The sequence below is a fragment of the Telopea speciosissima genome, chromosome 4 (assembly GCF_018873765.1).
Source record: "Telopea speciosissima isolate NSW1024214 ecotype Mountain lineage chromosome 4, Tspe_v1, whole genome shotgun sequence".
NCBI lineage: Eukaryota > Viridiplantae > Streptophyta > Magnoliopsida > Proteales > Proteaceae > Telopea > Telopea speciosissima.
In genome coordinates, this window is record NC_057919.1 from 49507712 (window position 1) to 49579800 (window position 72089).

The window sequence follows — 72089 nt, forward strand, 5'->3', positions numbered from 1 at the left end:
ACCTATTATTTTCCAAAAAGTAGACTTTCCAATTTAATTCATGTGCTTCCTTTTCTTTGCAGCAGTCTTTTCCAAGTAAGGTGATCAAGGTATCTCTAATCTTTGACTTTTTAACCTTCCAAGGATGAGAGAATATTCTCCACAAGATATCCATCCATAGTCAAATTCCTATAATACCCTTGGAGATTTGGAGGAGAGAGAGAGATGGGAGAGGGATTTTAAGGAGAGATGTGAAAGTCGTGGAGAGATGGGATATGGATGTGGGCAGCATGTGTGAGAGGAGAGATTTTAGGAGAGAGAGGAGGGGTTTTAAGAAATATGGGAGAGAGAAAATATGGTGGGGAGTTAGAGGAGAGATGGGAACCGTGGAATGAGATGGAAGGGTGAGAGAGAGAGAGAGAGAGAGAGAGTCTGTGATTTCTTTCCTTCTTCTATTTCTTCTTTTTCCATTCACGATGGTAAGTCCTCCTTAGTCTCAACTTGGCTACTCCATCCTTGATAGTTGAATCACTTGTGAGAACCAAATCTTGGTTTGGTTCACTTGAACCCACTCAGATAAATTGAACCAATTCAATAATTTAACCATTAATTGAGCCATTGCACTAATTAATTGAACCGGAGGAGAGAGAAAGTGTAGGAGTGAAATTCATGTATCACATGTCGTCACTAGGTCTATAGCATGTCAAACACTGGGCTAGAATGGGCTGGATATGGCATGGAGAAATCTCAACCCTTGATCATAATTATCTTTCTTGATGCCAAATATAACTCTCCAAAAATTCAAACTGGCCTGGGCTTGCATTTCAGCTTGTCACGTCCATCTAGCATAAATTTTAGCTCTGAACACAGTCATGCAAAAACATTGGGTAGCTTTACGTGTAAATTTTGAGATTTAACTCCCGATAGCATAAAATGACCAAAAAGACCTAAAACCTGAAAAATACAAAAAAATACCCAAGTAACTCTGTTCAATGTGGTAAAATGCATGTTTTATGCCCTAAGATTTCACACATAATTGTGCTCATCAGTTGAATCAATGAATGGAGAATTTTTAAGAAGATAAATCCTTAATTTGAAGCAAACTACCTCGTCCTTGAGCTACCAGGGTCCCACGATTTCTCCTTGTTGGAACTATCAACAATTGGCTGGACTTCTTTTTAGATGGCATTCTCCTCCTTAATAATAGCTAATCAATTGGAAAGAGGGTGAGATAATGTCACTATTTTATAGTTAGTTGTCTTTCCCTCGATTCCAAACTCCTCTTTACTTGAAAGTGCATCGGCCACTAGGTTCTCTCTCCCTTTTTTGTACTCCACAACAAAATTGTAGTGCATAAATTTATATAACCACCTTTGTTGAGTCAGCGTGGTTATCTTCTGGTCCTACATGTACTTTAAACTGCGCTGGTCAGAGCGAACCACGAACTGTTGTCCGATCAGGTAAGGCTACCACTTCTTGATCGCTAAGATAAGGGCCAATATCTCCTTCTCATATGTAGACATTAAAAGATTCTTTCCTTGAACGGTTTGACTAACAAATGTGATCGGTCGATCCTGCTGCAATACCGCTCTTGCCTTCGACCCGCTGGCATCACACTCTACAACAAAAGGTTTAGAGAAATCGTGCATGGCGAGCATGGGAGCTTGAGTCATGGCTTCTTGTTAGAAATCTGAACAAAAAGGAGAGGACAGAAAGAAGGCCTGAGTCGAACGAAATCGTTCTGTCCTTAAGACAGTATTTGCACCCTCCTAATCTTGCAAAGGGTTGCAGCAAACCTGCCTCCCAAGATAAATCAAGCGGACTGTTACTGGTTGCAGGGACAGTAACACTGTGAAGCTATCAGAGATTTTTTGATCCTCTGGACTGAGAGAATTCGTGGCCCATTTATAGGCCCACAAGGCCTGTTCGGATGGGTCACACCCATTGGCTCATATGGCTTGACCTGACAAGTCATGACTATTGGGCTGGGCTCCCTTGGCTATTCGTGTGGGCTGCAACTCTTGGGGTCAATGTTAAACCAAGGGTTGCACTCCCTCTTTGATCAGCCACCGATCCAACGATCGGATCGATCCTAAGCACCCTTTGATCAGACACCGTCGATCCTGAAAAGATTAAGGCAACATACTGCGACGATGCGCACGTGCGAAGTGCAAAGTGCGCCATCAAAGCGCCACATTGCGCCTCACGCACGCGCACGTGCATGCGTACGTGCTCGGACGGGTACCGTCCTCGCTCGCAAGTGCACCGCACAATCTCTTCTAGCATTACATGTGATAATAATAACTACTTACTACTAACACATATAAACCCAATGAGCTTTCCTTTCATAGCCGATGTGGGACTAAAAGTCCACATCAATATTTTGAAAAATTCCAACAATTTCTCCTAATTTTTAAAATAATTGAGCCTCAGTCAATAAACTCTCTGTACTTCTAAATCATACTTACATAAAGGTGTCTTTCGACTTGAACCTTTATGTTGTCAAAATACATTAGTACTTGTCAAAAACGAAGTAGCCGTAGCCTTGAACTTAGAATTTTATAGCGACAAATCTAATATACTAGACATATGACTTACTTGAACATAGTTTCAATAACATCCGCACATTTATGGCCTTGTGCTTTCATCTTAGGTTTTCATAAGTGCCTTAGAGACAAGCTTTGAATCTCATGAGCGGCCCCACTTCCTGCACTTATATAGGTGAATCTAATAAAATGCAATTGTATGACTTGCATTTCCTATAAGGCATAGACTCATTGAAGGACTAATCCTACCCTCTGTCAGTTTCTCCATACAAACATGCACTACCTTGAGATGTCAAGAGATCTTATCTCTACTAGTTGAGTGCATAACCGGTTATTACTACAAGTGTTTTTCCATTGAACTAGTTGACTAGATGTTGGTCTAGTGTCTAGTTGGTTTCCACTTGCAGGTTACCTCTCATTTAAAAGCTTTAAACCCATCTCCCTGGAAGTCTTCCATACCACATCCCTACCCAGGCCTTTTGTAAAGGGATCAGCCAAATTTTCCTTTGACTTTACTTAACTAATAGTCACAACTCCTTTGTTGAGTTGTTCTCTTACATAGCTATGTCTTAAACTGATATGCCTTGACTTTCCATTGTAGACTTTATTATAAGCCCTTGATAATGTTGCTTCATTATCACAAGATATTGATATAGCAGGTATTGGCTTAGGCCACAGAGGAATCTCTGTTAAGAGGTCCCTAAGCCATTCTGCTTCCTTTACTGCCATTGCTAAAGCGATAAATTCAAACTCCATAGTGGAGTGTGAAACTATAGTCTGTTTCTTGGATCCCCAAGAAATTGATCCTCCACCTAAGGTAAATATCCAACCACTTGTGGACTTTGATTCATCGGATCCTGTGATCCAATTAGCATCTGTGTATCCTTCTAGTACTGCGGGAAAATCCTTATAACTTAATGCATAATTCATTGTGCCCTTTAAGTACTTAAGTACTCTAGAAACTGCATTCCAATGAATTTGTCTAGGGTTATGAGTAAACCTACTCAAAACACCAACTGCAAAAGCTATATCAGGACGAGTGCACTGCATGGCATACATTAAGCTGCCAATGATACTAGCGTATTCCAATTGAGATATATAATTTCCTTCATTAGAAATTAATCTAATAGAATGATCATATGGGGTAGCAACTGGTTTACAGTCCTCATGATTGAATTTCTTTAATATTTTTTTTATGTAATGAGACTGTGTTAAAGAAATACAATCAGAGGATCTAACAATTTTGATTCCCAAAATTATATTTGCTTCTCCCATATCTTTCATATCAAAACACGAAGATAGGAAAGCCTTTGTCTCCAAAACAGTGCTTGTATTAGTACCAAAGATTAACATATCATCAACATATAAACATATTATAACACCATGTCCATTCTTGAATTTAGAATAAACACATTTATCAGATTCATTTATTCTAAATCCATTTGCTACAACCTTTTGGTCAAATTTATCATGCCATTGCTTAGGAGCTTGTTTTAGACCATATAAAGATTTGACTAGTTTACAAACCTTACTTTCCTGGCCTTTCAAAATAAACCCTTCAGGTTGTTCCATGTAAACTTCTTCTTCTAAATCTCCATTTAGAAAAGCAGTTTTAACATCCATTTGGTGTATAACAAGTTTATTAATCGATGCTAAAGCAATTAACAATCTAACTGTACTAATTCTAGCAACAGGAGCATATGTATCAAAATAATCAATGCCTTCTTTTTGCTTAAAGCCCTTTGCTACAAGCCTAGCTTTAAACTTATCAACGGTTCCATCAACTATAAGCTTTCGCTTAAAAATCCACTTACAACCAATAGATTTAAATTCAGGAGGTAAATCTGTTAAAACCCATGTTTTATTACCCATGAGAGAATCCATTTCATCATTTATAGCTTCTTGCCAAAAAGCAGAATCTTGAGAATTCATGGCTTCTCGAAAAGTCAATGGATCATGTTCAACATTATACACACAAGAATATGTAACTTCATTTCTGTTTCCTTCTACCAAGAATTGATAGAAATCTGGACCAAAGGATTTTTCCACTCTAACTCTTTTACTTCTTCTAAGTTCAACACTCTCATTATTCTCAGAATTTGATTGAACAATAACTTGATCCTCCTTGTTTGTATTTTCATTCTTCCGTTTCCTAGAGAATGAATCCTCAAAGAATTCAGCATCTCTAGATTCCAAAATTGTATTTTGGCTAACGGTCTCTGTAGATTCCATCGTTAGAAATCTATAGGCCTTGCTATGTTGGGCATAGCCAATGAAAATACATTCAATTGCCTTTTCACCTAATTTAGGTCTTTTAGGATCAGTTAATCTTACCAATGCTCTACATCCCCATATTTTGAAGTATCCAAAAGAAGGTTTTCTCTTCATCCAATATTCATAGGGAGTGATATTAGTCTTTTTATGAGGTATACGGTTAAGTATATGACAAGCAATCATTAATGCTTCCCCCCATAAATTCTTTGGTAAGTCAGAAGTAAGTAAAAGTGTATTCACCATTTCTGTTAGAGTCCTATTTTTCCTTTCTGCTACTCCATTCTGTTGAGGACTATAGGGTGCCGTTGTTTGATGGATAATTCCATAAACTTCACAAAAATCATCAGTGGAGAAGTATTCTCTTCCCCTATCAGTTCGTAAGATTTTAATCTTACGATCCAATTGGTTTTCCACTTCGGCTTTGTAGATTTTGAATTTCTCCAAAGCCTCATCTTTAGTCCTTAACAGATATACATATGTGTATTTCGAACAGTCATCTATAAATGTGATGAAATATCTTTTATCACCTCTAGTTAGAATACCTTCTAACTCACACAAATCAAAATGTACTAATTCTAAGAGTTGTGTATTCCTTTTTACTTTCTTAAAAGATTTCCTAGCAATTTTAGACTTGATGCATACAGAACATTTGTCATGACTAGAAGATGTGCATTCTGGTAATAAACCTAATTTAACCATATTTCTCATGCACTTATAATTAACATGCCCAAGTCTAGAATGCCATGTATCAAAAGTAGAAACAATGTAAGCAGAAGATGAGTTTTCATTAATCATATTAAATTTATACATCCCGTTCGATGTATATCCTTTCCCAACATAAACTCCCCCTTTGGACACTATGATGTTCCCTGACTCAAACAGGATTTTAAATCCATGTTTGTCAAGCAAGCTTACAGACATTAAGTTCTTCCTAATATCAGGAACATGAAGTACATCATTCAAAGTAAGCTTTTTCCCGGATGTGAGTTTCAGAACCACTGTGCCTTTACCTATGACCTTAGCAGTTGAAGAATTTCCCATAAAGAGATCTTGTCCATCTGCTATAGGTTCATAAACTTTGAACAAATTTTTGTTCTTGGCAACATGTTTGGTTGCACCGGAATCGATCCACCATTCCTCGTCATCACCCACTGCATATACCTCAGATATCATAGCAGCCCAGTCATCATTGTCAACCATGTTGGCTTGGTCCTTTTGTTGCTTCTCCTTGATATAAACTCTGCACTGTTTCTTGAAATGACCGGCTTTTCCGCATTTCCAGCAAGCCGCTTTGGGGTTAATAAATGTACCCTTTTTCTTCTCAGAAACAGTGCCTTTCCCATCATACTTTCTCTTCTTGCCCTTAGAAGATGCATTTTCTATGACATGAGCCTTTGGAGATTTTTCCTTCAATTCAAGTTTATCCAGTTTGCGAGAATTCTCTTCAACTTGGATATACTGAATCAACTCTTGCATAGTCATTGCATCCTTCTTCTGTTTCAACTCTTTCCGACAATCTTTCCAAGCAAAAGGTAACTTTGAAATAATAGATGACACTTGGAAAGATTCGTCAAGAGAATGGCCCTCAGAGATGATTTGATTCATGAGACCTTGCAACTCATAGGTTTGTGAAATAATAGACTTATCTCCTACCATCCTGTAATCAAACAACTTACTTATAAGAAACTTCTTGTTGCCAGCATCCTCAATTTTGTACTTTTTGTCGAGATCCTCCCATAGTTCTCTCGACGTGCTGTCTGCAAATTTGGGCTCATACACATCATAAAGTGTGTTTGATAACCCATTGAGGATGTAGCCCTTGCACATGAAGTCGTCTTGCTCCCACCTCTGGCCGCTGTTTCGCACTGTGTCTCTCCACTTGAAGCTTCTGCAGTGGTGTCTGTCGGTGTCGGTGCTATCTGGCTGCTCTTCGTTCAGGACATGAGCAAGTTTCAAAGCAATGAGGAAGAAATACATCTTCCCTTTCCAACGTTTGAAAAATGACCCATCAAACTTCTCAAGTTTGCTTATCTCGTTCCCAGGTATCTTCATGATTGCAATCTCCTCCATTGAACAAATACTGTCTTAAGATTGTTAGAAATCGAACAAAAAGGAGAGGACAGAAAGAAGGCCTCGAGTCGAACGAAATCGCTCGCCCTTAAGACAGATTTGCACCCTCCTAATCCTACAAAGGGTTGCAAGCAAACCCGCCTCCCAAGATAAATCAGCGGATCTATCGGTTGCAGGGACAGTAACACTGTGAAGCTATCAGAGATTTTTTGATCCTCTGGACTGAGAGAATTCGTGGCCCATTTATAGGCCCACAAGGCCTGTTCGGATGGGTCACACCCATTGGCTCATATGGCTTGACCTGACAGGTCATGACTATTGGGCTAGGCTCCCTTGGCTGTTCGTGTGGGCTGCAACTCTTGGGGTCAATGTTAAACCAAGGGTTGTACTCCCTCTTTGATCAGCCACCGAACCAACGGTCGGATCGATCCTAAGCACCCTTTGATCAGACACCGTCGATCCCGAAAAGATTAAGGCGACATACTGCAACGATGCGCACGTGCGAAGTGCAAAGTGCGCCATCAAAGCGCCACATTGCGCCTCACGCACGCGCACGTGCATGCGTACGTGCTCGGACGGGTACCATCCTCGCTCGCAAGTGCACCGTACAATCTCTTCTAGCATTACATGTGATAATAATAACTACTTACTACTAACACATATAAACCCAATGAGCTTTCCTTTCATAGCCGATGTGGGACTAAAAGTCCACATCAATATTTTGAAAAATTCCAACACTTCTTTTAATCTTTGAAAGGCCACCTCCGCCAAGGATGTCCATTCAAACTGATTCTTTTTTAGCATTCGAGTGTGTAGAGCTACAATCTTATCGTAGTTTTGAATAAACTTATGGTAATACCCAGTCAACCCTAAGAACTCTCATCGTTTTCACCAACTTGGGTTTGGGCCAGTTTGTCATGGCTTTGATTTTTTCAGGGTCAATAGGTACCCTCCTTCGCAAATGACGTGGCCCAAATAATGAATCCTCCGTTGCTCGAACTGGCATTTTGCCCTTTTTACATACATTGGTGAGCTTGTATGATTTTCAAAGTAGCTTCCAAATATAGTAAATGTTCATCTCATGTGGTATTGTAAACCAAAATATCGTCAAAGAAAACCAATATTAATTTTTTGAGATGGTCCTTAAATTCTTGGTTCTTCAAAGATTGGAAATTTTTTTTACTCCGGATATTAACTAGGACTCGGGCTGGCCCCTGTGATTTTATTAAAAACAAGCACAAAAATCCAAATACAAGGGGAAGGACATAACCCATCTTACCCCAACTCGAAGGAGCTGCACAGTCTCACACACCAAATAAGAAAAAATAAACCCAACCATAAAAGACATTACATTCTAAAAACTGGTAAACCAACTTTATCTTCCCTAACAATTCGGCGAAGACCCTGCAAAAGCATATGATCATCTTTGAAAGAAAAATTGACCAAAGAATCACAAGAAAGATTAGCCCAAAAACCCGCTGCTCGATTGCTTTCTCTAAATGAGAACTAAACAAAAGCTCCTAGTTAGTCAACCAGGGAAAGCATTTCATGAAATCAAAACCAACAACTCAGCTCCAAAGATGACAAGATCTTTGGGAAACAAAGCGCACAATAGAAGAAGAGTTTGAGTTGATAAAACAACCGTATATCCCAAACTAGCACACAACCAAAGGCCATCAAGAAGGGCTCGCATTTCAACAACCAAATTGGTGCACACACCATAAAAATTAGAGAAGGCTACAACCAGGGTTCCATTATGATCACAGATGATTCCTCCGCCTCTACTGACACCAGGGTTACCTCTTCTAGCCCCATCAACATTTAATTTGACCATAGAAAATGGAGGGCACCAATAGATAAGTCTAGGGCAATTATGTTTTAAAATTGGAGGCCTTAAATGAAAAACTTTCAAAATAAGTTCATCTTTCAAGGACAAATCTTTTTTTGAAAAATTTATTGGATAGGTAATCTCCTTGATCCAAGATTTGATTTTAGTAATAATTGTAAAAGCTGTCCCGACTCTCACGCCATGTCTATGATTGTTTCTCTCCTTCCAAAGCTCTCATCTAAATTCAGAAATACCTTTGGCAGCCGCTTGAGAATGCCCAAAAAGATTACGACTCTTAATCTCTTGAGTGGGAATCAAAACAATATCCATTATGCCACCAAAAAAAATCTCAAACTCTGGTAGCAGTGTCTCCTACAACAAAGACATGGTTAGTAGACTCCCGCCAAGGCTCCCTGCAACAAGAACACTTAGAGGCCGAAGGAGTGCCAATATTCATCAACACATCATCAGTTGGAACATTCCTATTAATAATTTGTCAAGTGAAAAGGCCTATATTGGTTGGAACCAAGGCATTCCAAATCCACTTAGAGAAAGGAGCAACAGAGTAGTGAGTCCGTACTACTTGCCAAGTTGACTTGACAGAGAATTTCCCATTAGGAGCAGGAGTCTAAACAAGCTTATCAATCTTCCTAGAGCATTAGATGTTACTCGTAATGATCATGTCACGAATAGCCTGATTGTCAATTAGATTAAGCGTCGACAAATCCCAGGATCTATCTAAAGAAAGCACATTTTTAACGTGGGTACCCAAATGAACGTTGAGAGCACCATCCGCATCAAAGATTGGAAAGTAAATGGCGCATTGGTTAGCTCAAACGGCATCACCAAGAACTAAAAGTAGCCATGATGAGTTCGGAATGCCTTCTTTTCTATGTCTTCAGGTACCACTCGCATCTGGTGATAACAAGATCGTAAATCTAGTTTGGAGAAATATCGTGTGCCATTGAGTTCGTCCAAGAGCTCATCAATCAACGGTATGGAGAATCTGTCTTTGATGGTGAGTCGGTTTAGAGCGCAATAGTCTACACACATTTGCCATGAGACATCGTGCTTCTTCACCAAAATCACTAATGATGAGTAGGGGCTATTATTGGGGCGTATGATGCCATTTGAGAGCATCTCGACCACCAGCCTTTCGATCTCCTTCTTTTGGAAATGGGGGTACAGATAAGATTAGACATGAGTGAAAAAAAAAAAGTTCAGATATGAGTGACTGGTTGTCCGACTTGAGAAGGATTCGATGATCATGGGACCAAATCGGTGAGAGACCCTTAGGCTCGACAAACATCTTCCCTTAGGTGTCTAGTAGTTGGAGTAGCCGATTAGGTATGGGCCCCATTCCTTTGTGCGACACAAACTCCCCTTCTTTAGCAGACATGGAAGTTGAGATGGAATATAACTGCAATAAGTAACCTGGCTCCCCTTCGTGGTTTCTTGGTTAGGATTCCCCATGAACTTATTAGGTTTCGTGGTTATCCTCTTGAAAATAATCTCCTTATCTTTATCCTTATAGCTTATAACAACATTGGAAAAATCCCACGTGATAGGTCCCAACATTCTCATCCAATGAGCGCCTAACACCACCTCGTCACCCACAAGTCTAGGAGAAAATAATTGGCTATGATAGGCACCCCTTGAATGATGACTTTCAATCCTGCACACACACCTGGGCTAGCAATTTTTTCTTAGGATGCGACAATCACTTCGAACGGTTATTGCTAGTCGGTTGCAACCCCACCTTCTGAGATAATTTCGTGCTCATAAAATTATGAGTACTTCCTAAGTCAATAAGGACTGTAGCCGCAACGTGTCTGATGTTCCCTACAACCCTCACCGTTTCTGGAGCCTAAACCCCAGAGATAGCACGCAACGAGATCTCAAGGACTTCCACCGTTCCTTCTTTCTTGTCGTCTCCCTACTCATCAACGTCCTCGTTCTCCTCTTCCTCCTCCTCCTTGTAACAACCTTCAATGAGGAAGAGCTTCTTGCAGCGGTGATCCGGTACAAATCTCTCATTACAGTTGTAGAAGAGCCCTTTGCTTCTCTGCTTTTGAATCTCCGCAGCAGTCAATCATTTAATGGGAAGCGTCGAGATTCCACTCAGCAGATCCTTATGTTTGGAGACGATTTTTCACAAATCGAACGGAGGGGTGCTACACCTTTGTGCTACATTTTGCACCTCAAACAACCGTGCCAAGCCTATTACGGCTGACAGTGTCACAGGATGTCCCGCTAACACGTCGGCCTTGATGTTCTCCTCAAGCCGTTGATAAAGAAGCTCACATAATGATTAGGAGACAGGTGCCCCACCTTAGAAAGGATCTGCTCGAACTTTGACTGGTATTCTCGAATAGGTCTAGTCTGTTGCAATTTAGCCAATTCACCAAAAAAATTCCTGAAAGTTGTTGGACCAAACCTAGTATGAAGTCCTTCACAAAATCCACCAAGATACATCTCCTTCATCTTGTTGAGACAATCGATACCATAACTGAGCTTCTCCTTCCAAATGGAAGGATGCCAATGCCACCCACTCCTCCTAGGGCGTTTGGTGGGAATTGATAAACTTCTCAACTCCACAAGTCACATCTAGTTGTGTCCTCTCCATTGTAAAGCAAAAAGTCTAATTTGACTAACTTTGGGATGTAGGACTGTTGTGAAGTAGCGGCACGCATCAGCGGAGTTGGAAAGAAAATCTGAGTTCCTTTCAATTTTGGTGTTCGTACACATGATGTCTCTTCTACCTGCAATTCCGCCTGGGGAGTTGGCAGTGGAATTAGTCTTTCAAACACCTCGCTGAGCTTGGCGAGTATCTGTTGTTTTCCTTCAAATTTGGACAAGATTTGTTGTTGCCCATCATTGAATGTACTTACTTCTCTTTGAGCCTCTCCACTTGGTGCTCCATTTCCAAACTCTGATACCAAGCTGGTATGTACGACAATATTCCCATTTTATGACAACCCATGACTACACATAACACCCATGACTCAAAGGACTAACTTCCCAAGTAAACATGACACATTAACAGCTACATAAGCCACTAACTTAGCATATTCCTAATTACCTTCCACATGTGATAATACCCAACATTCTAGCAATATACACGTCACCCGTTACATGAAATAACAAACTGCCTACTACATAAAATAACGACTCCAACATAGACCCATGCACCTCTTCCTACTGTAATCACATGCACGTATCAGGTATCTTTGAAGAGCTGACCGGATATACATTGCCACAAGATAGCGATTATGTATATCCGACCAATAGAGAGAAAGGAGGGAACAACATTTATCTGGTTTGACAGGTAAGAGTGTAACATAGCATTAGTGGACTGTGTGCCAGTAGGAACTTCTTCCAATTGTCTCTGCGTCGGAGTAAAGCCTCTCAGTGAGCTATCAAAATGACATGATGGACCTGATGTGCAACTATCATCTCATGGCATTCATGGATACCACGGTGGGAAGTCATAGCATGAAAGAACTTAATGCATTGGTTGCAATCGTGTCCAATAAATACCCCACAAAAAAAAAGCAGAAGACGAGCAATCTTTTATAAGAGACCAAAAACAGATTGGCGCCTTTCCACCATGTCATTTAATATCAATGGTTGATCATAGAGGGCATCGAATGTCAATAGTAATATGACACCACATATAGAAAGCCTGTAACCTCTATGATTTGAAGTGAGAAACAATCTTGTATACAAGCCCAAATAGAATAGTACTAGTCCTTTAACTCCATAGGAACATCACGTAAGTGACACCACATATCAACATGAGAGAAGGAATCAAGATCTGCTCCAACCCATTTCTCCAAAACAATTAAATTCCCATTCATAGACTAGAGTCCACCGAGAAGAGCATTTTGTAAATCCATGGCATGTGAAAAGGAGAACGGGAAAGTGTATTGTTGTAAATGAGTAACATTTACTGGGTGTAGAGGATGCCAAGCCTTCAACAATCCCTCTGTAACAAATTGTTTATGATAGGATTTGCTAGCTAGCAAAAATCCTTCCAACAATTGTGTTTGCGTTATTTGCAACAATCTCTGCTTGAGTGGCTTCTGCACCCTCATAAGAATCATCATCTGAATACTCACCAGGGAGACGTGGGCATTGAATGCTGAGGACCAGAGGGTGGTGGAAGGGGTGTAGAATCTGAAGGTTCAAGACTCAATAGAGGATTAGTGCATCCAATAGCGTGGAGGATCTTATGTCGAAGCCATCACGAAGACGGATAAATGGTGATGGTGAAGGTGGTAGGGAGATAAATGAGAAAAGAAGATAAAATGGAATGATCACGAAATTATTGAAAATAGGCATCAAGAATGGAAGTAAAGATGTAAACCGATATTCAAAAATTGACTTCGATTTGCATCTGTATTCGTTTAGGGGTATGAATCATTAGCCCACGACAGCTGAGAGACATGAATTGAGAGTGAAATCATATTTGTCGAGGGAGGAAAATTTGGATTACGCAAGTCTAGGATGTAAACAGATACTCAAAAATCTGAATTCAATTTGCATTCGTAACGATTAAGGATATTCATATTCAATTATGAAATATCCGGATCCGATCATATTCAATTCATATCCAATCCGTATTCAATCCGTTTACATCTCTTAAAGGAAGGATAGTAAACAAGTGATTAAAATGAAAGGCTACAGATGGAAGAAATAGAAAGGACGTTGTGAAAAGAAGGTTGAAATGTTTAAAGGAATAATAGGTTAATAGTAAAGAGGAAGATGGGACGTTGTGAGAGATGGATTTAAGTTAGGGAAAGAACATTATTGAGAAAATTGCAGAAGACAAGGAAGTGATTTGAAACCAATGAGTAGAATAATATCAGAAAACCATAAACACGCACAAAGTCAGACTTTTTCTTCTACCTCTGCCAACCCATTTGTGTAATCATATCTATCATTTATGTGCCAATAGAACGGTTAAATTACCTACCTACGTAACAACTGAACATGGAAACATGGACTAAATTTTTTTTTGAGTAAACAAAGTCTTTATTAATAGAAGACATGCAAACTCATGGTAATGAGGAGAGGCACATCTCACGCAACCATGGAGTGGAAATGGGTCAGTCAGTTGTGCATGTTAACGACAAAGCTTTCCTAGTCAAGGAGTCAGCGACGTTGTTAATCTCCCGTGGAACATAAGTGAACGTACAAGTTACAAAGAAAAAAGATAATTGAATGATATCTTCAATAATCACTCGAATCAGTAAAGGAGAAGTCCCTCCACCATCCCTGATGTACGTAACTAGATTTATATTGTCAGACTCAACCATGACTCGCGCATAACCAATTGAAATCATCTCCAACAATGCCAATCGAATTGCAGTAGCCTCACCAACCAAAACATCAGAAAAAGAAACTGGATCTGATATTGCAACCATTGGCGCTCCACTGTGATCTCTACAAATGAATCCAATTCCCAATTTGCAAGAATCCATAGACAAACTGGCGTCACAGTTGCATTTTACATAACCTGCAGGTGGCACTATCCATTGTTGAGGTAAAGATACATTTGATGAAGGAGTAGTATCAACAGTAGTTTGAATATCAACGAATTCCTAGAATGCTTTAACCGCTACAGAAATTACTTCATTTGGTTGCCATATTTTATGCCCAAACACCAGATCATTACGTGATAACCATAAAAACCAACAAATAAAGCAATCCGACAGTAATAAAATTTCTAAAATATATCTTTGTGTCCGTCTATCCGATTAAGTTACCTTATTAGATTTTGTGTTAAGATAATGTGATTCTTTTTCTAAATTTTTTATTGGTTTATATATATTGTTTTATACACTATGAATCTGTGATACATGGAATCACATATCTATTAAAATAAATACAGGATAAAATCAAACGTAAAAAACGTAAGAAAATAAAAAACTAAGAAGAGTAGAAGAAAGGATAGTTGTTAAACTCTCATGTCTCAATCTTAACCGTCATCAACAAAACGGTAAAGATGTCAATGGATAATTGAAAATTCGTATTCGATCCGCATTCATATGCATTTAAGAGAATCCATATTCAAAAAATCATGATCTGAAAATTATCTGAATCCGTCCAAAAACCGATAGGATATTATATGAATCCGTCCGAATATAATTGGATACAAATATGATAATGTCACTATCCGACCGAATTCGATCCGTTTACATCCTTGCTTGGTGGAAACAGCACTTGATGGTGTTTGGTTGATCTACATTACAAGGTTCTATTCTCTTGCAACTAAAAACAATAACATCTTAAAATAACTTATACTCATCATCCATAGAGATTGAAACTAATCTATAGGGAGGGATCTTCCAACTGTTTCTTCAAACATAAAATTGCTTCAAAGAGAATTATTTTTTTCCCCAATGATTTTCAAAGTATCATCAAGGCATATGACAATGACAAATTAAATGATTTGAACTGTGAAAAAATCAGACCAACAAACTCTGCCTTCTGGCAAATAATAAGCAAACAATATCAAAATGAAATTCAGGACTATCAGTTTCAGTTTCCCCAATTAGCCTAAATATTCTTTTTATTTCATTCTCTAGGTGACCAAATACTGCTCCTGCTTTTTTCATTTTTTGATGAAAGACCGAAAACTGCGTTAGTATATATAATACAGGAGCCATTATTTTATGCCCAAAGACTAAATAGATCACAGAAAGTATTTCCCTTCATTTTGTTTTTGGGCAATTTCATCCAGACATACAGAGCATAAATATAACAGAACATATAATACAGAGTAAAGAATGTTATAGAGGGCTAAAGATATACTTATAAATATATAGCACTGAGAGTAAAATTATTTCTACTAAAAAAAACAAAAAAGAGTAATTAGAAAGCAAATGATGGATCAGCTCATAAAAGTGGAGACCAACTCCTTTATACCGGCACCCAACACAACTCCTTCTATACAAGCAGTAGAGATATCTTCAACGCAACAAATATAACAGCAAGTACTGATTCACCTGCATATACACCACATAGATGTGGTGAAGTGTATAAAACAGAAACCAACATTTGATTTTCTGCAATAAATAGGATAAAATAGAATACCTCAAGGAATTCCAACTAGTATCACCTTTGATGAAAGATGAACAAAGCACTAGTCTGTTCACAAGAGGGAAAGCTGTAGAGATAAACTCTACAAATAATGTAATGCCTATCTAGGATTTTTACGCCCTTTCAGATTCAACCTCCTTTACAGCATCAACAACATACTGGATCTTCTTTGACAGGCTCTCTGTGTGCTCGTCAATGTGTTTGAAGAGCAGCTCAAGATACTTTTTGAACGCTGCAGATCTTCGTTTCTCAAGAAGTAGCTGTTGGGAAAGTTCCCGGATCTTCTCATTGTCACTCTATAAATGCATAAAAAAAGGAAGTAAAAATATATAAAAAAAAAGAAAAAGAATGATAGCACATTACAACAATGTATGCCAAGGCATAATAGTTATGACCAGACTAGGAAAAAAAACACCCACATACACAGATCATGAAGCTTGAGCACCAGAAAAGCATGTCTTACAGAACAACAAATGAATTTGAACGGATATCATATAAAACTCATAATAGAATCTAAAGTATTGAATATGGTATTTAGTTTTAGAGGAGACCAACAAATGAATGGCATAAAAAGCATGTCAACACTCAACACTTACAAACCACATGAATTTGAGCCTCAGAAAATTTCTTTTGTTAGACATCAGTGGGGTTGGGGTTTGAAGGTGGAGATGCACTTAACATTCAAATTTATTGGAAGACAATTGCTTGCTCAGGTGGTTGGTGCCTTGCTGGTAGAGTGCAGGCTCCCAAGAGGTCACGGGTTTGATTCTCCTGTCTTCACCTTGTGCCATAAGCCACCTCTCATAGCTGTAAATCCCATTCATCAATTATATAGGTAGACCCCCCAAAAAAAAAACAAAAAAAACCAAAAATAAAATCTGTCTCCCAGTCTTTAAATCCTTTTGACTTCTATTTGTGACCTTGATTTCTTGTCTTTCGAGCTGCTGATTGAGATTGTGGCTTTTGGGGTACAAGTGAGCAAGGCTTTAACTATCCTTCCGTATCCGCCAATACTAACTGATACATATCATATCTTTATGGTACCGATATGATGTCTAAAAAAATTTGGTATGAGTACATGTAAGAAATCCCATCTTGAATATATAATCAATTGAATGCACTTGCCTCGTACTTTATTCTCCTTTTTACTTTTTTTTTTTGATAATCATTATTCTCCTTTTTACACATGATATATTTTACATATGACTTATTTATAGTGTTTTATGCTTCAAAACTGTATTTTGCATATATCCTAAGCATTTCCATATTTTTTTTAACCATTTTGATATATATTTATCATATCTTGCATCTTGCGTCTCTCCAATACGATCAGGCAATTCGTGTTCCATACTTGCCCCCCCCCTTACAACCTTATATAAAAGACTCAAAAATAGACTCCTAGACTAAAAAGGAAAAGCCTAACTCAATCCTTAACTTATTAGGTAACCTAAACTGACTAGGAAACTGAAATAATGAAGGAAATATACTCAAAACATGGCTGGAATTATAGAGTCCTAATCCAGCCCAACTTACATGACAATTAAATAGTCACATGACTACTTAACCAAGTCACATGATCACTTAAGTGATCACATGACCACTAATTACATAAAAATAAAACTATGGAATTAAAATAACTAATCCCGTATGCAACCCTATTACCCATACTTTAGGTCCATAAAAGAGACCTATTACATTGGAAACCCATGGGATCAAAGGCCCAACATGTATATAACCCAACCCTAGACTTATTCCTAAGCAAACAAACCCTACAAACCCTATTTGGTGATTAATCCGCATCACTTGGAGGCCTCAATCTGAAAGGTAGTAGTGGATTTGGGTAGTCGACACAGTTACATGCACCATCATTTCCCAAAGACATCTAGTCTCGAGTATGGTGGGTATGGTGGGCATGGCTCTTCATTGTCTCTGTTCCGCACTACTCGTGATGATGAATGAGTCACAGGGTGTGGCATCTGATAGCATCTTCTCCTTCCTAGGCCCCAACAGCAGCCATATCAGTCTGGTACACCGAGCAATGTTTATGATGGAGGCACATTGCATCTTCCCGACTCGATGATCTATATTCGGAGTTGGGGTACCTAGAGTAAGAGGATGATGAGACATATCATGTTGCTATGATGGACTTTTAGCGTTTCTTCTGACATACCACATGGCCATCTTTTATGATCAAGTCGTAGGAACAGTTTCGTCGGCAACAACAATCTTCCTCATCTTTCGAGTCCACACAGAACTCTATGTGTTATTCACATAGAATAGGAGACTAGGACGGAGGGTAGGGGACTTTTGCCCATTTGCATCTTTGAGCCAAATCTGTTGAGGAATAAAGCAAAGATGAGAGTTAGATGAAAGCTATGAATGAAGAGCTTGAACAAATTGAGAGAAAACATACATGGGATTTAGTTCCTAGGCCAGTTGACAAAAATGTAATTGACACAAAATGGGTTTTCAGATACAAACTCAATGAAGATGGTCAAGTGGTGAGAAACAAGGCAAGGTTTGTGTGCAAGGTATATGCTCAAGTAAAGGGTATTGATTTTGAGGAGACTTTTGCCCCAGTAGCAAGACTTAAGGTAATCAGCATGTTCCTAGCACTGGCAGTTCATAGGGACTTCAAGGTCTACCAGATGATGTGAGGTCTGCATTCCTAAATGGCACCTTAGAAGATAAAGTATACACAGAAACGCCTGATGGATTCCAGCTGAGAGAAGACCCCACACTTGTTTGCAAGTTGAACAAGGCTTTATATGATTTGAAACAACCTCCCAAAGCATGCTATGCCAGGTTGGATACCTACTTGTATCAATTGGGCTTCAGAAAGGGTATAGTGGACAGTAATTTGTATGTGAAGTCAGCAGTTGACAATCAGATTGTGATAGTTGTATATGTAGATGACATTATTTTTGGTTGCCATGAGGATGATAATGTAGATGGGGTTCAACTAAGAACCAGTCTACAGGAGGATCATTATATAACCATATCAATTGGCTACAGCAAAGATAACAGCAATAGAAGCGGACAAAATAAGACTGAAATTAACCAAAAAATAACCAGCAGTAGATTTAGTAACTCAGAAACTCAGATGGAGCTGGGGAACCAATCGAAGGTGGTAGGTCCTATTGGGTTGAATGAACCTTCAAAATCTCAGCCACAAGTGATGGCTAGATGCTGAGATATCAACATATCTCAGAATTAGAAGGTTAAGTTCAGATTTAGAAACTCACAGATATAATCAAACCTGGCCATTGGATTGGACTCAATTTACCATCGAAGGAAAGGTTCATTGAGGGTACTTCAGGCTCCAAATATCATCAACAATTGATGGAGGGATCTGGTGATCAGAGAGCTTGAAGTTACAGCAATAAAACTCAGATCTACAGGTGTTCTAGAGCCTTCTCAAGTTGTATAACAGCAGCAACTAATAAGAACTTGACAGAGGCTTGATTTGGGTCTTCAAAGTATACTCTCACAGTGATTAGTTGCAGTCACAGAAAATGGCACAGCAGTGTCGATCAAGTAGGGAAGGAAGGAGAAAGGGGGTAGGGGAATGGCTTTCTCAGCCTGGGTCTCTCACCCACAGCTATCCCAGCTGTTGAAACAAAGATTTACTCCCATAATCGGTGGCAACATTGCCTGAAAATTCTATTCTCCAAAATCTGCTCCTTCCTTACAATAGGGGGCCTATTGATAGCTTAGGCAAGCTTACAATACAAATAGAAACTAACTGAAAATAGAAAGCAGAGATATAGAAACTACTATAACCTAACTAAAATAGAAGGTAACTAAAATTAGAAACTACTAGAAGTGAGTGAAAAGAGAAAAGCTTCGAAGGCAAATTTGACTATAGATAACCAAGCTGAAGCTAATAAAAAACAGAAGACAAAAGCCAACAAAAGTAATGTAATCCTAGATGGGGAAAAAGCCAACTAGAACCAGAACCAGGATTTACTAGGGTTTAATGGATTGGCTAGGGTGGAATTAGATAAATAGTGAAGTTAGGGTTAGGGTTTGAGAAGGAGATTAATGTAGGGATCTAGGGTTTATAATGAATATTATGGCTAGAGGCTTGGATCGAGTTTCCCAAACAGTGAGGGGTAGATTCGGTCCAAGTTTGGGCTGCTTCTAATGGTGGAATCAGGCTGGGCAGGTTTTAGGTTATGGAAGTGATGTTTGGAGATGGAGGGATATTAGGGTTTGGCTTAGAGGGTTAGGAACAGAAGGGTTTGGGGATGGAGATTTACTTACTGGTTATTGGATGGATCCTCCTTGAACTGGTAGCAGATTTGGATAATTGAGCCATGAACCTTCAAACAATCAGCAGTAGCAAACTTGAACAAATCTGAATGCACACGAATGAGAGAGACAGTGAAGGCTATCTCAGTCTCACCTTCACAGCCTATCTCAGGACAGTGGAATGCAACAAAGCAAATTTCTTATTCATTAAATCATGGGGGGCTCAATGGAGCTCTTACATTATATAGCCTTCAAGGCTGGACATGAAATATAAATCCTAACTAGGACTAGGACTCAAAATAGGAATAGGAATGCCAACTAGGATTAGGACTCAAAACTAGGACTTCTAATTAGGATTCAGATTTGAACTTGGAATCCTAATTAGAATTACAACTCAATAAAGAATAAAACATAATAAAAACAAATAAAGCAAATACTAATCTAAATCCCCACGACTGCTGTTGGTGTAGGGATCTACCCGATGGCTAATTATGCTTCCTTACACCTGCAGCTGGTTTTAGATAGCCAGTTTACATCAAAAAGGAATTTCAAGAGAAACAATTTTAGATAAAGTCAGCAGAACAAAGGGCACTCATGCGCTCCAACAAAGCCAGAACAAGCAGAACCACCAAAACTACCAGAATAACCAAAGACAGAACAACAGAAATTTGAGGTTCAACAGAAACCAAAATTTCAACCAGAATCAGAACCAGTCACCAGGACAGAAAAGAGACGAATCAAAGGTGATCTATTACTATTGCAAAACTCCTGGACACTATGTCAAGGATTGTAGGGAACTTGCAAATCAAGAGAACACTAATAATGGACATGGTCAACCCTCCTCTAACCTAGGTAATAACCTTAGCCACAGTCTGTTCGTTTTAAATACTTTTTTTGCTTAGTGATGATAGGTGGTGGGCTGACTCGAGTGCCACTGTTCATGTCTCTAATTGCTTACAGGGGTTCGAGGAAATTGATGACACCGCAGATGCAAGGAGCTACATCCTCATGGGGAACCAGGATAAAGCAGAGATCAAAGGGATTGGATCTTTTACCTTGCTTTTAGATTATGGAGATACTTTTGTTTTAAGGGATGTCTTTTATGCTCCTACTATTAGGAGGAACCTTCTTTCAGTTTCTAAGCTTGAGAAGCTAGGTTATGACTTTGATTTTGGAAACAGTAGCTCCATTATGTTTTTGAATGGAGTGGTAGTCTTAACTGGGTGTAGGAACCATGATGCATATGAATTGAATTGTTGTGGTAAATGTTTATTTCATATAGATGCTGTACATACAAATCCTACTCATTTATGGCATCTCAGACTAGGTCATATAAATAGAAATTGCATTAGCAGACAACTCAAAGATGGTTTGTTAAAAGATGTAGAATTGGAAAGTTATCTTGATTGCAAAGCATGCACATCTGGTAAGATGACAAAGCAAAGTTTTGGAAAGAAGCCGTCAGAAGAATAGGACAAATATACACCAAACCTTTGAAGGATGAGGTTCTAGTGCCATTCCTATTATTTATTTATAGGCTTCCAGTCTCCTCAGACTGCTCTTCTATCTTCGCAGAATTCACTTGGGTCTCTTACTCACCTTCGCGTACTAGGCTTTAGTTCAGCCACATGCAAGAATAACTAAAATAGAAACTAATAGATTTAGTAACTAAGTACTACTAAGAGAATAATAACAAAATAAAATCCGATCTTCAAGTCTTATAGCAGCCGATCCTCTTTCTTGTCAAAGCTTGGATTCTCAAGTGGTCCCCACCAATGATCTTCTAATAATATTCTCACCAAGACAAAATTAGGGGCTGTGACACTATTCACGTGAACAGTAACGTGAATGGTGTTTTGGCCACTTTTTCTTCATGTTTATCCTACATCAGATGAGCTATGCAAGGACTTTGCAGAGAGGATGAAGATGAATCTGAAATTTCAATGTTGGGTGAACTTTCTTATTTTTTGGGTCTACAGATCAGTCAGATGAAAGAAGGTATTTTATATCACAAACCAAGTATTTGAAAGAAATGTTGAATTAAGTTCACTATGGAGGACTGCAAGCTTGTCAGTACACCCATGATGACTGGATGCAAGTTGACCAAAAATGATGCATCACCATCAGTTGACCACACCACTTATATGTTAATGATTGGAAGCCTTTTGTACTTGGAAGCTAGTAGACCAGATATCTTGCAAGTTGTGTGTATGGTAGCAAGATTTCAGGCAGGGCCCAAGGAGACACATGTGGCAGCTGTGAAGAGAATTTTTAGGTACTTGAAAGGGTACCAATGAGTATGGCTTATGGAATCCCAAGACCAAAGACTTCACATTGTCAGCATTCTTAAATGCAAATTAGGCTAGAGATGTGGATGACAGGAAAAGCACTTGTGGAGGTGCATTTTATTTGGGGAGTAGCTTGGTGGCTTGGCATAGTAAGAAGCAGGACTCAGTGTCCCTCTCTACATCAGAAGCTGAGTACATTGCAGCCACATCTTGTCGTACACAAGTACGCTGGATGAAGCAAATGTTAAAGGATTTGAGAATTGAAGTTAATAAGCCTGTAGTGATCTATTGTGACAATCATAGTTGTCATGGCGTCCTGGCGCTGGAGAGGGTTGCATGGCGACCTACGCCATGGCGTCCCTCTTTGATTTCTTCTTCCTGTCTCTCTTTCCCTCTTCGATTTCTTCTTCCTGTCTTCGATTTCTTCTTCCCTCTTCGATTTTTTCTTTCCCTCTTCAATTTCTTTCGATTTCTTCTTTCCCTCTTTGATTTCTTCTTCGATTTCTTCTTCCTGTCTTCTTTCCCTCTTCGACTTCTTTCGATTTCTTCTTTCCCTCTTCGATTTCTTCTTCGATTTCTGAATTTTCTTCTTAAAACTTGAGAAACAATAGAGAAAAAATAAAACATGGCTTGAGTATACATCTATTAACACATTAAAAATAGAGAAAATAAAAAATAAAACATGGTCGACATGCTCGCCACGGCAACGCCATGGTGGGCGACATGTCGATATATCGACGTGACACCCCTCCACCGACTTGGATCGCCATGACGCCGTGACAACTATGGTAACAATACCAATGCAATCAATATCTCAAAAAATCCAGTGATGCACTCAAGGACCAAACATATTGCCATCAAATATCATTTTTTGAAGGTCAATGAAGAAGCAGTGAGATTGGAGTTTGTTCCCATAGTAAAACAGTCAACAAATATTTTCACAAAGCCATTAACCAAGGAGCAGTTTGAATTTCTCACACAAAAGTTGGGAGTGGTCATTCTTCCCAAGCACTAAGGTACATAGGGGCAGGGGGAGCAGTTTACTATAGACTTGCTCCCATATTGGACTCAAGGGGTGTTCATTTGCATCCCTTTTGTATTTTTGTCAAAGGGGGAGAGAGAATCCTCATTACTATATGGGGTGATAAAAGTCCCAAGTTGGGCAAGAGTTTGGAGTGTCTATTGATAAGGGGAGGTAGCTCAAAATTTGTACTGTCAGATAGTTGAGGAAAGGGTTGCCAAGAACTCCAAAGGGAGATTGTTGAGTATATGTTGTCATTGCCGGCAACCCTGTTGAGGTGGTTAGTATGGTGGTAGTGTCTGTTTTGGCTGTGAGAATATGCATGTTTAAAGCAGTAGTGAAAAGGCAGTGATAGTGTAACCAATCATGGTGGTGAATGGGACCCATAGTGTATGTTGGAAGTGTACATGGACATGAGGTAGGTGCATCAGGGGCAAATTGGTAATCTCAGTGGCAAGTAGCAACACAGGGGCAATATCCTAATCTCATTTTTAGTTGATTTGGCAAGGCCACGTATCAGTTGAGACAGCATGAAGCTGAGGTGGAAGCTTGAAGTGCAGTCATAGGGTTAAGCTGGCGAAGGGGCCTCGGCCTAGGCCACAACACTAGGCTACGCAGCCACAGGGTCATGCACATGATAGTAAATCCTTGGCCGTCCGAATTGACATTTTTTTCTTTTTACAAATAGTAGGTGTGCTCGGATAAGTGCCAAGGTGGTTTCTAAATGAGCCAAGTGATCCTCCCATGTGGTGCGTCACGACAAATGCCGATCGCACGGCTCAGAGAGATCGCGTGATCCACGATCGATGATGATGCATCTGATACAATCGTGTAGCCTAGATTTTGTCCGAAGTCTTGAGATTCTGATCTGAGGGCTCCGCCTTGCCTGCGATTTAGTAGTGCACAAATGCACTGTATCAGCCCCAAAGATTCCAATTGAAGCCTCTCTCAGTGGCCAAACTTTGATAGGCCATCTCTCTCTCATCCCTTGGCTAAATGGAATGATTCATGTTAGATTGTTTTCTTTGTCTGAAGGACTACTCAACGAAATAGATAGAAGCAAGAGAAAAATATGAAGTGAGGAGAAATTAAAGAAGAAAGGAGTTAGAGCTTGATACCTTGCATCAACATCCTCCACCAACCTTGGGAAAGCATTGAAGACTGCATTAATGGAGATTTCATTGTTGGTAGTGAGTAAATGATCAAACATTGAAGGCAAGCATGAATTGAAGAGAAAAAGGTGAAAAAAAAAAAAGGAGATTGTGTGGTCCTCCCCAATCCTAGTGTACACTTTAACAGTCAAGTTCCTCAGACTGAGAGGGAGTTGAAGATTCCAGTGAACAATGGAAGCTTCTCAGAAGCATCTCAGGATACCAGAATAATTTACAAGGTAAGGTTGTGCATTCTCTATTGTTTTGTAACTCAGTTTTTATTCCATGTTCTTAGATGCATGCTATTTAGGTTGTTTATGTTGAAAGCCTAAAATAGTTGGGGTAAAATTGTAGAGCATTGTTATAAGCTCATATTTACTTTTTTGAAAGTGTTGTTCAGTGGGTGTTGGACACTGGGAGTGGATGCTATTATTTATACTAGCATTATAATGCCCTCTCAATTCTATGCTAGGAAAATTGGGTGTAGTAGCTTCCAGTTGTAAGTGCAACTAAAGTAGTGTATTGAGTAGATATAAAGCCCTTACAGGCACTACTCCGGGGACGTAGGCATCTTGCTGAACCTCGTAAAAATATCTGTGTTGTGGGCATACTCTCTGTTTGCATTTGTGGAGATAGAAGTGATTGTAAGCAGAATGTGTGTACACACTTGATAGAGCCTTTGATAGTCAGGCTGGGGTATGTACATGAATGTGTGGTTGTTTGTGCTTAGTGCCAACAGAGATTGTCATTGTTAGTGAGTGAGGAATAGAACCAGAAGAAAATTGGATCACTAATTCATGGCCCCCTTTTCAGTGACTGCCATAGATCAACAGGGAGGTCATATGCCATAGAGTCAGTCCATTACTAGCCTAAAAAGTCCAACCAATCGATGTACCGGTTGACCGGTTTCTACCCGGTCGATGCTTCCTGAGGACAGTGTTGTCTTGTACCCTAGTTTGGCACATCCCACGAATTCAAGGGAAATTTACATGGGCATGCAGTCGGAATTGGACTTTGCTCAAAACATGAAAGTTGTAGCTCTCTGAGTCTAGCTTCATATGAAAAAAAAAAGAACCAGGTCAATCCAAGCTCTAGAGAGTGAGTTATGTCCATTTCGCTGAGAGGTGGTCAGGACAGACTGTCTGGCGGTCGGATTGTACACAAGCACTGGCTTGTCAACAATTGATGATGCAGTTGGCAGGTGATCGACCGGTTCGTCAAAATGGCCTAATAGAGGCTATAAAACAAGCAACTTTCAACGGCTATTTTCATGTGATCAACCGGTTGACGAGGCGGTAAAAAGGGAGTACCAGTACACAAGGCTCGCTCCCACAGCATTACCCCTGCTTCGCGGAGAGGCTGTTTCCCGACTCGAACCCATGACAACTAGGTCGCAATGGAAAAAGCAAACCGTTACACCGAGGTCTGCCTTCGATTAGTCGACGAAGCAATATTGGGCAAAAAATAGAGCCATTTGAGACTCCTTTAGGTCATTCTTTTAGCCATTCACCTATACATTTTGGGAGAGTTTCTATAAGACTTCTGTCACTTCATTGGTACATCTTTCTAGGGTTTTAAAATCTTATTGAGAATCATTAATTCATTATGCCCCTGTTTGTTTGACGGAGAGGATGGGGTAGGAATGTTGTGGGACTGGGTCCACAATGTAATAGGTTTGGGAATAGGGGTGGGATTTTTATTTATTCCATGAACAGTAACCAAAGTCCTTTGTTTTTTGTGTGACTTTGGATAGCATAAGGTTGGGATTTTCAAGTGCCACATCAACAGATAAAGCATTTAATGTTATTCCCTGAGCTTTTGTAAGTTCACCACCCCAGGTTAAACAAACAAGGTTGGGGTGGGATTTTGAAGTGCCACATCAGCACTTTCCCACCCCAATTCGCCCACCCCACCTAAGTCCCCGTCAAACAAACAGGGCCTATAGAGCTTTCATCTTGCATATCTTACCTTGTAGATATCTTGTGCTTTCTCTTGTATATTCAGCTATTGAACCATTATTGTAATTTTGAGTGGAAATACTCAAACACTCTTCAAAGAGAGTTGTCGTCGTTGGAGATTGGAGAATCTCCATTGCTGTAAGGTTTGAGTATGAGCCTAAACAATTGGGTTATTAGTGATCCTAAGAAAATACCAAGATTGAGTGTGAACCGAAACACTAGGGTTGATTGTGAGCCTGGGAAAACAATTGCCAGAAGGCTTGATCAATATCGTTTGGAAATTGATCACACAATGGAAAGTCTAAGTGTGTGAGTATCACTTGGTAGTGGATGTAAGCAAGGTGGCCAAACCACTCTAAATCTGATTGTCACTATCCTAGTCTCTTTCCCCCTTTCACACTTATTTTATTTGTAGAACTTTAAAACAATAGCATTCATCCTTTGTTTTGGTAGTTAAGTTTTAATTTGCAATTCATAATCCGCCATACCCAAGTCACCCCCTCTCGTTGATGCAGATTTATCACCAAACTGGGCTTCTTTGCTTAGGATAAGTCTAGGGTAGGGTTAATATACATGTTGGGCCTTTGATCCCATGGGTTTTCTATGTAATAGGCCACTTTTATGGGCCTAAAATATGGATAATTAGATTGCATACGGGATTAGTTGTTTTAGTTCCATACTTAGTTTTATTTTGGTGTTTTTGTTCATAAATTGAACCATTTTGATGCAAATCCAAGCACCCGTAAGAAGAAGAAGCCCTAAGATTAAGGCCTAGTATTTTGAGCCTTAGTTTATTACTTAGTTCATTTCAGCTTTAGTTTTTCCCATACTTAGTTTATTTTTCAGTTTAAATGTAACTTAAATTGAACCGGTTCAGCCTTGGTTCAATTTAATTGAATTAATCCTATTGGTTGTTAGGTTCTTATTCCCTATTGATTACTTAGGAATCTTTTAAGTTTTTAGTTTTAATTAAAGTATCACACCCCTTCCACGATTTATGTGAAGGAGGTATTTAAATTGTATTAGGATTTGGGCCTATGGCCATATTATAAATAATAAAATCGTGGGAGGCTCCCCCATAATTCAGAGTTTAAAATTTTTCATTTTCTGTTGCTGCCCTTGTTGCTGCTGCGTTGCTCCTTTGAGAGTACTGCCTTGTGTTGTAATATCAAGGTGAAGGGATTGGTGGATCTCCAATCGACTCTTTGCGTCTAGTAGACCGGGAGGACCTTCTTCTCAACTCCTAGCATCCTGTAAGGGGAGAAGTCATCTTCAATCTTCATGAGCTGCTGCCATTGAAGGTTCAGTCTTCAAGTAAATATTTTACAGATTTCTGCAGACAACCTTCTTCTTCTAATCCTCTAATAGGATCCTTTTCCTATTTAGAGCTACATTAAATTGGTATCAGAGACATGGATGAACATGGCAATCCGGTGCTGCCACAACCACCCGATCCTATGGCAGCAATGTTTAAGATGTTTCAGAAGTTCACTGCTGACCAAAAGGCTATATTTGAAGAGATCAGAGCTAACCAGAGGACTATCACTGAAAGGTTGCACTTGATTGAGCAACGACAAGTTACTCCTCATAGGGGAATCAACATTACCCTAGATGAGGACAGATATCAGGTCCAATCCCAAGTTCACCAACCTCATAGAAGGCACAGGGAAGACAGGGATAGGCACAAGGATTACAAAGAAGACATGTATAGAGATTACAAATTTACATTGCCAAAGGAAGTTGAGAGAGCACAAGTTGAAGATAAAGCTGAAGTGGCAGTGAATTGTGATGAAAAGAAAGAGACAGCCCCTATAGCTTCAAATATGGAAAGTCGACATGTAGAAGACCCTACTGAAGTGGTCAATGTCGAAGAAATCAAAGAAGACAAAGCGGAAACAACAGAAGATGAAGAGGTGGTTGAGAACACTTCACAGGAAGGCAATGACCTTCAAGATGCTGTTCTTGAAAAGGTGAAGCTTGTGTCTCAAGTATTAGATGCGAAGGTTGCTAACACTGAAGACTCTATGGACAGGACATTCACAGTTGCTGCTGATTCAGAAAACGAACACATAGAGTTTGTTATGCCACCATGGTTCTTTAAAGAGAGAGCTCCACGCCTTGGAGATTTTATCCCCAATGTTCCTGCTTCACCGAAATTCTGTTTGGGGATGGTCAAAGCTGATGATCACATGTTGATTCCCCCTCATCACTACAAAATTCGAGGACGAATTTTTTCAAGTTGGGGAGAGTTGATGCAGATTCATCACTAAATAGGGCTTATTTCTTTAGAAATAGGCCTAGGGTTGGGTTATATACATGTTGGGCCGTTGTTCCCAAGGGGTTTTTATGTATTAGGCCACTTTAATGAGCCTAAACTAGGGGTATGTAGGTTGCATATGGGATTAACTTAATATTTAGTTTATTTTCCTGTTTTTAGATTGAACCGGTTTAGAATTGGTTGCATCCAATTGGTTCAATTGGTCTAATTTAAGTGAAGTATTCCTATTGGTTAATAAGTCTTTATATCCTATTGGCTAATATGGAATCTTCTTTTAAATTAGTTATTTTAAGTTAGATATCTTTTAACTTAAGTTAGTAGGGTTAAATAGGTCTTTCACTGTTTTAAATTAGTTAAGTTAGATTAAATCTCTTCCTTCCACGATTTTTGAAGGAAAAGACTTTAAATTGTACTAGGACTTGGCATAAAGCCATCTTATTAATATAGTAAATCGTGGAGGGCTCCCCCACAATGAAATTTGAAAAAAAAAAGACTGTTTCTGCTACTAGCCGATTGCTCCTACTGTTCCTGCTCCTTTATGAGTGCATCCACAATGAAATTTGAAAGAAAAAAAGACTGTTTCTGCTACTAGCCGATTGCTCCTACTGTTCCTGCTCCTTTATGAGTTCATCCTTGTGGATTTCAAAGTGGATAGGGTGGGTGGATTCCTGCGACTCCTTGCATCGAGAAAATCGGGAGGTTCCTTCAATTGTGAAGCTGCTGCCGGTGGATTCCAGTGGTTAGTTTGAAGTTTAAATTCTGTTTTTTTTTTCATTCATCCTCCCTCCCAATCATTCCCCTTTTATTTTATTTCAATCCCATCGATTCCCTTAAACCCTAGATCATCTAGGTTACATTAAACCTTCATCCATTATCAGAATTCAATCAGATTCCAACTGCAGCCCCTTCATACCACTACCTATACTTGATCCCAAGCTGCTGCCTTATTTGTCTCTCAAACCCTAAAATCCCCCAACTCCATTAAACCCCAAAAATCCTAAAATTCCAGAATCAATACTTCTAACCATCAAAAACCTCCCATACTTGGATCGAACCCTCCCCTCCTTACCTGGAAAATTTGACCCTAACCCTAGCCCTAAACTCCCATTAAAAACCCTAATTTCAACCTAAATTCTAAATCCCAAAACCCAAAACCCTAACCCTAGAGTTTCAGAGTTTCAATTTCTGTTTAAACCTATTCCAAACCTATTCCATTAGCTTCCTTTTGACCTGCACATCATTACTAAATAAAACCCTAGCTCAAATACCTCATCCTAACCCTAATTCTGCCCTAGTTTACCTATTCTGTCCATTCGAACCAGCAGTCCATTGAGATTCTGTTGTTTGGCCTCTAATAGAATCCTTAGTTGATGCAGATTCATCACCAAATAGGGCTTATTTCTTTAGAAATAGGCCTAGGGTTGGGTTATATACATGTTGGGCCGTTGTTCCCAAGGGTTTTTTATGTATTAGGCCACTTTAATGAGCCTAAACTAGGGGTATATAGGTTGCATACGGGATTCGCCTAATATTTAGTTTATTTTCCTGTTTTTAGATTGAACCGGTTTAGAATTGGTTGCATCCAATTGGTTCAATTGGTCTAATTTAAGTGAAGTGTTCCTATTGGTTAATAGGTCCTTATATCCTATTGGCTAATATGAAATCTTCTTTTAAATTAGTTATTTTAAGTTAGATATCTTTTAACTTAAGTTAGTAGGGTTAAATAGGTCTTTTACTGTTTTAAATTAGTTAAGTAAGATTAAATCTCTTCCTTCCACGATTTTTGAAGGAAAAGACCTTAAATTGTACTAGGACTTGGCATAAAGCCATCTTATTAATATAGTACATCGTGGAGGGCTCCCCCACATTGAAATTTGAAAAAAAAAGACTGTTTCTGCTGCTGGCCGACTGCTGCTGCTGTTCCTACTCCTTTGTGAGTGCATCCTTGTGGATTTCAAGGTGGATAGGGTGGGTGGATTCCTGCGACTCCTTGCATCGAGACGATCGGGAGGTTCCTTCAATTGTCAAGCTGCTACTGGTGGATTCCAGTGGTTAGTTTGAAGTTTAAATTCTGTTTTTTTTCATTCATCCTCCCTCCCAATCATTCCCCTTTTATTTTATTTCAATCCCATCGATTCCCTTAAACCCTAGATCATCTAGGTTACATTAAACCTTCATCCATTATCAGAATTCAATCAGATTCAGACTGCAGCCCCTTCATACCACTACCTATACTTGATCCCAAGCTGCTGCCTTATTTGTCTCTCAAACCCTAAAATCCCCCAACTCCATTAAACCCCGAAAACCCTAAAATTCCAGAATCAGTACTTCTAACCATAAAAAACCTCCCATACTTGGATCGAACCGTCCCCTCACCTGGAAAAGCCCTAAACTCCCATTAAAAACCCTAATTTCAACCTAAGTTCTAAATCCCAAAACCCAAAACCCTAACCCTAGAGTTTCAAAGTTTAATTTCTGTTTAAACCTATTCCAAACCTATTCCATTAGCTTCCTGTTGACCTGCACATCATTACTAAATAAAACCCTAGCTCAAATACCTCATCCTAACCCTAATTCTGCCCTAGTTTACCTATTCTGCCCATTTGAACCAGCAGTCCATTGAGATCCTGTTGTTTGGCCTCTAATAGGATCCTTTTCCTATTTAGAGCTACATTACCTACCAAATCCCATCGATCCCCATTAAACCCTAAATTTCCTATCCAGCCTTATTCCCTCCATCACTCTCATCCAAACTTCATCCACAGCAGCCTTACCACCTCTCCTACACTCAACAGTAACCCCTGCCCCATTCCTTCACCAAACCCTAGAATCCCCCTCACCTCCATTAAAACCTAAAACAACCTAAAACCTGCCCAAGCCTAACCAGCCATCAAAAACCCCCCATATTTGGATTGAACATCCCTCTCCCTATTTGGGAAACTCAATCCAAACCCTAGACCTAACCCTCCACTACAAACCTAAATCTCATCACTTTCTCCTTTCCCAAAACCCGAAACCCTAACCCTAATTTTCTGAATTTTAATTTTTTAATTAAACATTATTCAAACCTTCACTGTTAGCTTCCTCTAGGCCTGCCTAACTTTACTAAATAAAACCCAACCTCATTACCCTAAACCTAACCCTAATTCTGACCCAATTCCCCAATTTTGCCCCAATCAGCCAGCAGATTTGTGAGATCCTGAATTACCCGGCTCCTAGTAGACCCTTGTCTATCTAGGACTACATTACGTTTCAACCAATGGTTCAATTTAAACGATTTTAGTAGTTTTCTTTTAAGTGTTTACTAGACTGGATTAGGACTCGGTTTTAAGTCTATTTCAGTAGTTTAAGTTACCTAGTAGGTTAAGGATTAGGTTAGACCTTTCCTTTTCAGCGTGAGGGTCTATTTTTTAGTCTTTTTTATAAAGTTGTAAGGGGGGCAAGTATTGAGCACGAATTTTGATAATGAAAAAGCTTTTTTCTGCTCTCCTCCATTGAAGATTTGTCTTGTGTTTGATTAGGGCTGGTGAGATCAGTGTTTGATCCGATTGACACGTTGCGGTGGGAAGCCCGGGTGGTTCGTTGAAGGAATCGGTGTTTGATCTGATTGACACCTTGCGGTGGGAAGCCCCGATGGTTTGTTTTGGTTCTCTTTGCATCCCCATTACTGTTCTACAGTCAAGCAATCTGACATCAAGGCCTTCTTAATCAACCAGGGAAAGCTCGTAGTGACATGACTATTGAGGAAAAGATTGGAACTGCAGAAATATAGAAGGGAATGCTCTTTTCAAAGATGAGAAACTTCAGGAGTACTTATGATTTATTATCCCATCCCTAACCTAGTATATTTGGGTTTCCATTGTTCTCTTGATTTCCCCATATGTTTTACTTCCCATGGTTCTCTTGGTTTCCCTATACGTTTTATTGCCCATTGTTCTCTTGGTTTCCCCATGTGTTTTATTTCCCATTGTTCTCCTGGTTTTACCCTAAAACTGAATCACCTTTTGACAAAGATTTGGTAAATCTAATGCCTCAACCCTAACTTCAAACCCTAGACTCAACCAAGCCCTAACCCTAATTTGGCCAAAATTCCCAATTTTAGCCTACCCGAGTTTACCAGTTCATAGTAGATCCTGGCTATTGGCTTCTAGTTGATCTCCTACCAATCTAAAACTACATTACTCTTGGGTTGCCTACGGTCCTGACATTATCCACAAAGTTCTAGCTCCTCCTGCTCTACTACATGGCAGATATTAGATTTATTAAAAAGGCACTTTGTAAGTGACCCCAGCAAAACCATTCCACTCTTTTTCTATTCATAACTTAAGAGTATATATATGAATTGCTTATACAGACAATATGAATTGATATCTGCAAATGACAATGATACCATAATGTAGAAAACCATGAGGGAAACCCTTTGGTTCCCACCATGCAATCATTTAGCAAATCAATTGCATACTCACATCTAAAAAAGAGCACCCCAGTGCACAAGGCTCACGCTACTGTAGGGTCCGGAGGGGCAAATGTACACAGCCTTGCCCCCTGCTTCGCCGGAGAGGCTGTTTCCAAATTTTGAACCAACAGGTTGCAATAGCACAACTTTAACCGCTGTGCCAAGGCTTGCCCACTGAATAGCTTATAAGCCAACACCTATCACTGAGGACAATAAATTTGAGCACCAGAAGGTTGAAGAAAAGAAGCCCGAAAGCTCCTAGGGAAACGAGTGGCTATAAATATAGTATGTGGCAATTGTGGTTCACATCTAAGTCAGAAGAAAATACTCAATGGAGAACAAGAATTCCATTAGGTCTCATCTTTGAATTTGACGCTCTTATGAATTAGGAGGTAAAAGGGAAAGTTATATAAACCTCATAAACTAAACTCAACGTATGAATATTAAACCCTTTAAATGATAACAAATGCCGTCTAGCAGAGTTCAACAACGTTTTCTCAAATTCCAAAATTGTATCAATCTATTTTCTTTAAAGCATTTAACAGTGTGAGAACTCAAGTGTGGAACTCAACTTTCTATTCTGTTTATTACAGTAAGTGTTCAGTACTCCAAGGCCCCTTAAGCAGGCCATTCAAGTATAGTTTCTGTATTTGCTAAAACTTTCATACAAGAGTAAAAAGTCCATAATTCATGACTCTCCAACATAGCATAGATGGAATGATACAGATGATATATCAATAGAATGGATAACTACTAACTCATTGGCTTCTCCTGATTAAAACAACGTTATGGTCCTTACATGCCTATTTAAAATCTTGCAATTGTGGTCCTGAACTACTTTGGGCTTGTTAGCCATGTTGGGCAATTTTGTATCCCTTTTTAGTCCATTATTTATTATCATTTTATTCCTGAAACAGTGCTACTCGAGGTCTTTTCTTTTATTTTTCAGGTTTAGAGTTAGTTTGGACTAATTGGAGAATAAAGAGGAATAAAGCTAGAAGAAGCCCAAAAAGAGCAACATCAGCCCAAGCCCATAAAGGGAACCGATTTTTCAAACCCATATGAAAATCGTATTTGATCAGCCCAAGATCCCTCTTGCTCAAGTTGCCAACGAATTTGGAAGATCCTCTCTCCCTAGAAACGATTTTGATGATTCCCTACCTCCCATATTTGACTTTGTGCTATTTTTGGGATGAGATTTGGAAGATTTGGTCAATCTTGGTGGAAGATTAGTTGGTGATTTTGACTTTCCAAAGAAGAAGAATCCAGAATATCAAGAATTTCCCAAGCAAGGAAAGATCTTTGAGTTTCTAATTTGTTGGGAGATTTGGATTTCCCAAAGAAGGCAAGAAAGCTCCACGATTTTCTCTTCCTCCCTCCATCAATTTTGGGTCTTTCCCTCCTCCATAAAAGGACCAGTTCCCCCCTTGGGAGGACTCATTCATTTCTCTCTCTCTCTCTCTCTCTCCCAACGAGTTGGCTCTTTGGCCAATTCTTCTTCCTCTTTTGATTTTTTTGGCTTAGCTCTCTTATGTAATTTTGATTGCGCTTATGTAATTTTTAATTCTTAGTTTTATTTCATTGTTATTAGAGAAAATAGCTCTCCAGAATTTTATTTCCCTTCCCCTTAGATCATATGTGTAATTTTCTTTAAGGAATTTTTGTAAGTTGTTCTTCTTTATTGGATGCTACAATTAAGTGATGGGGCTAGAGTGATGGGAGTTTTCTTCTTTCATTCTCAGCTAAGTACTTCTATCCTCTTTAACTTTCTTAGTTTAATTTTGATGTCTCTTCCATTGCTTCTTTCCTTTAATTTTTCCATGACCAACTAATTTCCCCACTTAGGGATAGGATGAAGCCATGAGATAAGGAAGAACCAATGGTGTTCATAGCTTTATGTGATTCTTGAGTGAGCATTAGTAGATAAATATGTGTAATGTCCACATTATTCATGTCATCCGTCTATCGTATGCGTAATTGTCTACTTGTCCATATAAAATTCTGCTTATGTTTAATCTGCCATGTTCGTATGCAAGGTGATTGTCATTCATAGGAAATGACTGATTTAGTATCACTTATCTCCTATGTCTTGGACCTACTATTCATGCCATCTAAGGGCTTTGTTTTTAATTGCTATGTCCTATCATTAGTTTGACCAATTTCTCTTGGTGGATTCCTTACCCCTAAGTGCTTTTCTCAATCCGTTAGTCTCTTGTTTAGTTTATCTTTAGTTATTTTCTATTTTTAGTCTTCTAATTAGTTTAGCATACTCATCCATTAAATTGGTGTGCTCTGCCCAAGTGGAAATTGAATTAAACTCCTCCCCGTGTTCGACCCGTAACTATGATCGACTCATGCGCTTGCGGTATTAATTCAAACAAGCTACCTTCTATATTTATATATTAGGTTTAGGCATGACACGTCCAATACTGCATCTCTACATGACAAGCAATAAGCAATGAACATAGAGAAAAATCACACATATCACAGCAATCAAACATGTAACAGAAAGGAAAAATTGCAAAGGCTAGGCATATATTGATGAATGGATTGGTCAATGACAGCTGCTCGTATAACATTTTCACACCAATTAACTTAGAATATGAAGAATCTAAACATAATTTAACAATATATAAAAGGGAAAAAACTAACCGGAAATGGACCACATATGGAAGTCTTTCGACCTCCAAGAATAATCAGTGGATGACTGTGCTCCTTCACAAATCTTGAAATAACCCATTTCCCTGAACTTAGTTTTTTTGCAGCCATCATTGCCTTGCAACCTACCCTCGTGGTTGCCCGGGGCTTTGATCCATCCTTATTACGCTTATCAGCTGCTCGGAAACCCTCTTTGTTACACACGAATTCCCGAGCAATAACAGAACGGTCACGCCTCGAGCGACCAAGTCTGCTCCAGCGGATGACAAATCCCACACGATCGGCATATGCAGAATAGAATGCATGCACAGCTGTTTCAGATTCAAACTCCATACCCACTCTTGGTTCATTTGGGTCCCCTTCACTAACAACTAATTCCCTTCCTGAAGTACTCTCAGTGTTCTTTCCAATCTCCTCATCCTGGTGAACCTCCCCTTCAACAGAACTTTTAATCATTTCGTTGTCTGGACCCGCTGGAACCTCCATATCTATGGAATTGATCAACTCCCTCCTATTAACATAAACATCAAAACCAAAACCCACTTCGACGCCACAGTTTATACCATTATCTTCCATACCCGCAAAAGATTTCTACAAATTAGAATGACCCATTGTTTCTGATGAACTGTTGGTTTACCCACAAGAATGATTGTTCATAGAAATTTCAACCGCGTCCCATCTTCGCATTTCTAAGTTCAAACCAGGAATTAACACTGAAAGCCCCAGAATCAATAACAGTAGAATCTAGAAGCAAGAAGGAACATATAAATCACATAGATAACAAATAATTTAAAGAAATTGAAGAAAAATAATCAGAATTTTTGTCTGTGTCGTTTGTGGATGGATTTCAAGAACAAGTTTCAGTTTCAGCTACGTTTGACAATAGAAAAAAAAAATTTAATTGCACAAAAGAGAAAGGCATACAGGATTTTGACAACGGTCCTTGCCGATCTGGATTTGAGAGATTTCGAACGCCGATGGATGCAAAGCGAAGGAAAAGATTGATCGGAAAGCGTCTTCTTGCCGGCCCACGGCTTTAGTTGGGTAGAGAAGTCTCTTTCGGGGATTGGGTAGAGATACAACCGGGTGTGTACCAAAACGTATGTCACCTTCAGTGATTGCACCACGTCTCTAATTCCATGGGACCCACTTGGGCAGGAACATATAGATGGGTATCTCTTGGGGGTGGCAATGATTCTGCCGTCTGTATTCTGATCTGATGTGGTCAATTCAAACGTGGGATAGATAAAAGACACCTAAGATTGTATTAACGGTGTGAATGTCTTCCGTCTCCCGACTACCGAATATCGTATACCGACATGGTTCTAAGTATCGGTATCGTATCGCCCGTATAAGATGATACGGATCAGTTTTGCAAATTACTAATACTAATATCGTGTCAATACCGTATAAGAAGCACAGTACGAACAAAAGGTAAAATGGTCAGAAAACTCATTTTAAAGGAGATTCAGAGGTAATTCTATTCAATACAGCCGATCCAGGCCGATACCATATCAATTTTGCAGGTTACCGATACCCGTTCCGATACCGTGCACTAAAATCATGTATACCGATATCATTTATGTATCAAATTATCTATATCAAACCATATAGAATAAATTTGGTATGGTGTTAGTATGAGATACCTATATTGAGTCGGTATTCGGTATGTACGATATGGACATAATTTAAAAAATACACCATACCATATCGATATCATACTAAATACTTGTACCGAATAATATCGAATCGATTCGATAAGATATCGGTATGGAATATATGTGTAATATACCATACTGAAACCGTACCATTATCCCGAAACCATACCGCTGATATTCAGCATGTACGATATGGATATAGTTTAAAAAATACACCATACCATATCGATACCATATTGAATACCTGTACCGAATAATATCGAATCGACTTGATACGATATCGATATGGAATATATGTGTAATATACCATACTAAAACCGTACCATTATCCCGAAACCATACCGATTGATAATTTAATATCCATAATTGTACTAGTAAACATGCATTTGGGCACCTTTGTTATATATCAGCATGTTGTGACAAATCTTTTAGTGACAAATCTTTTAGTTACTTATTCTACCCTTCATTTTTATCTAAAATTTCATTCTTTAATTCTTAATCTTTATGTTCATTTTTGTGATAATTTCATAATCTTAGGTACCCTTATTGTTTATTATTATTACTATTTTTAATTTTTAATTAGTGTAAAATCTTCAATTACCTCTTCCCCGTGGCCGTGGAAAGCCAAACTCTTCAGTTCCAAAGAGAACGAACCGAAGATTTCTCTCAGAGACTTCACTCTGCTTCAATCAAAGTTTGTTTCATCCTCAAACAAGGAACTGAGGAGATCGGAGATGGAAGATTAGTGCTAGAAAGTTGGAACCATTCGCAGAACTCTTGAGTTCCTCTTCGAAGAGAAGGAACGGAAGGATTTCTCTCAGAGACTTCACTCTACTTCAATCAAAGTTGATCCTCAAACAAGGAACTAAGGAGATCGGAGATGGAAGAGTAGTGCTAGAAAGTTGGAACCATTCGCAGATTTTTTTGTTTTTGCAACTTGAACCATTCGCAGATTAAATCAGTGGTGTCGATTGCAATGTCGATTATTACTGCTATTCCACCTTTTTAGGGTTGGTACCCATTCTCGCTTCTTAGGGTTTCAATTTTGATTCATTTGTTCAAAATTCTGAATTTTTTCTGTTACAAGTTCACAATTCAATAAGTTCTGATTCCGATCGCAGGTTCTCCTTGGAGACATGGGTGCTGGGAAGTCAAGCCTCGTCTTGCGCTTCGTCAAGGGCCAATTCCTTGAATTCCAGGTGATTTACTTTTCGACGACTTATAACGAGTTCGGATGATACAATTTATTTCTAGGATTTTTTTTGTTTAGGCTTATTGTTTTCCTCTTCTTTTATTTGTTTTTGGTTCTTTTTCCTACTTATGCATAATGGGTCTGCACCCTTTGATGGACCGTCTGGTTTTTATGATCCAAACAGAACAGCTCAGACAACGTTCTGATAATTTGAGTTTTTGCTACTTGTATTTGTTGGAGCTTTAAAATTTTATACAATTATATGATTGTTCATAGTAGTTACTTTCATTATTCATTTAATTGTTAGCTATGTTACCTCATATGAGCCATACCCATGTCTGACAATTCATATGAGCCATACCCATGTCTGACAATTCATATGAGCCAATAAAAATGCAAGAAATTTAATCTTTGCCGCACCGAAGGTTTATCCTTTGCTGTGTCTTGTTAACAGAGATTGTTAGTTTCATTATTTTCTTGAATATTCCATCAGTATTATTCTCTTCTGTTCTGTTATTGGACCAACCTTGCTGCAAAGCTTGGTTAGTTTTCTATGAAATAAAGTTGGTGTTGCTGTGCAAATGGATTAATTTCCAAATGCAGCAAAGTGCAATCCCTGAACTAAGCAGTAGTAGGGCAGCTAACAAGTAGAAAACATCGAGGAGTTCAGATCTTCATAGGAAAAATATAACTGCAGTTCGGATATCCTGAAAAATTAATGTCTAAAGACCATTAAATCCCTCTCAGCATGTGCAACAGCACTTTAACTTTTAGAGAGTGAGAATTGGCAAGATTAACACATTTATGAAGCCAAACTACGTCGAGGAATCTTTGGAATCCAGTCAAATAACCATTATTACATAGTATCACTAATATTATATTTTTTTACAGGTTAAATGATTTTGCTATGTCTCTTGACGAAGAATAATAGATAACTTCGTACAAAAGTAAGTTAATCATTCATTGGTTTTTTTAAAAATTTCCTCCTCTATAGAAAATTAGAAGTTTTTCTAATGCAGCCTGGCTTCCATTTCATAGTTGATGGTTTCCTTTTGGTAATTGGTCAATTTTTCATATGATACATAGGGAAATGTTGTATTCTAAGTTTAAATACCTTGAATGTTCTGATAAAACTGTCATTGGCAGAGCTGATGTGCTTCAAGAAAACACAGAACCTGTGTTTGCAGCTTGTGATCCTGCTCATGGAAGATGGAAAAACTCCTTGTTGTCCGTGCACTTCTGCATCTGAAATTAAGATTGCTGCAGTTTTTAAGCATTTACAACATCACTCAGGATCTCATAAGTGCAACTGAGAAGGTATGAATTGTATTTGAGGTGTAGTACTGTTGTTTATGGTTTTGAGGTTAAATTTCTCTTACACAAACAGATTGGTGTGTAATACTGTTGGTTAACTGGTAAGATCTCTTTTTCCTCCCCCCTTATTCTGTTTTAAGCGTTTTGTTTATGAATCTTCAATTTCTCTTCTGATTCCATAAGCCGTGTCTTCTTTCACTTGAATGAATTGTGTGATACTGATTCATCAACTGATTGCTCATTGTTTCACTTATATGTGTTTCTTCTACATACTGATTTAGTGTATTTGGCAAACATGGTTGGGTCTATGTGATAGAGGACTTGATGTATATTGCCCAACTGGCCAGAAAAAGAAGAAAACCCAAGGATAATCAACCGAGCCTCAAAGTGGATCAGAACTGGTCCTGCTTTAGCCACCCAAGAAGACCAGTTCTAGCCAGCCAACTGGCCTTCTAGAAATCACTTTTGCTAGCCACGATTTTGAGGTAATCTTATTTTCTATTTGCCTTTTTTTTTAAAAAAAATTCTATTTGTCATCCACCAGCTCCATGTTTAAAAGGTCATGTTTTTCTACAGGTTCTGCCAAGCAATATGATATTCCTCAGTGTTAAACTTTGAGCCATTTTCCTTAGGGCAAATTGCCCTCCACTACCTATCTTGGCTCTTCTTCTTAGCTGCAAATCCAGTTTTGTCGACTGTCATGCCCCTTACAGTGTCAGCTCTCTCCTTGGGAAATAGAAAATTGAAGAATGCATTAACTAACCAATGGTTACACAACCAAATCATCATTCTACGTAGCCTACTGGATCATGCCGATGGAGGAAGCATTTTACCATAATAATAAATGTTCAGTATATATTTCAAAGTTTTCTCATGTTCTTATTATGAATTAATTGGGATTTGTATCCTATTTGAGAAATGCCTATGTCAATAATGTAGATCTGAATATGTTGAAAGTCAACAATTGCTGCACATATTGCACATTATCCAGCTAAGAAATAACAAAACTGAGCACACTGACCGTTCTAATTTGCAGAATAACAGTGGAAGAAAGTGGCTGAACAAGATTCAGCAAGATTCAGTTGTTCTTCAGAAGAACCTTCCAGGTATGTCTAATGTACCAGTTCTTAAGGAACTCTAATATGTATCAGGGAGTCAAAGTTCTTTTTTGAGCATAATTAGCAAAAGAATTTTATTAGAATTGGATAAGAACATGAGGAAGCTGAAAATTAAGGGGTTGGTCTCCAAAGAAGGAAAGAGGAGAAACAAGTAAGAACGGAAAAAAAAACAAAAAAGAAAGCATAAACTTAAAAAAACTGGGGCGTGGGACGGAAGTAGTTATTATGGTACTTCTTGTTCTTTTTCAGTTTCCTCTTAAACTTCATCATGCTTGATACAAGTCTGCATTTATATGCATTTACTATACTACTTTCATATTATAATCCAACTTGGAGCTAGAATTCAGGTTTCTGTCTGACCAGTAAAAAAATGCGTATCCAGTGCACAAGGCTACTGCCACTATGTGGTCTGAGGAAGGTCATAGAGCACATACAAAGTCAATTAAAAAAAATCACAACCCTTGGGCCTACCTAACCCCCCACCCCCGCCCCCAGAGAAAAAAAAAACCTCCTTAATATATGGTATTTTTTGGTCTTCTTTCAAACAAGAAAGTCTTTTTGGGATGTAGGGAGCATTTTGTTTAACTTCTTATAATTTGTTCTCCCGTCTCTCATACTTTCTTTTCCTACCACTGTTATTTTTCTTTCTTTACTTTCTTTTTTTTTTTTTTTTTTGTGCAAGGGCCAAGTAAGCTTAGTTTGGGTATTGAATTTGATCCCTGCATACATAAGAATGTGGCAATACAAACTGTTAGTAGAAGCAATCCATACACTTCCCTCCATTAAAACAACTCTGTTAATGCTATCTACCAACTAATAGTTCAAAAGTAGTCCTCTCCCTCTCCCTCTTGCAGGAGAACGACTGTACATCATCTGGGCCTGCATATACCTTGCCTCATTCATCATCAAATTGATGTTATTCCTGTTCTGCAAGTTCACAGCTGATGATGGTGGATGATTGAACTCGTAACCAAGCAAGTTGTTCATCATGGTTGATGGATGCTGCCCACCTGTTGCAAACCCACCAGCTGGAAATCCAGTAGAAGATCCTTGGAAGACATTACTCATCTAGCTAAATGACATTGATGTCATTTCCCTTCTTAACCTCGCCGGCATTTATATGCCCAACACCCAAATGGGGGCGGCATTCATCTTTGGTAATGAATTAAATTATTTATTCATCCAAAAAAAAAAACAAATCAGATGAACATAATATTCTATTGCAATGTCAATGATATGACCAGTAACACCGCTTTAAATTATGGTAGGAGTCCAACGGCTGATTAGGAGTTATAGTAGTGTCCTACTTGAGATGGATACCAAAAACCCTGAGGTCAATAGGAGTTAAGAACAATTACTCAACAACTATTTAGACCAGATTTCAAAGTGCAAATAACAATGATTAACAGTAACAGATCTGTTGATAGCTCACAGCAACTAATATGTGATTACATGAGAAAGTTAATGAATTAAATAGTTAAAAAATTGATAGGAAGAGTTCTAGATTTATGGGACTAAACAATTGACTTCTGATAAAAAAAGTTGAAACCATAGGTAGGTTTAGAATGGCTTGCGGTTGATGCAACTGAGGTTAGAATTGAATCTCAGATGTATTGACCAAAGAACTGAAGAGTTTGAATATATTGGGACTGTAAACAGAACAAGAACTGTACTTGAGGAATAAGAAAAGAAAGAATGAAGAAGAAGAAGATATAAACCCAGCTTCCCACTAAGAACTTGCTGGAATCCCACCAACTGAGCCTTAGAATCCCACTAAGTGTTGCTGCTGAATCTAACATGAGCATGCTTGAATCTCAGAGACAGGACAGCAAATTATTTATAAGAAAGAAAATAATAAGAATTACAAAAACCTCCCTAGACTGATATTGTACTTATTAACTCTCATTAATAAATCTTTGTTGTTACTTAAAACAAAAATGGTAATGCTTTGGATCTGAAGCATGGCCTTTAAAATGTTGTGTTGTGGTGTATCTTGTTCCATGTAGCTAACAATTTCACACTTAAGTGTCTCTCTGGCTGTTGTTCAAGCTAGGCGCAATATTGTGCGTTTCAGTATGTCCATACTTTGGCTGATTGGCATGGATCTGTGGTTTTCTTCACCTCTTCCCATGTTCTTCATAACATTATATGGTCGAAAATTTTCACCAGTGCATTTCAGTATGTCCATACTTACTGGTGGTTGTGTGGGAGTCGCAGAAGGGTGGAGTCGCGGAAGGGTTTGAGGGTTTCACTATCGATACAGTCCTGACTTCTCCTCTTTTTTACTTTGTTTTGTTATTTCTTAGAGAGTGCTGTGCAGATACGAAGTGTCATTGTGAACTTATATTCGTTTGTTCAACTGCTTGCTTTTCAAATGAGGAACCTGACCAAGAATGATTTTGTGCACATACTTTGCTGCCAGAGCACCGAATTCTCTAGAGGGGGGGGGGCTCTGTATTAGAGGTGTGACACTGCATAAATATGATCAATGGGAAGCTCGAATGTGGCAGTTCTTAGGCAAGAAATGAGAATCCCTTAACTGGAAACTGAAATTTTTTTTTTTCTGTTGCTTCATCTATCATCTGTTTCTATTTAAAGATAAAAGACCTGATCACATGATCTCGAAAACCAGTTTTTAAGGACAACTCATACTGTTAAAAATGTCTATTGTACAAGATGCCTACTTTCAACCAACAAAAAAAAAAAAGGGCGACAGAAGGAGCCTTGTAAAACATGTTTTCATCAATGAGAAACAGTGCTTTATCGCAGGTATATATATCTCGGGTTATTCGACAACAAAATTGAAGCAGCAAAGTCCTACTGATCATGAATTTCACTCAACATGATTCTGAATTTCTTATACTGAATTCTCAATCTCAATTGTGTTCCATCCAACACATAGCTCCATTTTGGTTTGCAGGAACTCAGGGCTTATGACAAGGCAGCTATCAAATGCAATGGAAGGAATGCAGTCACCAATTTTGAGCCAAGTACATATGAAGAGGAGATCAACTCTGTGGTGGATAATAGAGGTAACATCAACACTGCTCTTGTGTTTAGTCTTAGGACACTGTGATCATTGTCTACCGTGGAAATCCAATATGTCCTTTTTTGGGACTTGATGCATGATCAACTTATAATGGTTATGATGCTGCAGGCAGCAGCCACAATCTTGATCTGAACTTTGGGATTTCTCCCCCTTCTTTGGCTAATGGCACAAACGGCAATGAGAGTACGGGCGGTTTCCGGTTCGATGGTGGCCTTCAGGACATACCCGATGCTAGGGGAGCGAGGGTAACAATTAGAATTAAGCATATGAATTCTATTTTGTGTGTCCATCAACCCTATTTAAATATTAAGTTGATAATTCCTTTGGTCAAATTTCTTGAGTGCACTTTATGGTTTAGATTAGCTTAATTAGTAGCTCAGTTTATATTTGTTTTTAACTGGTAGATGCCTTCGGAAAATGTAAGTAGATGTTTAGTTGAAAAGGCTGTTTTCTTTTGTATCAATCTTTAAGATGATCAATGTTGTGTGTCCTCTATGCTGTGCCACTGCAGATGGAGAACCTTGCATCGGCCTCAGTGGGTGATCAAAGGAATCATAGCCAACGAACGACATCTGAGCATGGATTTGTTTTGTCATTGCTAATGGAAGACCAATACTCTGAAAGATGGTGGAAAAAATTAATTATCATTAATTTGATGTCTAAAACTTTAAATCGACCCCATTAAGTTGAAAAAATAAAGTACAAAAAATAGGAGGCTTTATGGAAGAAGTTGTCCATCCTTCTCTAATAGAGAACTTGTAGGAACTTTTGATCCGATTTCATTCCTTTCTTTATGACAATTAAATAGCTGCATATGAAGTGGCTCCCCACTAACATATCTGTACAACTACTCAGTTAAAAAATCTATTCGGTTTCATCTGTTGTTACAACTCCTTCCTCTAAGACTTAATTAATACACATGATGATAAATAACTTATATGCTCTTGTTACTTTTCTTTGTGAATTTGTGACATAAGTTGTGGTCTGTGAAGAGCTTTTCATTTTACTTATTGACTAGAGAAGCGGTTTTAACCTTTTTTAAAGATAAAATTTTGGGAGAATTATTTGTAGTATGACCCCTATCTATTTTTCTTTTGGTAGAATTTTGGAATGGTGCCTTCAAAGTGAACACTTCACTTGTTCATCAACTTGTTTCCTTTTGGTTTACATGGGTAAACAACTCTGCTGACACTAAGGAATGGTTTCAAACAAATGTTGTCCTTCGTGTCAGTTAGGGAAATTTCTTATTTCTCAAATTTGCACAATGGCCGATGGATTGCAAAAATTGTGATGTGAGCCTTGCTAATAATCCTCATGTTTTTCCGTCTAAATGTCATAATCACAACTTATGTTCAGCTTCCTCTCTCTCACTAAATTCAAATTGGGCTTCAATAAATACTTCTCTTTCTAAACCAAGCTTTATTAAGTAAACATTTTCAGCCTTTTATTTTTTTTCCCACTTAGAAGTTTGTCTTTCTAGGACTTTCTATTCATATCCATGTAGGGGAAGTAGTTAATCACAAAGGGAAGATATGTCCTTTTGGCCCACAAGACATTCATGATACATCGGAATCCAAGTATGGTCACACGTGCATTTTTACTAGTCATACTATTATATAAAAGCATGTTGTGGCAAATCTTTCAGTTACCTATTCTACCCTTCATTTTTATCTAAAATTCCATTATTTAATTCTTAATCTTTCTGTCAATTTTTGTGATAATTTCATAATCTTAGGTACCCTTATTGTTTATTACTATTACTATTTTTAATTTTTAATTAGTGTAAAATCTTCAATTACCTCTTCCCCGTGGCCGTGGAAAGCCAAACTCTTCAGTTCCTCTTCGAAGAGAATGAACCGAAGATTTCTCTCAGAGACTTCACTCTGCTTCAATCAAAGTTTGTTTCATCCTCAAACAAGGAACTGAGGAGATCGGAGATGGAAGATTAGTGCTAGAAAGTTGGAACCATTCGCAGAACTCTTGAGTTCCTCTTCGAAGAGAAGGAACCGAAAGATTTCTCTCAGAGACTTCACTCTACTTCAATCAAAGTTGATCCTCAAACAAGGAACTAAGGAGATCGGAGATGGAAGAGTAGTGCTAGAAAGTTGGAACCATTCGCAGATTTTTTTGTTTTTGCAACTTGAACCATTCGCAGATTAAATTAGTGGTGTCGATTGCAATGTCGATTATTACTGCTATTCCACCTTTTTAGGGTTGGTACCCATTCTCGCTTCTTAGGGTTTCAATTTTGATTCATTTGTTCAAAATTCTGAATTTTTTCTGTTACAAGTTCACAATTCAATAAGTTCTTAGCTTTTTTTTATTTTATTTTTTCTTAACTCTTAAAATTGTTTTTTTATAACAGTAAATTTATCGAATACCATTCTTACCAAAATAAATAAATAAATCTAATTGTGTGACCTTCTCTTTCCCTCTCTCTCTCCCTCTCCAATCTCCCAATTTCAGTCCTCTCACGTCTCAAAGAAAACGAACCTCTCTCTCCCATAGTTGCCATGGCGTCCTGGCGCTGGAGAAGCCTGCATGGCGACCTACGCCATGGCATCCTGCTTTGATTTCTTCTTCCTATCTCTCTTTCCCTCTTCGATTTTTGCCTTCCCACTTTGATTTCTTCTTTATTTCTTCTTTCTCTCTTCGATTTCTTCTTTCCCTCTTCGATTTCTTCTTCCTGTCTCTCTTTCCCTCTTTGATTTCTTCTTCCTGTTTCTCTCTCTGTTTTGCAACTAAGAAGTCGTCAGATCTGATTCCAGGAATTAAATACTCCTTGCTTAGTTGATTTCTGTGATGAGTTCTTGCTGGAATTGATAGAACATGATGTGGCGATGCTTTGCTTGAAGGTTTAGACTGGATCGAGAAGAGTTGAAGGAGTTATCTCCTTCGTACTTTGCCTTTTTCTGTCCCAGGTTGAAGATAATCATAAATCCGATCGTGGGTTATTACAAACCCTTATTTTTTCTTTTTTCCTAAAGTACCTTTCTCTTATATTATTCCCCTTTGTCCATACTTTACACATCCCTCCAAATTTACCTTTAGTCATTAAATCAAAACCCTTTTATACCATTTCTTAGATTCTGCTTAATTACAAGATTGCCATCCTTAAAACTTGAGAAACAATAGAGAAAAAATAAAACATGGCTTGAGTACACATCTATTAAACCATTAAAAAAAAAAAATAATAAAACATGATCGACATGTTCGCCATGGCAACGCCATGACAAAAGACATGTCGATATATCGACGTGATAGCCCTCTACCGACTTGGATCGCCGTGAGGCCGTGACAATTATGCTCTCTCCCAATCTCTCAATCTCCAGTCCCTCTAACGTCTTAAAAAAAACGTACCTCTCTCTCCCTCTCCTCCCTAAAGCCTCTTTCCTCGATTCCTTTGCATTCTTCCTTCTTCTTCTCTCTCTCTCGACATCACACGTCATTCTTTCTAGAGAAAATCTTCGTAAGAAGATGGGAGACATATTTTCTTGATTGTGTTTGCATTGTGACCTCCATTCCTACTTTTCTTCTTCTTCTTGGAGTTGGGGACTGTTTCAGGGGATATTCCTGCAGCCACCACCGAGGATGTGGAACTTGAAAATCATGGAAAGTTGACTATGCTGATTGAAAAGTAGGTGGAATCCACCCTTGGATGTCTGGCATGCATGAGTGGTTTTAGTTCCACCTGTCACATTCTGTTTGATTTTTTGTCTTCGATCCTTACAGCGGCGAATGATTAATGTCTAAAGCAATTAGGTTTTTTGGTTCGAGTTTGGTCTCGGTGATTCTACATTGAGGAGGATTTTGTAGTGGACATATGGTAGGAGACGAGGAGGACGCCGCCGGTTCCCGAGGACAGTGTCAGATCTCTGGTGCGGGCGGTGGTGGCCGCAAAGCATTCTGGAGGTCGGCATCTTGGTCTTCCAGGTCTGCCTCTCAGAGTTCTACCCCCTTGGATCATGTCAAAGACTTCTTAGATCCTCATAATAGCATCACCAACAAGAACAACGGCGGAGGACAGTTCCGAAGGTTTCCTCTCCTCTCACTCCTAGGTCCCAGCAGAGTAAGGCTCGCTCTTGCTTGCCCTGCTTGCAGCCATTGTCGATCACTCGCCGCGGCTTGGACGAGTTGCCCAAAGCTGGTTCAGATGATGTGGGAGAATCGCCTCAACCTCCCACCCCAAGTGGTCGAGGTGATCCAAACAAACCTATAGAAGGTTTGAAGCTTGACTTGTCTTCGTTTCAGAGAAACCCAGATCCCACGGGGACTCTTGTTAAGAAAGATAGGATCGGCTTCTTTGATAAAGAATGCTCCAAGGTTGCGGAACACATATATCTTGGTGGAGACGCTGTTGCTAAGAACAGGGATATTCTCAAGCAGAACGGTATCACCCATGTGCTCAACTGTGTGGGTTTCGTTTGCCCTAAATACTTTGAATCCGACCTCGTCTACAAGACCTTGTGGTTGCAAGATAGTCCTTCTGAGGACTATATACTGCGGCCCAACGAAACAGGGGAGTACTTCATCAATCATAATTCATCATTCCATCTCTCTTATGCACGATTGTCTTCCTCTCTGTTTCGTCTCTCCCTTCTCACACGGCTCCCTCCCTACTGCGCTACATTCCTTCCGCTGTTCGAGTGAGAACGTTTGGTTCTAGGGTTTTTTCTAGAAGAAAACAAGGTTTCGATGTGATTTCCATGCGATGCCCACGAGCTCTACTCTCACCGCCCAGGCAGGGCCAAGTATAATAAGCCAGTCGCGTGATACGCACACACTGAGTCACCAAGATGTAATCTCTTCAGCAGAATGTCTCTGAATGGAGCGGAGTCGATCCCAACGACGCCTTTGCTATGGACAACACAAACTTGGTCTTCTGACCTTCATTGATCTCTCTACCAATTTTTATAACGGGTTCTTCTCTCTCTTTCTCTCTATCTCAATATTTGTTGATTCTTGGTGAATTTTGAATAAAAAAGGGTTTACGATGATGAGGAAGAAGAGTGATTTTATTTGATTTTTGCAAACTCGAATAAAGTTGACGCAATTCATAATCAGTATGAGTTTTTTGTACAGAGAATGGGAGGTCCTCCTCTTTATTCTTAGAGGAAAGGTAATTCTGTTATCTCAAATTTGTTTCTAAATTTTTTATGTTTTTGTATTACTTTTATGTGTTTGTTTCAGCAATCTGATATATGGAAATTTGGTTGTGCTAGCAGCCAGTGTAGTACTGCTAGAAAGTAGTCTTGGAGAGTTTGGATCAATAAATTTAAGAACTGGACACTTTAATGACCCTATCTATGGCTTGGTGTTTGGAGGTTAGAACAGTATGCGATTGATATGCTGAATCTTGAAGCCTAATAGCTATTTGATTATCTTTCATTCTAATACATGTAGTACCATATTGTTGGTGTCAAAATTAGCTAAATGAGAATGATTATCACATTTCCACCAAAAAAAAAAAAAAAGTTATCACATCGTTATTCAGTGAGGAATCATTTAATGCTCAATCTAATGATGAAAGTGAGTGAATCAACAAATTCGAAGAGAGGGGTATTTAAGGTGAGTTTATTTCTTCTATTCTTTCAGATGACCATCTTTTATCATCTCATTCTATACAGATTTTTTGTAGCACCCTAAGATTGTGTGCTAGGTGTCCTTATAGAGGACCTATAGAAACAATATTCTCATCATAGAATATTTCATCTCAAGAGACTATCACATCCCTTATCTGCAATTTAATTAGCTCTACTTTTCTCCACGTTGGCCTACCATGGTTTGATGGAAGTGATTATGAATGTGCATTTTATTGTTCAATTTTTACATAGTCAATATCTTTTAAATTTGTTTTCATGTTTAAGCTTGTGCAACAGTGAGGTTTTTTTTTTTTTTTGGTTATAATTTCTTTCTTCCTTTTTGTATTGGATGGTGTAATTTAGGATTTCTTAAAAATTTGGTCTCAACTTCAGAAATCTAGATTCAATTTGAAATGTCGAAACTGGAAGATAAAAAAAGAGGAAGAAGATTTACAGAGGCCGCATATTCTTTGATGTACAGTCTTTATGTTTGAAAGATATTATTTTTGTTGCATTATTTTTCTTAAAATTTGTTGGGTTCCCCAATCTTAGGTTTATGCGTTTACAAGTGATTTGGTGCACTTTATGCCTTCTATCAATGTCTCTCACTTGAAACAACACTTTTACCAAGATTGTCAGTCAAAAAAAGGTGAGACCCCATAAACAAGTTTCCTTCGAGTTTCTGGTTTATATGTTTTCAATCGTGCTGAATATTCCATCGCTCTAAAGGTGTTTTATCACCTTGAATTTTGTAAAACCTACAAAGGGTTCAACAATGGCAATCTCTGGATTAGGAGTTGTAAGCTTTGCTATGAGTTTCTTTCTCTTGAAATGGATGACTTTGACTTTAGTTTCTCCCATTTTCTATGATGAGGAGCTTTCTCATGGTATGTCCATGTGATTAGGCTATGGTAGGAGCCAAGATTGTTGGATCTTTAAGGATTTTCGGTATCGATTTGAACTCTACCAGATTACATGCAGGTAAGTGATTCAATCATATCCTTAAGTCATTGCATTGAAATATATAGTAGGGATTCATATCACTCTTTAATCTTTTAGGTATCCTATTGGTAGCTTATACTCGCTTATTAAGTTATCAATAGTATATAGTCAATATTTAACTCAATTACTAAATTTTTTTTTCGTGCTAAGTCTCCATTTCTATTTAGACCACTGTTGCGTGTGCTTTTCAATTTCTTTCATGAAATGCGATTTTTCAGTTGCATAATGAGTCTAGAAGAGAAGTTTAGTGCTTTCTTGAAAATGTGTTTCTCTCTCTCTCTCTCTCTCTCTCTTTGTGGTTCTTTTCTAATATTATACTTGATTTTGGTGAAACAGGGTAATTTGTTTCTTCATATGCCGCGAAAAAGTCTTATTTCATGAAATGGATGAGCAAGGTTTTTTAAATGGGCCAAGATGCACTATCAAGGTCTTTAAAATGGGTCAGGTGGTAGCGTAATGATTATACACCATTCACTATTTCTTGGGGATGAAAACATGGTGTCCCATGCTCCAACAGTAATTTCAATCTAAAATTGACTTCACACTTTTCTCTTGGTTTACTAATTTCTCTTTCTTATAATGACAATGGAGATGTTGATGAGGTGACGACTAGAAAGTTATATATAGAATCAAACATTCCAATTTCTTGTGCACAAGAACTGCTCTGAGATTCTGCACATAAATATAAGTTGGATAAGAAAGAGGATGGATGTCTACTTTTTTTTTCCTTTTCTATTTTGGTTTCATGGATGGATGGATACTTACACTAATAAAACAAATTTGTTTCAATCTACATAATTATGTCTTAGTCCATGACGATTGTAGTTTCTGCTACATAATTATGTCTCTGTCCATGTTTGTGATGTCTATGGCCATGCCTATTCCTTATGTTTTTCTATTCCGTTTCTGACTTTTCTTTGGAACTCTTATGTTGGCGTTTTCCTTTTAGCTCTTTGGAACCAAAAGGGGAGAAGATAGCTCTCTTTCATTCACCAAACTATTGATACTTTTGATGCTCTTACAAATTGATCTCCATGATTCATATCAAGTCCAAGTTAGATAAATATTTCCTGCAACCAGAAGGGGAAAAACCCATTTTGGGGACTATCTTAGTACCATTACACTTGCGGTAGCTGGAACATGTCAGTCACATTTTTCATATGTTTTGGAGTTGACTGTAGTTAATCTTAGGAAAATACTTTTTTTGTGCTGGTTTTGGATATCTTGGGTTTTGCTCACGACATGACACGATATAAAATTTCCAAAATAATTGGTTACTATTATTAATTTGGTAGTATCATCTATCTACTCTATATATATATATATATATATATATATATATATATATATATATATATATATATCATACTATCATATCATACTATTATATAAGTATATGAACTCATGCTTTGTGGCTATTTTTTCATTTGACCTTTTTATCCTTCTTTTTTTTTTATTAAATACCATTTCTTTTTTATTATCTTTCCTATACGTTCTTTCTGTTTTTTTAGAATTATTGGTACCCTTTGTATTCTTTTAATACTTAAATACTCTTTTAAAATTTCTAATTCCCTTTATTATCTATCTCACGACCCTTTATTATCTCTCTTTGTTTTCCCACTTTCCTTTTCCCTTTCTCTCTAATATCTTTTATAATATACATTCTCTCTTAATTCCTCATCACTCCCCGTCTTCCTTGCCCCAATATTTCTTTCCAAATTCTCTCCCCATGCTTTCTTAACCTTAGTTAGTTTCCTTATCTAAAAAACTACTAAAATTTTCCCAATTTATCTTTTGCTTTGCTGGAGAACGCGAACAAAATCGGAATGGTAGTCAGAGACAGAGACGGAATACTGAAGTGATATTTCTCCACTTCTATGTTTGCGTTGCAGTCTCTGGCACATCCTGCTATTGGCAGTGCCTTTAGTGGTGCCTCTGCTAACCCCGGCTCTTTTTTTCTTTTTGTTACTGAGTTGCTAACCTAGCTCCAGTTCCTTCGACAAGTATCTTTGTCTGTGGTACATCCTTTTTCATTTTTGGATACTCTCGATGGTAGAGCAATTGCGATTATACAACACATTTAGCTTTGCGGAGGAGAAATATATAACGTTTGGAGCCTTGGTTCTAAGGCTTTTTAGGTTTTATTGGGTAATATCTACTGTTAGGGGACTCCAACGACAATATATCTGAAGCAGCTCTGCTGGACTAAGGATGTTCATATTCCTCTTACTGATGTTTCCCACGCATGGTTAATCCAACAGTCTCAAGTATCCAATTTCAACCACTAATCACATATACCGCTGTTTTTCAAAGTCAAATTTCTGAGAGAATTTCCATTTTTTTTTTGGATGATTGAATTTCCGTATTTAAATTTGTTCATGAGAAGTGGAGGGAAGGTTTCAGGTTTTTTTGGGTGATAGCTACTGGTAGGGGATTCCAACGGCAACATGTCTGAAGCAGCTCTGCTGGACTAAGGCTGTTCATATTCCTCTCACTGATGTTTCCACGCATGGTCTCCATAGTCTCAGGTATTCAATTTCATCCACTAAGCACATATACCCCTGTTATTCGATGTCAGATTTCTGAGAGAATTTCCAGATTCAGATTGTTCATGAGAAGTGGTGGGTTACAATGTCATTACTTGCTGTAGGATTTCAACCACTAATCACATATACTCCTATTATTTGAAGTCAGATTTCTGAGAGAATTTCCAAATTCATATAGTTAATGAGAAGTGGTGGGTTACAAGTCCATTATACGCTGTAGGATTTTATTCTAATCAACGGCTTAATGACTCTATGCTATTTGAAAACAAAGCATGTGGTTAATTACTTTTCAATATCTTCGAGGTTCGAGTTGTTTTCTAGCGATTGCAGTCATAGTTATCAAGGCGTCGCCTTGGCGTCCTGGCGGTTTTCAAGGGTCAAGGCGAATGGTCGCCTTATGGGAAAGGTGTTATGTTATTAATTTATTATTATTTTATTATTTTATTCTATTTTCTATATTTGTATTGGCTTTGTGTATATGATTTTCATACAATATGATACACCGAATCATTTAAAAACAAAACAAAATAAAAATATATAGACTTTTATTTTATTTCTTAGATTTTCATTGGCTTGTGTGCATTACTTTTGTGCATTGTGTTACATGGAATCACCTAAAGCCAACAAAATCAAAAAAACCCTTGACTTCAACTCTCGAGTCTCGACTTCGTGCTCCAGATACTCTGTTCCTGCTCAGCGACTCCAGTGCCTTCGACGATGATGAATGCCATGAATCACGACCACGAACTGTGCTCTGGTGAGGGACTGCGACCTCGAATCTTCTCCCGGGTAAGTTTCTTTTCTTTTATATTCCATTTTATTCTTCTTCTTCTTCTTCTTCTTCTTTAAAAGAGAAAATAAAACCCTCGACCTCCTGCTCCAGCGCCATTTCTGGCTTGTCTGAATCCAACGAGTCATCCTCCGGCTACCCCATCTCCAGCAAGGTAAGTAACTAAAAACTAAAAAGGCTACCTTCTACTGTTCTTCTTCTCTTCTTCTATTTTTCATTTTTTTTTCTTATGCTGCTGCTGCTGCTGCTGCTCCATGTCCCAATTCTCACTGGCAACGAAGAGAAAGAAGGGACGGAGAAGAAAAAAAAGACGAAGAGAAAGAAGGGAAGAAACTGGTTGCTGCTGCTGATGCCGAAGTGGATGCCGCTTCCGCTGCTACTGTGATCTGGATCACTCTTTAATTTTTAAGGATGATCTCTGGAATCCAGTTTCCAAGGGGGATTTAAGAGAAAAGCTATTGTTTTTATGTTTCTTGGACACTTTCTACAAGTAGAGATTTTATTTATGCAGTATGTCCATTCATCTTCCCTTCTGTATTGGCTTTCTTATGGCTGCCTTTTCCATTTCTGACCTCAGCAAATATAGATGGTCCACTAGGCTCTAAATTTTGAGGGGTCTGAACAATTGTAGTAGTTGTTAAGAGTGGGCAATTCCATTAGTTTCAGTTCCAACCATCCCATCACTCTTGATGGGTATCAAACATGTGTTGATTAACAAAGGCTTACGATTTATAGCCTATTATCTATCATAGAAAATGAGCACTCTCTCTCTCTCTCTCACAAACACACACACACACACACACACACCCGCATACATTTTTTTCCACACATGCCCCTACTCTTTGCACCACTTCCATTTTTTATTGATATTTGATCTATTTCTATCACACACACACACCACCTCTTTGTCCCTCACTTCTAAAGAACATAAAAACTATTCACCACTTTCAAAAGCACAGATCGACTCTCAAACTCTTCTATCAGGTTAGGGAGGATTTTGAGTCGAAGTACCTACTCTATTTAAATGGTTTTTATTCACTGCAAAACCAACATAATCATTGAAATCTTCATTGTTGGACAGAGTACACATTTGGTGATGTGGGGCAGCCTCTCTTATAAAGAACATAAAACACCTCCTCAAATTCCCAAAACCAAGTTTGATTCTCAGAAGCTAATCTACTGTGATTCGATCAGGTAAGTGGCTGATTTACCGTTCAAGATCCTATTGTATATAACTGCTTCTCTCTCTCTCTCTCTCTCTCTCTATATATATATATATATATATATATATATATATATATATATATATATATATATGTAATCACTGATTTACTCTTCATAATTATTAATGTTTTTCCCATATTAGACAATAAATTTATTGATCAAGATAGGTAAATTTATAAATCCAAGGAGTTTTGTGTTGGAGAGAACATAGATTAAATATTTTTGGGCCAATCGAGAGTTTGGATATTATGGATGGTTTGGTACAATCTAAAAACATGTTTATTCATAGGTTTAAATAAAAGAAAAGCATACATTTCATCGGTAACGCTTCTGATCTCTTTGTGATCAAATATCAACTCGATTTATTAGTTATATAGTTATGAATATCCTATACTTGCTTCATGTTGTGTGTGTAAAAAAATCGTTACAGTTTGTAAGTATATCTACAGGTCAAATGGTGATGATCATTTGACATATTTTCCCTGGGTGATACTTAACCCTTTTATTGGAGGAAATCAAACATTGCACTTAAATATAGACTGTTGGATGGGCTTATATCAGACTACCGGCTACGGACTACACTTGCAAACCAATAATGTTTCTTCCCCCGTTGGTGTTATACACATCAAACTATCAATGAATTCTATGTTCTTCTCAGACATTTATCTTTTATCAGCCTCCGTCAGCAATATAGCAGTTTTCTACTCTGCCACAAACTTCATTTAGGTTATATATAGACAAATGGATAGAAGAGACTGGATAGTTAAATTCTTTCAATTTTTATTACAGAATCTGTTAAATCACAGTCGTCTCTTGATGATTTTAATCCGTGTCGCAAACTTGTGATCTTGTCTTATCAAAACGAATGAATGGTTTGAGAGTAGCATCAAACTAGACAACCGATGGGTTGGACAACTTGGCATACCAACTCCGGTTTGGGAGATCCACTGAAGAAATGTTGTCCTCGTGGTTTCGGTTTGAACGGAATACAGTGGCCTAACCAATTATCTTTAGACATACATAAAAGCATTTGATGCAAGTTTTTTAAACCAATTCTTAAAATTTCCCACTCTTGAACTATGATACTATCTAGAAAGCTGGCGCCATCATCTTCCGTGCATAGGGTGTTCCAAATCGTTTGGGAGAGGTTACACCATGACACAATTGCATCTATTATGAATTACTAATCGAATGCTCATTGAAGCTTACAACTACTTAGTGTGGTCGCTTTTTTACCACCTATATTATATATTTATAATTCATAATTAGATAATTAAATAGATAAAAACTCGGTTGGCATAACTGTGACTGAGTAAACCACAACCCTGTTGTTGCAGTGAAGAATTTCAATTGGGTTGAGCTTGGGGCTTTGGGCCACTGGAGACTTGTCAACCCAACCAATTTTACCCACTGCATGCTCCTAGGGTATGCATTCTCTCTCTCTCACACCCACCTAACAAATGTCCACGTGCACATTTACTAGGTAAAATAGCATTAGGAGCTCATATAAGTGCATGAACTCATGTTTCGTGGCTACTTTTTCACTTGACTATTTTATCCCTTCTTACTTATTTAAATACCACATTTCATTAACTAACTCTTTTTTTTTTATTTTACATTTTTATAAATTATTGGTACCCTTTTATTTAATTTTAATTTTTATATTCAGATATTTTCTCTCCACTTCTCATACCCTCGACCCTCACCCCTTTCTCTTCCTCGCGGCCTTTCTCTCACTCTCTTCTTTCCATTCCTTCACGCCTCTCCTCTCCTCGCCGTCCCATCTCAGCCCCCTTGGTCGCTTGGTTAGTGCAGCTCGGCAAGTTGCCTTCGTATCTCTCTGTAATCATCTCATCGGTGCAAAAGACGCATGCTCTGTTAAATCTATTGGAGGTTCGTTATTCGCCCTATAATTTGATTAGTTGCTATGATTTTGATCCAGAGAAGCCTCAATGACAAGTTGTAGGTTTGATTGCTTTTCTTTTATTTGTAATTGAATCATAGCTCTAGATCGTGACTATTATTTGCCCTATAATTTGATTCCTGATTTGAGGCTTCTTCAGTAGAGTTGCTTTGTTGCTTCTCAATCGCAAGTTGTAGGTTTAATTGCTTCTCTTTAATTGAATCATAGCTCTAGATCGTGACTATTATTTGCCCTATAATTTGATTCCTGATTTGAGGCTTCTTCAGTAGAGTTGCTTTGTTGCTTCTCAATCGCAAGTTGTAGGTTTAATTGCTTCTCTTTAATTGAATCATAGCTCTAGATCGTGACTATTATTTGTCCTATAATTTGATTCCTGATTTGAGGCTTCTTCAGTAGAGTTGCTTTGAAGCTTCCTCAATCGCAAGTTGTAGGTTTGATTGCTTCTCTTTTATTTGTAATTGAATCATAGCTCTAGATCGTGACTATTATTTGCCTTGTAATTTGATTCCTGATTTGAGGCTTCTTCAGTAGAGTTGCTTTGATGCTTCTCTATTTAATTGCCATTGGTTCTTGGGACCTATGCAATTTTATTTGGACGTACATGATGTATGATTGCTTCTTCAGGAGGGTTTTTGTTTATATCCTAGCATATGGGATTCCCTTTATCGCTATTGTTTGCTTCTCTCTTTTTTTTTCCCTATCTGATTTGAGATTTCTTAGCGTGATTGATTCCTTTGCAGAAGACGCCAGCCCTGTTAAAGCCATTGAGTAAGAAATCTATGCAATTTTCTTTTTTGAATTATTTACTTCGACTTATTCTTCTCCAACTCATGTAGTGTTATTTCTTCACTTGAGTAGAGCAATTGCAAGAGAATTTAAGTTTCTGAATAGTGTCTACAAGTCACGTTGAGGTTGTTTGCATGTTATAGAAACAAAGTGTTCCCATTTAGTGAGCTAATAATTGCTTCTCTGACCCAGCATATAAAGGTTAGAAATGGACAAATGGTACTTCTATTTCAATTCACATGTACTTTGAGGCTTTGCATCCGTTAAAATTTTAATTTCTCTGTTGGCACTGCAATTGGGTGCAGAAAATAAATGGCATGGCTCAACTAAAGTGAACTCAATTTGGCAAAGTTGGTTTGGATTGTGTTCTTGGGATTGGAGGCTTTGAGTTGGAGAGGTTTTATTTTTTTGCCTTTACTGTTGCCAAACTTGCCATGATTTTTTGCTAAGGAATGAAAAGCATTATTCTTTTATACTAGTTGATTTGTATATATTCCGAGGACTTCTAAATCTATTACCCTATTTTATGCCTTTTCATTGAAATCCAATTTCTTTAATATGGCTAATTGCTCAACAAATATTTCATCCAGTTTTGGATCCTCTACGTTTGTGTGATGCATAGGAGTTAGAATTGCATAAATTTATGCAATTGCATGTGTTTTATATTATGATGCCACTATGTGTTTCAGTTATTGTGTTGAAAAATTATTCTTCAAAAACTATTCTCTGTCAATGGTTTGAGGGACTGTTTTTTCAATCTCTTATTTCTTTAGCCTAGAAGATCTCCTTGGTGTAAATTTTGAATAGCATGTTGCATTCTCATCCCAGGGCTATTCTAAGTTCCCTGCCTCTTGAATTTTTGCTTTTATGGGTTTCCATGTAGCATTGTCCTTGAATGGATTTGTTTAGGTTAGCAGTTGAACCACTGAAATGATGGAAGGGTGATTCCTTTCTATTGCTTGATCCATTATTATTGATTCCGAATGCTTTAATTTATAGTACCTTTTGGTCTTTTTCATCTATTTGTTCATCAACTTCATCTCTCCTTTGAGCTTATAGGTATATATGGATGTTGATAACTAACATTATAGGAAAGTTGCCAGGATTGAGAGTACAGTTCATGCAGAGGACTCAAAGGAAGATCATGAAGATCATACAAGTCATGATCATGATCATGACCATCATCATCATGAACATGAGCATAAACACAATAAGTACTATGTGATTTGAAATGGTCATTATATGTCTAAGGGGTATCTTGTATTGTAAATTATATGAACAAAATTTTTAATAATCTCAACCTTTCTTTCATACTGGTAACTGGTAGATTTTGGTTTGATTTGTTTTCAGATGAATAAGAGTCATTGATTTTGCTTTTATTTCTCTTGGGATGTGTTAGACTTTTAATGTTCTTGCAATTAGAAGAACACTTTTAACCTTTGCAAGACTTGTTGACCACTTTGAAGACTGCAAACTAGGACACAACTTTAAGAGAAGAAATTGAGTATGTTGTGACTTGTCTGGCTGTTTACCTTAGTTGTGCACGTTTTTCACCTTTGATTCTTTTGCTACAAAGGAGAGTCTTCTCTTTATTTATTATTAATTATCTCATTATAGTGTTGATTTCCTGCATTTGCTTCAAGTCTTATGGCTTTATTGGTCACAAAAGTTTCTTCCATATACTTGACTGGCAGATATAGTTAATGCTCACATAATATTTTGCCATAGATTTGTGTATAGACTGTAACTGAAAGTTTTCATTTTAAAACATCACCAAATTATAATGCTGAATCAACTGTAATTGGCATTAAAGTTCTCTGCAATGTTTTATTTAGTTTTTTCGTTAAAAAATTTTAACTATAGAATGTTGTTGAATGAAAGAAATCTTGATCTGCATCTAGGATTTGTCTCGTGGTACGGGCCTGCTACTCCTTGCTGAAATGAGCTTATTTGGTTACCTTGCCAAAGGATATTACACAATCAGAGTTGTAAAGGTTGTTGAAGATCATTCAGATGTTGTAATTGAGTTCATCTATGTCAATTCAACATCATCGCAATGGTAGCCAGTAGATCCAATATATATCCTTGGTACCCATGCATTCATATGATCACTAGAGGTGATGCACTGGGCCAGCAATACAACGCACCTTATTATGTAAGTTCTTTTCATTGTTGACAGTCTGTCATTTCCTTGGTGAGGACTATATAGTTAGTATTTACAAAAAAAAAAAGACTATATAGTTAGTTGAAATAATGAGTCGGGAATTTATTATTATTTTTTTTGGGTTGGGGGGCGGGGGAGAGGGGGTTATACCAACTGTCAAAATCTATTACTCTTGCTCTCTTTCGGATATTGTTAAGGGTGGGGCAGCTAGAAATCAGTGGTTGGTTGAATCCCTGCTTTCAATTAAGATAACCAAAAAGAAAACTGTAAATTAAATTGTTGTAGCCCTTTAGATCTCCTCAAGATATGAAATTAACAATTGTGTTAGAACATAATATTTGGAGCTAGAAATAGAATTTGTTGTCATCAATGGCTATGAATTAGTTATATACGCCGATGTTGTGGAGGCAAGTTCAATGTTGATTTGAAATCTGAGAACGTAAAAGCATATTCAGCATTTGGTATTTGTATTCTAGTATGGATCTCTTGTTGTGTAATTAGAATTGTCGTCTTGTATTAGCAACCCATTCATTTCTCCCTTTTTCAGCAGAAAGGAAGTCCTAACTTGGCCATCTATCTTTGGGAATTCATGTGTGTTCTATCCATTGTGATGATGACTCTCTTTATCCTATATTAATTGCTCCACTTTTCAACAAGTTTACCCGTGACTAATGATCTATACCTCTGACCTATTTAGCTAAGTGATAAGACTGTAGATTTTCATTAATAACTGATCTCAGTTAACCTCTTTGTTAGATTTCTTCTATTGCTACTTGTGAATGCTTATTTAATTATAACAGAACCAATTTCTTGGACTTGAAAATCATGGTGTTAGGAAATCAATATGAACTTTCTTGGTGGATGAGTTTGAGTAGGAAATCAATATCAATTTGAGATTTAATTGAGTATTGTTGTTCAGTTTATTTCTATTCTATATGATTGGATAGACTGCATTTGTTCATTTCTATAAAAAAGATATTGAATAAATAGATTTTATGATTGTTGCCCAGTTCAAGAGGCTGTATGTTGCTAGAACTAGCCATTTGAAACTATAATTTTGGAATAAAATACAAGCAGATTAGGGTGCTAGATACTACAAAGTAAGGACAAGTGAGTACATGCCATGGATATTGCCATTCTGTGTTTTTAAGCTTACGATGCTTTGAAATTTGAATCTTCACTGAAATTTCAAAAACTCAGTGGGTATTCTCTTTGAAGCAAGGTTTGTGAAACCATCTCATGGTTTATTGTAAATTCCAAACTCTATTTGATGGGTCTTTAGCTTTAATTGGTAGAGCACTTGGAACATGAGCATGTTTCATGCATGTTCCAAGGGGATAGTGGTTCGAATCCACTAAGACCTTTTTTGTAACAAGACAATTTAAAATTCAGCTCTATTTTGTTCAATAATCTGTTTTGACTTTGGATGCATATACATTACTTTAAACATAAAAGTTTTTCAATTGAAATTACTAAACATCTTTCAAACGCTTCCCCTAAGTCATAATTAATACCACCTCCTGAAACTTCTCACTCTATTTTCTTGTTACTAAAGTTTAGAACTTGCCATTTAGACTGTGTAATAGTTTTAATAGTAATTTAGTACAAATGCTTATATTTTCCCAAATTGTGTAGATGTAATGACATTTTCATAATAACTATTAATGATATTTTTTTTGTAATTTTTTGTTATGGTGTCTTGGATGGTAATGACATTTACAAAATTATTTGGGTTAATTATGATGATAATGATATTTCTGTGAATATTGCCAACAGTGTTGAGAAATTGTTCTAGAACAGGTTTTACCAAATGCTCTTTCTATTCTTTTTATATTTTAGAAACAATTCTGGAACAAGTTTACCAAACACTAATCTAGAGCCAAATAATACAGTTTTATAAACAAAAAAAATTAAAAAAAAAATAAAAAGAGAAAAAGATGGTTCTGCCAAAGAATAATGTTCCTAGAATAGAAACGTTACCAGACACAGCCTTAACTCTCCTTACCTCCCTTGATCGTCATTCTCTCTTTGACTCTCCCTCATGTTCTTTCTCTCAAAATCTCTCGTTCTCTCTATGATCTACCCTCACTTGTTTCTCTATTGCCCCAACATAGGGCCACATGTGCATTTGCATGTGCATGTGTGGGCCTTTGTTACGTGGCAGAGAGAGAGAGGGAGAGAGAGAGAGAGAGAGCACTTGGATGAACATTTGGTTGTGACATGAACTTTAAGACAATCAAATTAATCTTTCCTTGACATTTTCACTCGATAGAAAATAGATTATTAAAATAAACCTTTGCTTGTTGAAGGTATAGTTTTAACATAGTTGAAACAATAATTCGTGTAATTATTTATAGGTTTCGGAGAAGATTGACTCTGAAGGGTTAGGAGTCAATGTTATGTGATTGGACAATTAAACACACAATGTTGTAAATGTGGAAGGATCATGTAAACTACATTTAAGCTAATCATTCTCTATTTTAATATTTTTGTATGAATATTCTTTTAAATCTATAAATTTCTTCGTATCAGCATCTCCTTTAAGGCTTTAATGTCACATGCAATGATTTTTCTTGATGTTCGATTCCAACCATTTCTGCAAAGTAGAAACAATATATATATATATATATTATATTATTTTTTTGAGAGAGAGAAAGAGAGATTTTGAGAGCCATAAGCTTAACAATCAAAAGGAGATATTACCAGTCCCTTGTTACAAAATTTTCACATTAACCTCCTTGAAATTAATCGCAATCATTTGTTAATGTTTAATCTGAACCCCAAAAACACTCTTGGAAACAAAAAAAAAAAAATTGCTCCTTAACATATATAGCAATAACACTGTTCAACAAAATGCCAAACATTAGGCCTTTGATAGCATTTCCAATTGAAGAAAACTGGCAATGCAATTGCCTCCTCAACACTTTAAAGTGTGCTTTGTTTGAAACATGGGCGATAGTATACTTGGAATGAATCAAAACAATAACTCTGAATTGGAGGATCACCAATTTCAGACGAATGTCGGATCATCAAACGACATGGTGAGGAACATAACGGTAACAGTAGAAATGATTTAAAGATATACCATGTTGGACTCACTGATGCATAAAATCCACCAATACAAAACTAAGCCTAGCACAACTAGTATATCCCTCATTCGGAAATTAGTAAAATCAGAAAAGAATATACCCTTTGAGATTTCTAGTTTCATTTATATATAACAGGAAGAGAAAAAGCAAGAAGCAAGGAGAAAGGAGAAAGTATATGTAAATTCCTTGAGAAGTGCGAGGTATGCTTCGGCTAGGATCTCCTTATAGATTCCCTTGAGGCTTCATGTCTCAGTTGACCACTCTCCACCTCTGACTCTTTTACATTAACTTTGGTAAGCGGAAGAAAATTTTGAACCTCATGTGACAATGATGGCTCACCCTGTGCTAGCTGTCCAATTTAAATACTACCCAAACCTATAATGTCACGCCCCAAACCACCCCTGGGAGGATTGGGCAAGTGATTTGGAAAGTATAACAACATCCGCCAAATCCCCAGGATCTAGAAGCAGTTAATATAACTCACAAACACACATACACCCATAACAATGGATAAAAAGAGATACGGAGTGTTGCGGAAGCTAAAACTTATCATTAAACATTAAAAAATAAACAGTACATTGTTTATAGCTCCATTTCGCCACTTGATTATGCAGTTAATACTTTTCTAACCAATAGCTTTACAAAAAACAAAAGAGGACTACACCATCAAGGGCCCAAGTAAGCTATACAAAATAAGGGGGGTTTAGTATATCCTATCTACCCAAAGAGAGTCCCCAAAAGGTTAGATTAGTATGCTTCCCATCCCTTAAGGATCGTCCTCAAGGGCCACTCTGGTCACCCGCACAAGAGGGATAACCTCCCTCGGGGTCCAAACCCAAAAGGTTGTAATCACCATCATCCTCCACAGCGAAATGAGTCTTCTAGCTATCGAGATGTCCAGCTGCAGTATTATCTAAAAGAAAATTTACAAGAGTGTGAGCTCCACCAAGCCCGTGAATGAAATATAAACCATGCATGCACATGCAAGCATAACTATGAGCCTATATGCATGAGATTCATTGATATTAATTAAGTCACCTAACACCAAAACTAAGGTAGGTAGAGGTACTACTACAATCCCCAATACATGTATCCTTAGTGCGGGCTTTTAACCCCTTCCCGCGATACACCCATTGAGTTGTTGGAGAAGACTAGTCGGCTCCAGCATCCCTTCCCAAGGTCAGCCCAACCAGCCCTCTAAGTTACCACTATGCTACCGCCAGCCCTATTGGCTGATGGAACAATCGACATCATCTGTCCTAATGACCCGATGAGTCTATTGAACGACCAAAACCCCTTCAGGACATTAACCTCACACAATTGTGGTATCTAACACCTTAACCACTGTTGGCAAGGGTTTGTAGTACGAGTTGTCATATTCCCTAGCCACATGTAATGCTGTATGACATAGTATGAGTCGGGTGGTGCCCTGCATCCCATTCTACGGGCCACTACTAACCTCATTTCCAAGCCGGCTATGACATCTAATCTAGCATTTTCACATGTATAGCATTAGCATTCACTTCCAATATCCATCAGATATGAATCAAAAATCAAATAGGAATATAAAGCAATTTAAATGAATAAAGACAATAAATATTACTGTTGTTGTTGTCATGATTCATCAGTCATGTTACACCTACACCCATGGTGTAATTTCACTCCCCTTGTGTAAATCCTGCTTGTTCTTCAGTCGGCTCGATCCCAGTCTGTATTTGACACTGCACCTCGTGTTCGGGGTTATAACCTATGTTAACCGGACCATTAGAACATGTCAAACCGTGTTTCAAAAAGGGTCTAAGAGTTATAGGATTGGTCTAGGTTTGCTTATTCATTGTTCAATAATTATGGGAAACAGTAGCAAGGTTTCTCTCCTAGGTTTGGCTTAGGTTACAGTGTTGGTTTTTGACCCCTTTTTGGGTCCACTGATGCACCCAAGGTATGGATGTCAGCAAGGATGGTTGGGGTAGGGTTTAAGGTGGTTTTTATGCCCCCAATACTGTCTTAGGCCTGTGGGTGCTGATCCAACAGGCTGGAATCATTTTAGACCTAGAACAACACTGGACGTTTGGGCCAAACGTCTAATGCATCATCCAATCCTTGTTGAACACGAGTTTCTTTACTCAAAACCTAGTTTTGGCTGCTGGTTTCTTCCCATCTCCGATTTGGGATGATTTCAGGGGGTAGCATCACCTATAATTTAGCTAAGGCATTGACATTATGGGTTCCTAAACAGGGTTTACTAATTGGCTGATGGGTTGGGTTTAAACACCAAGTAATTCAAGCATGCAAGGCTGAGATCGATCATGCAACCTCTCAAATTCTCATAAGTCATATAACAACAGTCATGCACATGCATTACAACAATGATCCTAAGCCCTAGCATGCTAAACACAGCATGCATGTAGAGATCCATGCTCCTAGCTTATCATCCATGAGTTACATGCATGATCAGGCATGAGATTGAACTAGATACATGGCTGGAATTCAAGATAAATATGTTAACAGGCTGAAAATAGTATAGATATCACATAGAATACATGGAACTAGGCATGCATGGATGGTCCAAGCAGTCCTGGAGCTCTAGGTGGTGATTCCATAATAGTCCTACAGAGACATGGCTATATGGCTATGGTCCTTGGGCTCAAACTCAGAGAACAGAAATGGGACATGGTGAAGAGAGTGGTTTAGGCTCAGTTGAATTACCTTAAGGCTGTGGAGAAATTGATCAAGGCTTCACAAGCCTACAAACCCTTCTTCTCTTCTTCTTCTCCTTCCTTCTTCCTCTCTTTCTTTCTTTCTCTTTTCTTCTCTAATGCTAGGAATAGTAGGGAAACAAAATAAGGGCTGGCCCCCCCTATTTATAAGCCAGGGGTCACTAGGGTTTATTTGGCCCAAGCTGTCCCATGTGAAAAACACATTTTCCACTCAATTCTCACCATTTTAGCTATATATGTGGGGCCCACATGGTTCCTAGGCTGGGGAAAAACTTCCATAAATTCTAAGGTATGATTCTGAGGTGTTTGATAGCAATGCACTAGGTCTTCACAAATTTGGAGTGGAAAATACAGGCTTCAGCATTCTCTGGAGCTTGCACTGGACCTTTGGGCCAATCGTCCAGAGAATCCTGTTTTACTGTTTTTGCTTGGGTTGAAATGAAATTTCAGTTCACTTAAAGGCGTAACTAGACAATAGTTCCTTCTAAGAAAATGCAGCTCTATGAGTCTAGTTTCTAATAAAATTGGAATAAAAGGAAATGAGGTTTGGATGATGGGGTTATAATATTTTTATTAAACAAAAGGTCAATCAGTAGAGGAGATCAATCATGACCCCTTGTGAATCACATGTGTGTAGACGCTGAATTTTGCCACCCCCCAGCGATGACGACAACTGGATGCAAAAGACTGGCAATGCCCTTTAAATACTCCTTTCCTTCGGGGTAACTCGGACACCCCCTGTTCCATTGTGTTTCCACTTATGGACCCCCCGCATTCCTAAAATGACCCCCACGACGCCCTCGCTTAAGGACCTAACCCAGCGGCATCGTGCATGGCCACAACACTGTGCAGTAGCTTCGCACGAGGCCATGGCATTGCCTGGCAGCGCCACGTTCAGCCGCGACACCGCCTGGCAGCACAACGACCAAGGAATATTCCCCCTCCACGGCACCACAGGGGTCACAGCATCGTCGGGGTACCCAAAACAAAAATTTTTCATCTAGCGGTGCCACCAAATCCCCCGCGACGCCGCCAGATGAACTTTTGCCTATAAATAGTCTCCTACCCCTCATTTCAACAAGTTCTCAAGTGGAGGAGAGGGAGGACCCTAGAACTCCATTTTCTCAGTTTTTTTTTCTTTTTCCTAGTTTTGGGGCCCTGCCCCTGTCCAATTTCGAGCCTTCGAGCCTAGTCCTTCTGTCTGGAGTCCGGGTCCTCCGAACTCCCCTTTCCTAATATGATTTTGTCCGAAAACCCAAAGCCTCTCATGGCCTAGTCACCTTGCCTGATGTCCTAATCTCTAGTTTCTAAAGCGCTTTTCGATGCCGTTATCCTGTCCGAGGTCCTAGTATCCGACGCCTGTGCGCTGTTACTCTGCTCGATATTTGAAGAAGCCTAGCTTCTGAAGCTCTCCGACGTCGTTATTCTGTTCGAGGTCTCAGCACCCTACACCCGCATGTCGTTACGCTGCCTGACATCTGGGTAAGTACTCCCCAAATATTTTTCCAATGCCGTTATTTTGCCTGATATCCAGGTAAATACTTTGCGACGCTGTTACTTTATCCGACGAAGGACAAAGCCAATCTTTTGCCTCCACCTGAGTTGGGGGACGCAATTCATCCCGTATAACTACATTGGTTTAAACGTATACATGCATTTAACTTTTTCATCACATTTTAATTCTATAACAATGTAGACTTTTAAATCATGACTGTATAGTGTATAGTAGTTAGTTTAATTAAGCAATGTGCACATCATTTTAGCTGAACATGTGGAAATAGGACATTCATGAAGGAAGAATATTTGAAAATCAGCATCTAGTAGAAAGACCGGTTTACTTGGACGAGGTGGGTGCCTAACACCTTCCCACTCTCGTAACCTGACCACTTACCCCGAATCTCTGACCAGACCAAACGAAGTCCCGTAGCCCTTCACAAGGCTACACTCATGGGTCCTAGGCCCTAATCTTAGGTGGCGACTCCATTTCATTTAATTGTATGACCCCCATCCCTCGATGAATCACAACCATTTGAGAAGACGCATTCCTTCTCTCTCCAACCGAGGAGCATAACCCCTAACCCCCAACGAACCAGGTGCACGGGGGGAAAACAGCATCCCTCACCACACGTCCAATTCCAGGAATGGATCCTCACAGTGGCAACTCTGCTGGGGATCTTGATGGTCAAGCTTTCAATACTAGATGCTACTGTTGAATGCAAGAATATTCTTCCTTATACATTATTGTTTGATAACATGTTTGGCTAACCCCTTTTGTGTACTAATTGCATCATACGTGTTCAAAGTGAAGTCAAACGATGAGGGTACTCCTTATTGTGCCTCTACCCCCGGGGAGGTGGGGCACATCATACTAAGTACTTTGAGATTGGATGATACCCACTTCCACCACCACTATCACGCACACACAATACTGCATAGAAACACAGAGCCCTGTGGTTAGTTATTGGACCCCATATGTAGATATGGGTAATTCGCGACGAAGCCACAACCTTTGATATTTACTGCACAAGTTTAGAATCACTGACGAGGGTATTCACTAGTGTGCCATGGCGTACTTTGCTACTCAAAAAGGGCACTGGTTTGATTACTCTGAGATCGTACCGACGAGGGTGTTCACTAGTGTGCCATGGGGTACTTCGCTACCCAAAAAGGGCACTAGTTTGATTACTCTGAGATCGTGTGACCTACTCTCTAGGTATTTTAAAAGCACCACATACTGACGATTCGCGATCACGAGCAATAGGTATATAGGTGCTATCAAGGGTGACCTTTTTCTATCCTATCAGTTTACCCATTGCATGCATTATGTAGAGGAAATTAGACCATATATGATTAGGATATGCCACAAACTAACGTAGCAACGCTTCGGGGTCAAAAACGAGGTTCCTGGCAGTATATCCTCCTTAATATAGTTTACCTATCATGGGGAAAGGCTCCATTTGTCCCTCGATAGTCCCTCGATGAAAGAGACACAATCATCTCGGATGGTGTATCAAAAAAAATGTAGCCTCGATAGTCCCTTGAAAAATGGTACATCGCCTGGTACATTATGTCAATAATGGAGCTCGGGTTATCCCAAAATGGAAGTTACTCTACATTAACTGAAGATAGACCGTCAGGAGATCTTCGGGAAACCCCTTTCATGACCATCCTAATACGATCTCTGGGAGCCATCAAACAAGAGAGGATCTATGGCCAGAAGTGGAACGAAGAGTTCAGGAATGGATCGTCATGCCACCCAACCACTGTTTGTATATTTGCTTTGTAAATCAGAACATATATATATATATATAAAGAAAAAAATTAAAAAAAGATAAAAAAATAAAAAAAAATGATAATTTGTTTGTCATGCGAAATCCTAAAACAATCTTTCGCCCTTGTAAGGTACAATTCTGCGACGAAAGAAGAACCCTTTGTTGTCCACTTGGGACCGTCAAGGCGGCCGATTAACTCAGGCCCACCTCCACCAGTCTCCACCCCCTTCGTCCAACAGAAATCACAGTCCATCTTCTAGTTCGGCAAGGCAGAGTCCAGTAGGGTCACCTCCTCTCATGAGTAACATGGGTCCACCAGAGGCTGGTTCTTCGGGATAAGTTTTGAGTCAAGAAATGGTCAGTATAAGAAGAGAGATGACTGAGATGAGGCAGCTAGTCACACAGATGGTTCAGGAGATGCAGAGTCAGTCTCGAGGAGACAATGTGCAAATCCCCGGAGAACCTATGGTGATGCCAATACCCAAAGTACAACCCAAGGTGGTGATAGAGGAAGAGGAAGTTGTGGTCCTCAACACCCCACAGAACCCCCTGAGATTGAAAGAGAGAAACAGACGAGGGAGAAAGTTGAAAAACTAGTTGCCCTATAAGGGAAAGCAGTAGAAAAATTAGAAGATGATTTAGTCTTCTTCCCAATGGGAAGGATACCTGAACACTTCAAATGGAAGCTCGACAAGTTCGACGGGATGGGGGACCCGAAAGCCCACCTGAAAATCTTCATTACTGTGGCCAAGTCATGGGATCTTATTGAGAATCAAATGGGTCAAGCCTTCCTTTACTCATTGGCTGGATCAGCTCTGAGGTGGCTCACCCAGTTAGACCAGATTCAAACTCAAAGCTAGTCGGCAGTGGCGAAGGAGTTCACCAAGTAGTATTCTTACAAAACTGAGCTAGATATTGCTCGGCATGAATTAGAGACCTTGAGGCAAGGAGCCGATGAAGGATTTTCCAATTTCATCATGTGGTTCTGCGAGAAGGCATCTAGGATGTGGAAATGTCCAAATAAAGCAGAGCAAGTGGAAATGATTCTGGAGAACTTATATGGGGAGTACTATGACCGCCTTTACTTCAGCACATCAAAACCTTTGAAACACTCATAGCTACTGGAAAGCAAATTGAGGACAAACTCTTCAAGGGAAAGCAAGCACAGGCTTCGACTAAGGAGCCTCTGGGTCCTACCTCAACAAGAACAACAAAGTAGGAAGGGGGAAGCGTCCTGAAGTGAATGCAGTCACTACTAGCCAGTACACTGAGAAGAATATTTTGCCAACAGCCATTGCACCATTGGTTATCCAGGTAGAACAGTCAGCCTCTCCTAGACAATTTACTTTTGGCAATATAAGTTCTGCTTGCCTCTTCTTCAAGCTCAAGAGGGAAGGGATGCTGGATGTCGTACCACCGAGGTACCTAGATTTGGCCAATCTGCCTCCAAGATACAAGCCAGAATTTCATTGCTACTATCACAATCAGAAAGGTCACCAGACTGATAGATGCATACACCTCAAGCATGTCATACAAGACCTGATTGATGCAGGGAAGATAGCGTTGAAAGTGGAACAAAAACCCAACATAACCACTAACCCTTTGCCAAACCATGGGGTGAACATGTTGCAAAAGGATGTTCCTTGTGAAGACCCAACATTCATGATCCAACCTACAAGACAAGGGAGGAAGTTAATGGATTCTCGAATTTACAGGGCTATCCTAAGAGCCCAAACCAAGGAAAATGAGAAGAAAAGAAAGGAGTTGGAAGCTCTAAGGCAAAGGCCGAATGAAGGATTATCCGACTTCGTCAAAAGATTCTGAGAAGAAGCAGATTAGATGCAACCTCGCCTAACAGAGGAAGAGCAAGTAGGTATAATCCCGAAAAACCTGCATGGAGTATATCATGAACATCTCTACCCCCAGTGGCATGAGATATTGGAAGCATTCGCCACCCTAAAGGGGTCGCTGGATGAAAATGAACTTGACTCCCCGAGATCATCCATGGAATCTATAAATGCCTTGGAAGAAGGGACAACGGGTTTAGACCCAACCACTCTGATTTGGCCCATAGGGGGTCCCTTGAAGGAATTAAGAAGAATTTGGAGGGATAAGGTGCATCTCATGTGGCAGATGGGCCTCCCTACAGAAGCTAGAACCAACATTAGCAATTTCCTAAGAGACATGTACAGAAGAGAAATGGTTGAAGCTCAGCCAACACCTTTTTGTGGCCGAAGCTGATACGCTCGGAAGAGGAGAGCAAAAAGGATGATGGTATGTGTTTATTATGCAAGAACCAATTGCAATGGAAAATTCAGAGAAGGCGGACAGCGGTGTGACCGAGGGAAGGGAATAGCCTCCAACCATCGCACGATGAAGCTGGAATACCTAGAGAATGGATTAGACAGCCTTGGGCCACATGCACAATTGAGTATGTTCGAGATCACAAACTACGAGATCAGCCACATGGCATATGTGGAAAACTCAGAAGATGAAGATGAATGCACTAACCAGACGGTTCACGTTCAACCCATTGGGGGAATGCCACCTGAAGATAATATGAAAATCATTGAAGACGTCACACCAAGCTTGATCCAAGCTGTATCGGCGCTGGCCATTGGCGAGACTCTCTCTGGAGACACCTTCCTTATCCAGATGGGAGGAAGTACCGATGACGATGAAGAAGAAGACTTCGAGTTATATTCTGAAGATGAGTTCTTCGTTGAAACTACAATAAATAATATTGAAGCAGATAATGACGGAATGGACCCAAATGATCTCATCCAACCCTTAC

The 72089-nt window shown here is 38.6% G+C and overlaps 1 protein-coding gene and 2 long non-coding RNA genes across 4 annotated transcripts; 1 reads left to right on the forward strand and 2 right to left on the reverse strand.

The window, feature by feature from the left end:
- Nucleotides 1-15576: 15576 nt before the first annotated feature.
- On the reverse strand, nucleotides 15577-36649 carry LOC122657424 (protein FAR1-RELATED SEQUENCE 5-like). Of its 2 annotated transcripts, XR_006332305.1 has the most exons (3): nucleotides 35863-36649; nucleotides 15799-16100; nucleotides 15577-15710 (listed from the first exon to the last, which is right to left on the reverse strand). XR_006332305.1 is itself a non-coding variant. In XM_043852121.1 (2 exons), exons 1-2 carry the CDS (start codon nucleotides 36442-36444, stop codon nucleotides 15918-15920), a joined length of 765 nt encoding a protein of 254 aa, XP_043708056.1. In that variant the 5' UTR covers nucleotides 36445-36649; the 3' UTR covers nucleotides 15577-15917. The 2 variants fall into 2 exon arrangements, 1 of the variants encoding a protein (XP_043708056.1); XM_043852121.1 differs by having other exon boundaries at nucleotides 15577-16100.
- A 6166-nt stretch (nucleotides 36650-42815) lies between these two features.
- Nucleotides 42816-63600, reverse strand: LOC122659792. Its single transcript, XR_006332550.1, has 4 exons — nucleotides 63590-63600; nucleotides 54194-54203; nucleotides 51545-51549; nucleotides 42816-42936 (listed from the first exon to the last, which is right to left on the reverse strand). It is a non-coding gene; the product is annotated as an uncharacterized LOC122659792 (long non-coding RNA).
- Nucleotides 58242-59267, forward strand: LOC122659791. Its single transcript, XR_006332549.1, has 3 exons — nucleotides 58242-58254; nucleotides 58359-58450; nucleotides 59157-59267. It is a non-coding gene; the product is annotated as an uncharacterized LOC122659791 (long non-coding RNA).
- Nucleotides 63601-72089: the final 8489 nt, after the last annotated feature.

Excerpts from the sequence above, each read along its gene's own strand:
- LOC122657424 (XM_043852121.1), bottom strand. The coding sequence starts at position 36,444 with ATGGAAGATAATGGTATAAACTGTGGCGTCGAAGTGGGTTTTGGTTTT. Across the intron at positions 16,101-35,862 it reads CCATATGTGGTCCATTTCCG|AGTGACAATGAGAAGATCCG; the intron begins GTTAGTTTTTTC and ends ATGCATTTATAG.